General features: G+C 45.8%; 2 protein-coding genes across 3 annotated transcripts; one reads left to right on the forward strand and one right to left on the reverse strand.

Annotated features, from left to right (window-relative positions):
• Positions 1–3,956: 3,956 nt before the first annotated feature.
• Positions 3,957–47,921, reverse strand: LOC118856900 (tyrosine-protein kinase ZAP-70). Of its 2 annotated transcripts, XM_036767460.1 has the most exons (14): positions 47,729–47,921; positions 46,605–46,679; positions 15,842–16,266; positions 15,452–15,612; positions 13,395–13,533; positions 13,070–13,157; positions 12,564–12,604; positions 12,199–12,244; positions 11,000–11,198; positions 10,049–10,255; positions 8,960–9,152; positions 8,348–8,488; positions 7,690–7,802; positions 3,957–4,409 (listed from the first exon to the last, which is right to left on the reverse strand). In XM_036767460.1, exons 3-14 carry the CDS (start codon positions 16,241–16,243, stop codon positions 4,286–4,288), a joined length of 1,854 nt encoding a protein of 617 aa, XP_036623355.1. In that variant the 5' UTR covers positions 16,244–16,266; positions 46,605–46,679; positions 47,729–47,921; the 3' UTR covers positions 3,957–4,285. The 2 variants fall into 2 exon arrangements, with proteins under 2 accessions (XP_036623355.1, XP_036623346.1); XM_036767451.1 differs by having other exon boundaries at positions 13,070–13,533.
• LOC118856376 (NADH dehydrogenase [ubiquinone] 1 alpha subcomplex subunit 7-like) lies at positions 37,171–43,336 on the forward strand. Its single transcript, XM_036766690.1, has 2 exons — positions 37,171–37,186; positions 42,966–43,336. Exons 1-2 carry the CDS (start codon positions 37,171–37,173, stop codon positions 43,322–43,324), a joined length of 375 nt encoding a protein of 124 aa, XP_036622585.1. The 3' UTR covers positions 43,325–43,336.
• Positions 47,922–60,069: the final 12,148 nt, after the last annotated feature.

The following is a 60,069-nucleotide window of genomic DNA, read 5'->3' on the forward strand; positions in this document are numbered from 1 at the left end:
GGAGGTGGGGAACACCCTAGGGGATGAAAAGGAAGGTGTTTTTCAGCAGCATCCTACTCTGACTGGTCATTACCATCATGATGATTGGACCTCAGAACCAGGAAGATCTTTGACTCATACTGACTGTGTGACCCTGGACAGATCACTTAACCTCTTAGCGCTCTAGTCTCTAAGACTAAGTGGCAGAAAAACTGCCAGCTAGAATTAGCAGGAGCATTTTCTCATCTCAGTGAAATCACAGATCCAATCTCTATCCCTATCCAAGGCTCGCTAACCTGGCACTAAGCTCAGATGTATCTGGCTACAGAAGGACTGAAATTAATTTCAGTTCCCCAATCTAAGTTTCCAATACCAGAGCAAAGCCCTGGTCACACTGCCCTGATCAGGCTCTGAGTGCCCCGAGTCCCCAGCAGAGAAGGACTGCTCCATTTTCGGGTCCCAATCTACCCACTGTGGCTTTTGTGGGATCTGTCTGGAACCAGGTTTGCCTGTTGAACCAGCCTAGTTGAAAAGAGGGGAGGTCTCTCCAATCAAGGTATCCAGAGCTAGGCCAGCTTCATCCCTGTAGGTCTTAATGTCTAAATTTGCAATGTTTTTGTCCCTCCCTGCAGGTTAATGGAGGAAAGACTTTCAGAGGCTCCTAGGCAACAGAGTCCTCAGAGATCCTGAAGCCCACCCCCATCATTTTACAGAGCCCCAGAGAGGGAGAGTGATTTAGGACCATAGAATCCAACATCTAGAGCTGGAAGGATCCTTAGGGGCCATTAGATCTACCTCTCCCCCTCATTTTGCAACTGAAGAAACTGAGGTCTATAGGGACCCAGAGGTGGAATTTGAACCCAGTCCCCTCTGACTTTGGAGCCAGTACCCTTGGCCAAGTTCTTCCAGTAAGTAACAGAGCTGGGTCTTAGGACTCCAAAGCAGAGCTCTTTTCCCTAGACTTCATTGTCTTTACTTCCTTAGAACCCAGGACTCCAAGGGCCAGGTAAAGCCAAAGAGCAGTTACTAGAGTATCCAGTTCCCCAAATTCTAAGTCTTAAAAGTTATAAAGGAAACCCCCATTTCTACCTCAGGTGGTGGGGACTATATCCTCACAGATCATTCCTATGAAGATGACAAAATTATAAAATGCTGAAAATGAACCTTAGGAATCACCTGGACCAAGGGTTTTTAACCTGGGCCCATGAACTTGTTTTTTTTAAATATTCTGAGAACTTTATTTCAATATCTTTGGTTTCTTCTCTAATCATGTTATTTTATTTAATGAATTTAAAAACCTTATTCTGAAAAGGGGTCCACAGGCTTCTGGCAAACTGCCAAAGGGGTCTGAGATGCAAAAAAAAAAAATCTAAGAATCCCTGATCTAGTCCAACCTCCCCTTTATACAGAGAAGGAAGCCAAAGCCCAGAGAAAGGAAGGGATTACTCAGAGCCCCATCCAATAAACAACAAAACTAAAGATCAAACTCTGGTCCTCTTACTTCAGATCAAGTGATTTTTCAAAGATACGTCTCCCAACCTTCTTTGCAGAGGTAGGGAACTATAAGTGTGGAACGCTGCATACTTCTCTCTTTTCTCTTTCTTCTCAGGTATGAGAGATGACTCTTGGGAGAAGAGGAGGGGAGGAATATTTTTGGAGATGATGGTGATGTTGAAACAAAAGGGTATCAATACAAATTTTTTAAAAGCTTCCTATGTTCCCTTTGTACCATACAGATCACTGGCATTTCCTTTGCCCAGAAGGGTCCAGAGGCTTTTCCTGGCAGAGTGTGTCATGTCCTGCACAATATGGAGCTATGTGTTCTATTCCTTACATAGGGAGTCTCATATAGAGGAGGTAAGGATAAGCCCTGTTCCCAAAGTCATAGGTAATTGCTTTTCCAGGGATGGGAACCTACGGCCTCAGCCTCGAGGCCACATGTATCCTCAAGTGTGGCACTTTGACTGAATCCAAACTTCACAGAACAAATACCCTTAATAAAAAGATTTGTTCTATAAAACTTGGACTTAGTCAAAAGGCTGCACCCAAGAACCTAGAAGGCCACATGTGGCCTTGAGGCCACAGGTTCTCCACCCCTGAGCCCTAATCTATAGATAGTTGGGATCTATAGACTTCTCTTTTTAAAATATATCAAGTATATTTGAATAGGACTACATTTCCCTTAATGCCTTGGCCCAGAGCATGACCATCCATTGGAAAAATTCCTAGGACGCCATTTTCTACAATGGTGCATCTGAGGGTTATGGTGCCAGGGTTAGTACTCATGTTGAAAGAGAAGGAAGGGGATGTTTGAGATTACAAGGGGTGGCATCCAAGAACCAAAAGTCTTAGAGTATCCCAGGACCCCATGGAATAAGGAAGAAGACATCCAAGCTGGAGGAGTTGCAGGAGAGATGTCAGCTTAATGGGGGTGAAGTTTCCCTCCTTTCCAGTTATAAAAAAAAAAAAACTTTACACTTGCCTTCTCCTCTGGAGTTTTGAAGTGATTTATTTCAGAGTTTGGAGTTTTTATTTGTATAAGTTTGGAGTGATTTATTTTTCAAGGGAGGAGAGGGAGGAGATTGTACTCATTCCAGAATGTGATTTATTTCCCTGTTCTGTGCTTTCATGTTAGCCCAAACTATGGACCCTCTCAGACTTAGGTTAAAATCATGGGGATCGAGCTGTCTGCTTGTCTGGCCCCACTCAATTCAAGACTGGGAACTTCTACAATCAACTCATATTCAGTTGCTCACCATATCAGATCCAAGCAAAGAAAAGCATTGAAATATAAGAGCATTTAATCGGGACTGAAAGGAACAGTAAAGAAATAGGGGAGCGATGATATTCCATGCATTCCAGAATAAGTGAAATCTCATCCTCTTACTGCATTGGGTAATTTGGGAAGAGTCCCTTCAAACTCGCTACCCTAGCAAGGAAAGTAAGTGCAAAGTCTTGTGGCTGATGTGAGAAGTCGAGACCTCACTTGTGCTCACTTGTGCCTTTGACATTGTCTCTCAGCTTCAATGTCTTCTCCCTGTGCTCTGGGGAGCATCAGGAAAATTCCGGGATTCCTGAATTCCTAGATGTCATCTGTAGTCCTGAATGTCCCTTAAGTCTCCCCACTTAGCCACTCAACCCATTGTTCCATCCCCAGCCTCGTGGGAAAGAGGGTCCTGGGAAATCCATAGTCCAGGCCAAGGCATTCTGAGAAATGCTACACAGTTATACTACTTAGTCATACCTATCACACCAACAAAGAACTTGACTGTGTCCTAGTGGTGACCAACTTAAATGTTGGTATCAGTAACTTTCTAAGGGAAAAGGGGGGTAGGAAAAAAGAAGAAGGGTATCCCTAAGATTGTAGCTCATTGAGCCATGCCAAGTCCTCAGAAGGTGGCAATCGTGGCCCCCAAGTGGCTCATTCCCTCATTAAGTAGATCCCTAGTGATCAGATTCCAAATAATCATCATACCCAGCCAACAGCTCCAATGATTGACACTTCCCACACTGATTCACTTAATGACTTGAATGCCTGGCATTCATTATGGTGATGGATTACTCCAGTAACTGATGACTCTAATGACCTACACTCTATAGTGACAAACCGCCATAGGCCATCATCTTCATAGTCATTAATACTAGTGACCAGAGATCCATACCACATATGTCCAATGACTGGTACTTCCATCAATTAATGCCCAATCTCCCCAGTATACTCTCCTCTCTTTGACATTCCAGACCCCTTGCAGTACACACAAAGAATTTTTTACCTTATTCAAATTAAGTCCCCAACCTCAATCAGTCCCAGGGTCCCAGAGAAATTCAAAACAGAGGACAGAGAAATAGCTGAGTTTATTTCACTGACATGAAGCTTCTGCCTGGTTTCCCTTGGACCTTCAGTCTGGGTTTGGCTGGCCCTCCACAGACAACCCCACCCCATCCCCACCAGATCCCACCCAGCCCCAGGAGGGAGGAGCCCAGAGCTGAGGCCCAAGTCCATCAAAGAAGAAGGCAGAGGGATAGGACCAGTTGTATCTTCCAAGCACCCACAAGCCCTGAGTACCCAGGGAAAGGATGCAGAAAGGGGCCTAGCTTTCCTGTAGAACATTCACCCCAAAGTCTGGAGTTTTTAATCCTCTGGTTGGGGTGGAGATGCAAATGGGAAGGAGCTTCAGGCATCTGGGTGAGGAGGAAGGCAGTGGTCTTGCTGGCATGGGAAAAAGTCTTCCTTCTATGGGAAGAAGCAAAAGGTAAAGCCAGGATCTGAGAAGAACTGTGAAGATTCAGAAAGGAGAGATGGTCCTCAGGCACTCGTAGCCCCCTCTGCTTGAGCGGCATCTGAGACCTCTTCTGCCTTAGTGGCCAGGCTATAATAGTAGGTTCTAATGCGCTGTTCCACATCCGAGAAGCTTGGACGATCCTCCCACCTGTAAGCAGGAGGGACACAAACATTAAGCCAGTTCCTGGGATGTCCCTTTTCCTCTCCCACCTCCACCCCACAGGCTTGCATCCTAGGGACAAGAAAGAGTCCTCATGTCCCTCAGACATTCATCTTGGCCCCAGAGAAAAGAATTAGAACCAGCAGACAGGTGTTTCAGAGAGGTCAATTCTGGATCAACATAAGGAAAAACTCCTCAGTGATAAAGCTGTCCCCGAATTAGAATGGGCTGCCTCGGGAGGTCACAGGCTCCCCTTCAGGACCACTTCAAGTGGTCACTCCACGTCCTTCACCTTCATTAAACACAGTTTTGTTTAATATGTTGAGAACTGGCTTCCATTAGAATTGGTTTCCTTTGAAAGCCTGTGTATTTTGTTTTGTGCATTTAACACAGCGACCAAGCAGGGATCCATAGACAGACTTTGGCAGATTGATGGTCCCAGGCCACAAAGTTTAGTTGCACCCATGGCACGACCACTTGTTGGGTGCCCATAATGCAGAGTGGCTTCATGTTGCAAGTGGGGAGTAGATGAGAATATTTTTTAGAGTCACAGGTGGAGAAGTCAAAGGCCCCTCAGACTCTTCCCTCTTCCCCCTCATTTTATGGACAAGGAAATCAGACCAATTAAAGGTGACTTGCCCAAGGTCACGCAGCTAGTGGCAGAGCTGGGGACTCCAAATATAGCCCCCTGTTCCACTGTACAACACTGCTTTCCTTCCAGGATTCCTTCCAATGCTTCCAGTTCCTTCCAATACACAAGGATGTATAATTATTTAAGACCCCTCCACCAACATATCTCTCCATTCCCCTAGTTGCTTCTGGCAAGGTCTTGGGGAAAGGACTGTCTAAAGAATGAGGATGCCATCACCACCATCATCATCAAAACAATAGCCACTCATATTTCTGTAGTGCCCACAAATGCCCTAAGAAGCCAGGCAATGCACATCATCCTACAGATGGAGAAACTGAGGCTCACAGAGTCAAGTGACTTGCCCACAGCTAGTAAGTGGCAGAGTATATCTAAAACCTAGAACCCTATGAACCTAGATCATAGAGTTCAGACTTAGAAAGGAATTCTGGAGCTAAGAAAGGAAAGAGACACACTGAGAGGTTAATAGATTTTCCCCAATGTCACACGGAAAATATGGAGAGAACTGGGATTCTCTGACACTTGAGCTGGGACTCTTCCCATGAGACCACACTGACTCTCAGCTTTGGTCTGCCAGGTTGGTTTCAGAATCAAATGAGAAATGTATGCAACAAGCTTTGCAAACCTTAAAGCATGCTATAAGAGAGAGTTATAGTATTAATAATTATTAAATAAATTATCAATTCCTATGGCATTGGATATGGAGACGCATTGGTGGCGGTGGCAAGTTTTGAGGTTTCAGAGTATTAGGTAGTAGTATGTTCAGCCATTTGGTGTTGAGTTGTTGGGTGTTGGAATGAGCTGTTGTTTCCTTACTCCTATCTCAAGCAAGCTTCCCCCTTCCTAAGCCAGCAGACTCTCCTATTAGGGATAGCATTACCCAGAACTAGAGCCCAGCAAGATTTGATTTCTCCTTCCCCATACCCCAGAACTAACACCCAACCTTCCTACCAAAGCTCTCTTCCCCTTTTCCCCTCCTGGCCAGACACTGAACCCCCATGCCCACTCCTGAGAGAAAACCCCAGAATCTCCTCTCCTCTGTGGCCCATTGGTCCATTTGTCACTTTCCAATGGCAGTTGGCTACTCTCAAGGAGGAGATACCCTGATGCACAGTAAGGCCTCCCAAGCTTTGTCACTACCCCCTGTAGCTGCCCTCTTAGGACCCCTGGGCCTTTGAATCTACATTCCTTCCCTCAAAATTCTGATCTCCTTAAGAGCTTTTTATCCTAGAGGTATCCTCGTGATTTAACTCAGTGCTTGCTTTGACACTTAAATCAATGCTCGCTTTGCCCGACTGCTTGACAAATGCTTTTTCATTCGTTCATTCATTTGTCCATCAAAACTGCTTGGTTCCCTAGACCCTCAACCCCACAGCCCCCCAGCACACAGGCTGCCTCACTCCTCATTGCTCCCCTCCCTATTAGTTACCAAAAAATCCTCAATCTTCTTGACTTGTCTGCAGACTTTGACACCATCAACCACCCTCTTCTCCCAGACATGCTCTCCTCCTCAAGATTCGATGACACTGATCTCTCTGGCTTCTCCCATCTTTCTGACCGCTATTTCTCGGTCTCCAAGCCATAACCACTAAATATCGGTGTCCCCTAAGCCTATATCCTGGGCCTTCTTCTCTCCTTCCTCTATACTATTTTATTCACGAAAGTTAGCTTTAATATAGTGATTTAAAGCTTACAAAACACTTTACAAATATTATCTCCTTTGATCCCCACAACAACCCTGAGGGGAAGGTGTTATCATTATCTCAACTTTGGAGATGAGGGAACTGGGGTAGACCGAGATTAAGTGACTTGTCCAGGATCACACAGCTAAGTGTCTGAGGCAGGATTTGAACTTTGGTCTTCCTGACTCCATGTCCAGCTCCCTATCCACTGGGCCACCTAGCAAAAACACCGTTCCTTATGGGGCTAAATTGGTGATCTAATCAGCTCTCGTGGGCTCAGTTATCACCCTTTGGCGTGTGATTCCCAGAGCTATAATATCCAGCCCTAACCTCTCTTCTGAATTCCAATCTTGTATTACCAATCACCTTTTGTGACTCTCGGACTCAGCATGTCCAAAACAAAACCCATTATCTTTCTCCCTAACCCACCCCTCCCCCCACCTTCCCTATTGCTGTTGAGGGTAGCACTGTCCTTCCAGGCACTCAGGGTCCCAGGCTCAGTGGCATCCTCGATTGTAAGATTGGTTGTCACAACCTGGCATTTCTTCCTTTGGAATATTTCTCTGCTATTTTCCAACCACTACCCTGGTACAATCTCTCATCAGCTCACTCCCTGTCTCAAGTCTCTCCCCACTCCAATGCATCTTTGACTTAAGTGCCCAAATGGTTTCCTTTAATTGAAGGTCTGACCATGTCACCCCTCCTCCTTCCCACACACACTCAATATCTTCCTGTGGCTCCCTATTACCTTCAGGATCAAATATAAAATCCTTTTTTAAAATCCTTGACAACCTAGCCCCTTCCTACCTTTCCAATGCCTTTCTCTGTATCCCCAATACATAGCAAGCAACTGATAAATCCTGGTTGACCGCCTATTGGTCGGAGGAGGGCTGAGGTGGGGCTGGAGGTGGGCAGGGGCGGCTAGATGGGCACTTACTTATATATCCAGCAGTCTGTCATGAGCGTGTACATGTCTGGTGGGCACTCAGGAGGGCAATCCATCCGCTTACCCTCTTCAATGAATTTGATGACCTCGGGGCCTTTCATTTTCTGCTCCAGGGCCAGAGGAAACCAAGAATGAAGTGGGGGAGGAGGGCATGGGGGTGGGGGTGAGGGTGGATGGGGATGAGCTGCCCAGTCTGCTTCCTCCTCTGTCACTCCCCTTAGCTCCTTCACTATTTCTTCTTCTCTCCCTTTCATCCCTAGTTTCTACCCCAACCCACAATTCCCCTGCTGCCCTCTGCCTCCCCAACCATCCCCACCCCAGTGCCGATGCACCATAGGATCACAAATTCAGCATCATCTAAACAAGCCCTTCATTATCAAGAGAAGCAAACTGAGGAACAGAGAGGAGAAGATGGATGGGGTCAGAGGTTTAGAGTGAGAAGGGGCTTCGGGGTCATTTGGTGCAGCCCCCTTCCCTTTATGGATGAGGAACCTGAGTCCCAGGGAGATGAAGCAGTAAGGTCACACAGCCTCTAAGAGGCAGGGCCTACACCAGGACCTAGGTCCTCTAACTGCAAATGCAAGGCTCTTTCAAATGCATCCCATTTCTCCTGGTCTTGCTTGTCCACCGTCTCCTGCCCTGGCCCTACCTTATAGGGCTTCTGGCCAAAGGTAAAAGCTTCCCACATGGTGACTCCATAGCTCCACACATCACTTCGGCTGGAGAATTTCCGGTAGTTGATGCACTCTGGGGCATACCATTTGAGCGGCCACTTCCCTGCAGAGCGGGCCTAGGATACAGGGGATACTATGATGCACTTCTCCCTTTCATCCCCACCCTGGGGTTAGGGGGCTAAGCCTCAGTATCTCCAGCCCCTGAATTTGGCCTGCCACTGGCCAGTGCAGCTCAGGGGCTCTTTGGGATGCTATCAGAGACCTTGATGTGCCACAATATCCTAGCCTACCTGGAGGGCCCACTTCCTTGGATCTCCTATAAGGCACTTCCTTGCCCCCAAAGGCTTTTTTTCCCTCGACCTCCCCCCAGTACCTATTTCCCCCTACCCCCCACAGGCTTTCTGCCCTGACCTTCCCCAGATCCTCCTCCTCCACTCAGGCCTCTTTCCTGGGCCTCCCCCTAGTCTTTGCCCAGTTCCTATCCCCCCAGGCCTCCTGCCCTGGGCCTCTCCTGGCCAGCCTGCTCCCTTCTGGGCTTCCACAGCTCCCCCCTTCACTCCCCACCCTCTGTCCCTGGAAAATCTCACGGTGTAGTAGCTGTCATCGGCCCCCAATGCCTTGGATAAACCAAAGTCACTGATCTTGGCATAGTGCTGGTTGACCAGGAGAACATTTCGGGCAGCCAGGTCACGGTGCACAAAATTTTTTTCTTCTAGATATTTCATGCCCATGGACACCTGGTGCATCAGCTCTACAACATTGCTCACAGGGACCTCCTCCCTAGAGGACAAGAGTTGGGGGATGAGTGGAGACACAGGCAGAATCATAGCTCAGGCCCCGAGTCCTCTCCTCCACCCAGTCCTTTGTTCTTCTGGGTTCAGGCCTCTGAACAGGGGCAGAAAGGGGACAGTATAAGTGCAAATGGAGATGGATATGTGGGGCAAATTATTGGGGTTAAGAGATGGAATGAAAGATGCTGGCCACCTCTAACAAGGTGAGGTCAATAAGAAACTATCCACTGTGAGGGTGGACTCTACACCCATTCCATGAGGCCTAGTATCTGACCTATCACTGAGCTGCCCCCCGAAACTATGTGGCCAATCAGAGAGTTGGCTACATGGGGCAACACTGTGTGGAGGGTGAGAGGAGGCTGTGTACACAGTACAAGTGGGAGGGTGGGGTGCACAAGGTAGCAAGCATGTGTGTGTGCACACGTGTGAGCGTGTAAACATGTATCTGCACATGGGGCATGTGTACACACATATACATGCAGGTGTCTGCATGCCCAAATTTACACATGTGCATGTAAGCAAAGAAATGTAGGTGCACATGAGTGTTGTAGATGTGTATAAGAGCAGGAGAAGTGGTGCTGTGCAGCAGATAGAAGGCCTGGATTCAGGTCTCTTCCAAGATTTGTGTGGTCCTGGGCAAGTCCTTCCCTTCTCAAGGACTCAGTTTTCTCATATGTCAAATGAGAACAATCAGGCTTGGACTAGCTACTCCACGGGACAGGCTGTGAGATAGGGGCTCTGCTATGAAAGATGGGAGTGATTTATTATGAGCGTGGGCCCCAGAATGTGTATCCATGGGAGGGGGTTTGCATGCATGTGCATCCATGTACATGCGTGTACATGCACACATTCTCAGCCCCCCCCCCCCCGCCCCTTCCTGCTTACTTCTTGGCAGCCAGGAACTTGTTCAGAGGCCCCGCCATGGCCATCTCCATGACCAGCATGAGGGCCTCGGCCTTGCACACGCCGATGATGCGCACGATGTAGGGGTTGTCCAGCTGGTGCATGATCTGCGCCTCCTTCATCATCTCGTCCTTCTCAGACTTCTCGTTGGCGCTCTTAAGCACCTTGATGGCCACATCAATCTGCTTCCTGCCCAGGACACACGCCGCCGAGGTCACTGAGGCTGCTTTGATCCCGTCACTTCTCCGACCTCCCATCAGACCCCATCCTCCCTATCCAGCCTCCTCCAACTCTGGGGCCCTCGAATAGAAAGGATTCTGGTCATTGTACAAAGAGGGAAACTGAGACCCAGAAGAGGGGGAGAGATTTTCCCAAGGTCAGATGACTCCAAGTTTCTTGGCTCTTATACACTCATCACAGGCTACATGACCCAGCATGATGTAATGGAGGGAAGGGAAGGAAATAAGCATTTATTAAGCACCTGCTGGGTACCAGGCACTATGCTACATGCTTCACAAATACTATCTCATTACATCCTCACAACAACCCTATCAGGTGCTATTATTATCCCCATTTTAGAGTTAAGGAAACTGAGGCAGAGAGTGGTTGAGTGACTCGTCCAGGGTCTCACAGCTAGTAAGGTCAGATTTGAACTCACGAAGATGAGTCCTCCTGACTCCAGGTCCAGTGCTCTGGGCACTAAGGTGCCCTAGCTGCCACTAAGGAGCGCCAGCTCTGGCATCAGGGGATCCAGGTTCAAACCCCATCTTTGCTGTTTATTGCCAGTGTGACCTTGAATAAGTCACTTGAGCTCCATGGGCTTCAGTGTCCTAAGAAACTGTAGCACGAGGGGAGGCTGGTCTATCAGACGGCCTCTGAGGGCCTATCAGCTCTTAGATCTAGCACCCCCACCCTGGCCCTTCCTCCTCTTACTTCCTCATCTTGTAGACGCCCTTGCGCACACAGCCAAAGTTGCCCGAGCCCAGCTCAACCTCGTCAATCATCAGATTCTCCCTCTTTAGGAAGAGTTTCTTGTCCTTGAGCTCTTCGGGGTCACTGTAGGGGCTCTCGTACACGCTGGTGTCCATGGGCAGGACCCGAGACTTCTCACCTTGACTCTTGCTCAGACTCGCTGCCGACAGAAGAGAGGGAAGGGGGAACACTACTCAGTACCCGAGGCACCCCCACCCCCACCCCCTGGCCCGTTGCTATGACATGCGTGGGCTCGGCATCTATGTTTGACAGGTCAAGAGAGGTATACCTCTGACCCCTCCAGGGGATGTCTTCCCCCTGTCTTGGGTTCCTGCCCCACCCCGCCCCCCATGACTCTTGGAACACTTTAAGAACTCTGCCTGACCAGAGGCTTTCCAATCCAAAGGGGACCTCCAAGGGCTCTAGGTCAGGCATTCATAGCCTGGGCTCTATAAACTTGCTTTATCAATATTTTGGTGAATATATTTCAATAGAATTGGTTTCCTTTTCATTTTATATATTTTATGTATCTAAAAACAATTCTGAGAGATCCATTGGTTTTACCAGACTGATGGCCTCAGAGTCCAGATACAGGGGTGAGGAACCTGTGGCCTTCTAGGTCTTTGGGTGTGGCCTTTTGACTGAGTCCATGTTTTATAGAATAAATCCTTTTATTAAGGGGATTTGTTCTGTGAAGTTTGGATTCAGTCCAAGGGCCACACTTGAGGACCTAGAGGGCCACGTGTGACCTCGAGGCCACAGGTTCCCCAACCCTGGCCCAGAATATAAACAAGTTAAAGAACCCCTGAATTGAACCTGAACTTGAGCAGGAATTCCACATATACCCCCCACCCACCCACAACATCCATCAAAAGAGGCCAACTAGCCTCCACTTGAAGACCTCTAGGGATGAAGAACTCACTATCTTCCATGGAGGCCTATTCCACTGTAGGGACGATTTTTAGGTTACTTTTCCTTCTGTGGAGCCTAAACCTGGCTCTGCAATGTCCTCCCCACTCCATCCCCAACCCATCAGAACAAATCCAGCCTCTCTCCCTCAGGGCAGCCCTTCAACTTTTGGAAGACAGCTCCCCAAAGCTCTGCTCCAGAGAGCACACAGACGGTATGGATCCCTTGCTCTTCTCTGGCCCAAGACTTACCTGGCTCAGGGGTGTATCCATCGGAGTTAAGGGTATCATTCCTTCTCTGGGGACCAGAATACATGGGATCAGTCACCCAGGGAGTGTTGACCAACAAGTGACTTCCTACTGCCTCATGAGGAAGGGGGTGCATACCCCCATTCTTCCTGGGAAGCTTGAACCCAGCATTCTATATCTGTGACTGCCCTTCCCCAGTATACCCATCTACCCATCCCAGCTCCCTCTGCCTCCTCCTAAAGGACCCAGGCCCTGGACAGCTCAGAAGCAGCAGGACCATGGGCGGACAATCCTTTTCTCAGGACACCCCCCCCAATTCCTCCCACAGGCCAAATCCCTGCCTCCCTAATCCCAGGGACCAGACTCACAGGCAAGGAGGGATGGACAGGGAGTGTGGGAGCAGCAGTCACTGGAAAGAGAGTTGAGTTGAGGCAAAGAGAGTCAATAAGATGCCTTGGAGACACCAAAGAGCAGTCCTGCCTCCTCCGATCCAGCCCTGAGCCTTTTATCATGCTAGACACTACCCTGGCCCTCACACCCATGCCCAGCTCTGAGTTCCTATCTCAATCCTAGTTCCAGCCCCAGCCCTGAACCCCATAATGGGTACAGACCCAACCCAGCTTCAGGGTCAGGACCAGCTCTGAGCCCCCATCCCAATCCTAGCTCAAACCCCTAGCCCTGAGCCCCACCATGGGTACAGACCCAACCCAGCTCCAGGGTCAGGACCAGCTCTGACCTCCCATCCCAATCCTAGCTCAAACCCCTAGCCCTGAGCCCCACCATGGGTACAGACCCAACCCAGCTCCAGGGTCAGGACCAGTTCTGAGCCCCCATCCCCAATCCTAGCTTGAACCCCGGCCCCAAGTTTCCTTACCGGCAGCAGTAGAAGCACTGGCATTAGGACAAATCTCCTTCAGACAGTAGATAAGCCCATCTGCCTTCAGCTTCAGATACTCCACCAGCTGGCAGGGAGAGGAGGAAGGTAAAGATATCAGGGATATCACCTCCACCAGAGTCCCATCCAGCCCTGGTAGGGGAGCAGGCCCAGGCCCCCTTCTCAGGGTCTCCTCAAAAGGAGAGAGAGGCAGTGAGTGGGAGCAGGTAACAAATATAAATGGGGGGCTAGGAGTCTGGGTAATTAGGTGGGAAGAGCAGAAAGACAAGGAAGGTGGAATGTGAATGGGGCCTGGGCTGCTTACCTGCCACAAGGTGTCAAACTTTGTGCCCTCAGGAATACAGTACTTGCCAGACTTGTCCTGGTTGATGAGGTAGTGGTAGACAGTCTTGCCATAGATGAGGGACAAAGCATAGGAGCCTTGCTCCTTCCTGGGCCTAAGCCTACAGCAGAAGGTGGGAAAGGAATACGAGAAGTCTCTAGATCCCTGGGCTTATCAGGATGTGCCCAAAGCACTCCACGCCTGCCTGTGCCAGGATCAAAGCTCTAGAGCTAGATGGCATCACAGAGGTCATCTAATTCAACCCTAACACCATTTTACAGTTGAGGGCTCAGCAAGGCTTTTTTCCTGACTCCACACAGGAAGAAAAATGAACAGAGCCAGTGTTTGGTTCTTCTCCCAGGAGGAAGGAGGAAGAGCCATGGCCAGTGAGTGCCCAGCGCCTCAGTAGGGGTGTGAGTGGCCCACCCAACCTACTCTGTGCTGATGGCAGCAGGCAGGGAAAGAGGGCAGGAGCCTACCAGGCTTCACCTCCATTCCCTCAATGGATCATGGGATCACACATAGAAGGTACCTCTAGGGCCACGGCAAGCTCAATTTCCTCATTTTGCTGAGGGGAGAAACTGAGGCCCAAGGAGATAACATGGCTTGCCCAAGGATACACAGGAAGTAAGCATCAGAGACAAGATTTGAACATAGGTCTTCCAACTCTAGTACCACTCCAGAGTGTCTCACAACCACAAAGCCACTCACAGGCAAATCCAGCCATGGGGAACCACACGCTCCCAGACAAACACAAACCCGGGCCAGTATGTTTCCCATACTTTTAGGAGAAGCAACCATTCATATGTGCCCATGAGCCAACTAATGCTCAATACATCCTCTCTAAGAAGGCCGTTCACTGCTGCTCACAAGCAGGCACAAACACACATCACGGGACCAGATGCACTCTCCCAAGCAAACACATACAAACACTCACAAACACACAATCAGTCGCACCTGGATATCTCATGGTCACTAAGAAAGACACATGGGGGTCACATGTAAACAGCACCCTTCACAAGGGTCAGAAGGATTTAAGAATGCCCTGAAGGACTAAGCCAGGTCAATTAATTCTGTGCTTTTTTTAATATATAATGCAAAAAACAGAGATAGTATGAAAATGTTTATTTTAAAGTAAAATCATAATAAAAAATTTTGCCTCACTTCGTACAATTAGGTCCTTCTAGTGTTGAACTGGTCGTATAAAAGGGCCCTGTCCTTTTAACATAGAGCTTAGGATTCTTACTGAAAGCCGTATCAAAGGTTTTGGAGTTCTGGCTAAGGTGTTACTGGGGGGTCAGGAATGGGGGAGCAGGGAGGCAAGAACAGCTGATGCCCTTTACTACCAGCTAGAGGAAAGCCCTGAGATGAGCCTATGGCAAAACATTAATGTAGGGCTATTTTTAAACATTTTAAATAAGCATAGCCATCATCCAATCTCTTTTTTATCGTTAAATGGTAGCTTTTAAATTGTCACTTAAAGAAAAGAGGAAGAGGCAGCAAGGTGGTGGGGTGAATACAGCACTGGCCCTAGAGTCAGGAGGACCACTAGCTGTGTGACCTTGGGCAAGTCACTTAACCCCAATTGCCTTGCCTTCCCCCTCCCCCCCAAAAAAAGGATGAGGCCTCCTGCCAGACAGCCTTAAAGATGGGAGCTGCAGCCTGATGTTTGTGGCTTAAAATGTGCATACAGTGGTCCCCTTAGCACCTAGTACATAGTAGGTGTTTAATGAATGCTTACTGACAGCCATTGATACATCTCAGTTCCAACTCCCAAAGAGTATGCCCAGTAGTGCCCAGGACACCAGGGTTCTTTCCACATTCAAATAAGAAAGCCAACCAGGTTTTTTAATGTGGTTTCATCACATTGACAAAGCTCATGTGTGTGTGCTCAAACAGACCATGTCACATGAAGATACTGCTGTGTGTCACCTACTAGCAACCTGCATTCATAGACATAGAACTACACGCGCGCGCGCGCGCGCGCACACACACACACACACACACACACACACTGCCGCACCCCCTGCCCCACTTACAAGAACTTGCCATCGTGTTGGGAGCCTGAGTAGAGTTTACGTTCAGCTTCCTCTCTGGAGATGGAGCTGTGGTACCAAGGCATGCGCTCGTGGGCTGTGGTGGCAATGAGCTTCTCTACCTGGGGGGCCTGGCTGATGATGGCCTGCTCAAGGGCATCCCCCTGGGGAGGTATAGGTTCAGGGTACCCCCATAAGGAAGAATAACAGCCCCCATTTCTCCAGAGCCTGAAGGTTCACAAAGGAACCGTGTGAGGTAGACGGCGCCATGGAAATGGGGGTAGAAATACCACAGCGTGAGAGGTGATTTCCTCAGGGCCCCCTGTCCTGCTCTCCCTGACCCCTCCCGGTCAGTCTTCCGAGGCCCCCCGAGGATCCCTGTCAGGGCCGCACCTCTAGTTTCCAGGTCTGGCGCACATAATCTCGAACCATGCTCTCCCGAAGGCTGTCAAAGACGCCTGGCTGGGGCTCCATACCGCTGGGCCTGTTGCAAGGCTTCCGCAGGGCGCAGGGGAGGCCATCGGCATCCTTGGAGTAGAACTCGCAGAGCTCGGCTGGGCCGCAGTGAGGCTTGCCCCCAGCAATGGCGTAGGTGCCGTTCAGCTGACGCTCGATGGGGTAATGATGGATGTGCAGGTCATACACCAGGGACAGCACGTAGCCCCCCAGGCTACGGAGGCACTGGCGGAGCAGGAAGAGCCCATCCGACATGCCTGCCAGCTTCAGGTGCTCTTCTGCCTCCGCCCTCGAGATGCTCCCGTAGAAGAAGGGCAGGTGGGCAGCTGCATCTGGCATCGTGGACTCCCTGAGAGCACCACCTGGTGTGGGGGTAGCCCAAGCAAGCTTTCTCAGCCTCTGAACCCATCAGGGCCTCCCAGCCTTGCCCATCCCCCCAGGGGGCCAGCACCCCCTGGCTTTCCCTAGTTACTTCAGTACCCTGCCCCCAGGCTGGCCCAGCCTTCTCCACTCTCAGAACTGCAGAGCTGAAAGAGAAGGACCTCAGAGGCCATAAAGTCCAACCCACACCTGACCAGAATCCCCTCTCCAACATCTCCAAGTGCTCCTTCTGCCCCGGAGAGAAAACTTCCGTGGAAAAAAGCCTGTGCTTGCCTCCCAAGGCAGTCATTATACTTTTAGATTTAGGCCCTCATTCTTGGGAGAATGTTGTATCTGATTCCTGCCACCTTCCATCCATTGCTTCAGATTCTGCCTTAATCTAGGGCCAAACAGAGCCAGTCTTATTGCTCCTCCACAGGCCGTCAAATACCTGGAGGAAGCTATCGCATCTTCTCCCTGCAGCTCCCTCAGGGCTTCTTTTCTGAAGGCTAAACTTCCCCAGCTCCTTCAACTGATCCATTTATGCAAAAAAGTTAAACTGTTCTTAAAATACTGCTCCCAGATCTAAACACAATTTTCCAAGTGTGGCAGGGACATGTGCTATATATACTGAGCTCCCTTTCACAGGTCACACTCATGTACTGCTTTGTAATCACCTTCACATCTTCCAAAGCATTGTGGGGGGATGGCCAGTAGAGAAGGGAGATGTTACCCCATATTACAGAGGAAGAAACTGAGGCCCAAAGTAGAGAGGAACAGCCCAATGCCACACAATAAGTGGGTGGCAAAGAGGGGAATCAGCCCCCAGGGATGTCTCCACTACACCTGGGTTGTTTCCCTGAGGCCCCATGACGGCACACAGCCAGAGCTCAATAAAGGCCTTTTGAAGGATTTGATTGATGATGGCAGGAATGAGGAAAGAGAAGAGGGGAGAAATAGGAGAGAGGAATGACAGGAGGGGCTTAAGGGGAGGAAGCTGGGGGAGGCAGGAAGGAGAAAAGATGTGGTGGGAGGAAGGGGAGGAGGGAGGCCGGAAGAGGAGGGAGGAGTTGGGGAGCCGAGAGCAGGGGAGGGGGCCCACAGCCTCTGCAGGACTGGTGGCCGGATACTGTGGCAGGAAATTGTCAGCAGTGCTTGTCAAGCCCCTTCCCCAGGAGGCACCGGGGGCCTCCAATCCGGCCAAGCTGGAGCGGGGCTGGAACCCAGATGGAGGGAGAAGGAGGAGTGCCCTGAGGCCATGAAAAAAAAGGATGGAGAAGAGGAGGAAGAGGAGGAGGATGGGGAGGGAGAGAGGAATAGGAGAGATCAGAGGAGGAGGTTGTTAGGAGGAGGCAGAGAAAGAGGAAAAGAAAGAGAACAAAGAGGAAGGAAGGGGGAAAAGTGGGGAGAGAAGAGGAACAAAAGAAAAGGAGGAGACAGAAGGGAAGAAAAGAGACAGAAGGAGATGAGTTGGAGGGAAAAGAAGAGTCAGGGAAGAGGGAAGAATGGAGATCAGAGTGGGGAGGGAAGAACTGGAGGGACCAGGAGGGGCAGGGAGTCCTTAGTAAAAGGGACTGAAGTCTCTGCAGCTTGAGCATGGAGTTGGACAGAGGCAATCCCTGAGCCTGACCCTGATTGCCCCTAGTGTCTTCATTTGTCCCTGCGGCCAGGAGAGGACTAACTGAATGACCCCTGGGGTCCTTTCCAACTTGCCAGCTTTGTTCGTAGGATCCCTTGAGGAGAAGGGGGTCACAGAAGGCTGAGGAAAAAATTCCAGCCTGTAGATCAGATGCCAACTCCTCCTACTTCCTCTGTATTCAATACCCCACCTTGGAGACCCTGCCTTACCCTTATCCCTCCTACTCTTCATCCCCACTCCAAACAGCCAGCCAGCTTTTATTAAGCATTTCCTATGTGCCAGGTACTGTCTCCACAATGTTTATTCCAAACTCTGGGCTTTGGCTCTTGTGATTTTCCACACTGGAAATGCCCATCAACCATCTCTAATCCACCTCTCAACTCACCATTCCCAGGCAGCCTTTCTATTATGTTCCCACTCTTATCACCACCTGCAACTAAGAACTCCATGGGCAACCACCTACTGCCTGCACATGCTTAATTATGTACCAAGCCCCAACCTGGCAGATTGGAATCTGCTGGCAAACCTCAAAGCCTTCCCCATCCACTCTCCAAACCAGCTGGCACCACTATGTCTGCCCCCCCTCATTACCGGCCTTGCTTCACTCACGCCCTCCCCCCAATTATCCCCCTACCTCCACTACCATCACCACAGCTTCCGGGGGGGGGGGGGGTTAAAATAATACTAGGCCCAACCAGCCCTACAACTCAACTTTCCTCATAACAACCCTGTAAGATAAGTAATGCAAGTATTATCTCTATTTTGCAGAAAAGGAAACTGATGCCAACAGAAAACAAGGATTTATTAAGTACTTACTGTGTGCCAAGCAACAAAGCTTACTATGTCTATGCATTTTGCCCTGGGTCAGTCCCACAGCTAGCAAGGATTACAATCAAAGTCTCCTGATTCTAAGACCCCATTAGGCCATGCTGCCCAGGTTGGGCACTTATTGGTGCCAAGCTAACGTCTCTATTCTATTCTTCCTAGTGGAAATGAAGAATTAACCAATTCCTGAGTTAGGCTTCTGCTTACATTTCTATTTCCAAGGCTAATTATTTATTTCTATATCACCATCCTCAGCATAAGGGCTCCTTGAGGGCAGGGCTGTGTTATAATAATAATACTATTGTGGAATTTAGCTGCAGTGGATAGGGTATGGGACTTGGAGCCAGGAAGACTTGAATTCAAATCCTGCCTCAGACCATTACTGATCCTGGTCTATTGTGACACTGGGCTAATCGCCTAACCTATGCCTGCCTCAGTTTCCTTATCTGTAAAATGGAGGTGGGGGTGGTAATAACAGTACCTACATCCTAATATTGTTATGAGAATAAAATGATATAGCTGGAAAGTACTTTGCAAACCTCAAACACTATATAAATGCCAGCTGTTATAATTAATTTAAGGTTTGCACATTTTTTCCCCTAGCCCTATGATCTAATGAAAGAATTTTGGTTAATGGAGGTTCAAGACTGTGATTTCTTGGGTGTAGGGAACCCCCAGCATAGAATTCTCTGCACTAACGCTGACCAACAACTTAACGTTCTATCCACCAAAGATTGGCACAGAATAAGTGCTAAGTAAATGAATGTTTTCATTCATTCACACCAGTCTGGACTCTGGATGACCTTGGGCAAATACCTTGTCCTCTCTGGACCTTGGTTTGCGCCTTCATAGGACAAAAGGGTTGGATTGGATCAGATGCCCTTCAGAGAGAGGGTCTGTGAACTTGGATGGGAAAAAACATCACATCTCTATTTGATATCATTGGTTTCCTTTAAAATCCCACAAATTTTATTCATCTAAAAAGATTATTCTGAGGAGCCCCTAGCTTTTGCCAAACTCCCTGGCACACAAAAGGGTGTGGAACCCCCTATGTTAGGGACTTTCTAATCCAACTCTGAATTCTAAAAAGTTTCCTAGAGACCTGAGAGGTTTGGTGGCTTTGCCAAGGCCACGTAGACTGAGACCTAAATCCTTCTGACTCCCAGGTCAGTCTCTTTATACCACATAACATTCCCTTTCTATAATATTCCCACTTTACAGATGAGGAAGCTGAGGCCCAGAGAAGTAAATTGACTTGCCCATCACCATCACCATCATCACCAGCAGCAGCAGCAGCAGCAGCATTCAGCACTTTTTTTTTCTTTTTATTTTTTTTGGAGGGGGAAAGACAGGGGAACTGGGGTTAAGTGACTTGCCCAAGGTCACACAACTAGTAAGTGTGTCAAGTGTCCGAGGCTGGATTTGAACTCAGGTCCTCCTGACTCCAGGGCTGGTGCTCTACACGTGGTGCCACCTAGCCACCCTGATCCAGCACTTTTAATGTTTGGTAAACACTTAACATGTTTTCTCATTTGATCATCCACCTGGTCTAAGAGCTGAAATTTGAACTCGGGCCTCCTGATTCCAAATGCATCCCTCTTTCTACTCTACCTCGATGACTCCCCTTTTTCTTCTAACCTCTGTATCCTCATCTCCTCCACCTTGCCCCACTCCAGCCCCAGAGACACCTCTTTGCAGATGCATGGCAACTCCAAAAAACGTTAACTGATTGAATAACTACTTGGTTGGAAGAGTTCTCAATCTGGGGTCTATGAACTTGGAAAAAATATTTTCGTAACTATATTTCAACATAATTGCTTTCCTTTATAATTCTGTGCATTTAATTTTATTTATTTGTAAAAAGGCTGAGAACAGGAGTGGAGGCTTCACTAGACTGCTGAGGAATCTAGGACACTAAGGTTAAAAACCCGAGGCTTTGGGGCAGCTAGGTGGTTCAGTGAATAGAGCACCGGCCCTGGAGTCAGGAGGACCTGAATTCAAATCCAGCCTCAGACACTTGACACTTACTAGCTGTGTGACCTTGGGCAAGTCACTTAACCCCAATTGCCTTGCCTTCCCCCTCCAGAAAAAACAAACAAACAAACAAAAACAGGCTTAGCAGCTGTGGAGGCTGGAGCTCTGGCCTTCTTGCTTCATTCCACATATTCCCCACCTCTGAGCACCAAAACCTACTGGACGATAGGGACCAGCAACCAGGCAGCAGCAGCTTAGGAGTGACTGCCTTCAACACTTTTCTGAAAGGAAGGGCTCTGGACTGGAGGAATGTGGTAAGCTGGGAACACCACTAGGTTGGGAGTCAGAGCCCCTAGATTCCAATCCCAGCTCTGCACCGTAATAACTGCGTAACCTCGGACAAGTCACTTTGCCTCTCTAGGCCTCAGTCTCTTCTTCTGTAAAAAGAGGGGGTTGACCTCTTGTTATTGCTCATCCTTCATTTAGGAAGAGAACCAATTACAGGGTAACGTCTTGGCTTGCGTGAAATGGATTTAAGTGAGTTACAAAAAGTCATCAGCCTCATTCTCTCTTCCAGAGCCATCGAGGTCCAGTGGCAAGACAAAAATCAAGACAACCAGTGATAGGCCAGGATCCTGTGGATGACCTTGGCATCTTCCATGTCTGACCAAGCCCTAAGCTCCACAACGCCTGCTTCAGCTGCCTTCACAGCCATTGGAACACATTCTCTCATCTGCCCATTCCCCTAGAGGAAGTCTTCATATGCTTGTGGTGGACATCCCCCTAAATCACCAATGGGTTTGAGGCCCGTCAGTTACCCTCAACCTGATTTAGCCCATCTGCCAAGACGGTTTTACCAAGGTGTGGCCGCTGCACACGCTACAGCTTCTTGGAGCCACGGGCTAGATAACCTCAGAGGCCCCTTCAAGATCTACATCTAACACCTCTAACTGGTTGGGTTAGGGAGTTCAAGCCCAGGCACCAGTCCTGAGCATGTAACCCATTGGGCAATACCATCCTTCTCATCCTCACTACCATCCCCCGACCCTGAGAAATTCCTTTGTTCCGGGATTTGGTATCACAGAGGATTAGACAAGAAAGAGCCATTTGGAGTTGGGGGATGGGGAGGCAGGCTCGCTAAGAGAAAGGCAGGAACTAGCCCAGGAGAGGATCATGGGAACGTCATCCATGACTGTGAAATTTAAAAATATTTAAACTGAATTGCCTCAAGAGATAGAAGGAAGATAAGGAATGGTGGACTTGGCTCAGCCAGGAAGAGAAAGGAACAGGAGACCTTGCCTATCCTTAGGGACAAAGGAAAGCTAGGAATACAAATCTTAATCCTGCATTGATCTCCAGACTTGTAGTTGATTTACCTGATCACAGGACCTTGGAAATAATCAGAATCCAATTCTTTCCTTTTACAGATGAGAAAATTGAGACACCAATAAGTGGTTTGCTCAGGGTCATGTAGTTAGGAAGTGTGTAAGATGGAGTTCAAAACCCACTTTGGAGTCAGGAGTCTGGTGCCTTCCCTACTATACCACATTGCCACTCATATATATATATAACCTGGGCTTCTCTGGACATGCCCAATTCTCATGTGCAGATGGCCTTAAGGGGCCTTTGAGCATGCCAGTTTGCCTAACATGGAGCCTGATGCTAACCCTATAAATAGGTTGTCCTCATACATAATACATATTAAAGTGTCTGGGTAAGTAGAGAGGCCCTTGGCCTAAGAAGGAAATTCAAGCCCTCAGTGGATCACAAACCAAGTCTTGCCTGGGACTCATTTCCTCGACCATTTCAGAACCTGATTATCTATGACTAACATAGCCTCTCTCTATTGTCTAGTGCCTTTTCTCCCACGCCCACTAAGTCAAGACCTTAGTCTACTACCAGGCTGGCTGTTGGGGACACCTGCATTAGCCTGACAAGAGTTTCTCCATTGGCCAGGATCAGATTTTGCCTCGAAACCAACAAATATGTTCTCTTTCTCTCAAATCCTCAATGGTACTACAGAAAGAGTGACAACTTATTCCTTGTATGTGGCCCTCCTTGGGCCTCAGTTCCCTCATATGTCAAATGAGGGAGTTGGAATAAATTACCTTGAAGTTCCTTTCCATCTCTAAATCTACAATCTTCCATTACTTAATCAGTTACCCAAAGCTTGCTACTTCAGCCTCCTAACCATACCTTCTATTTGTCCCCCTTTCTCCATTTATATAGCCACAGTGCTTTTATTTTAATTTTAATTAGGTTAGTTTAATTAGTTATTTTAATTAGGATTGGTTTCTCTGCTTCCAGCCTCTCTGCTTGTCACTTTGTCCTCATAACTACTAAATGAATATTACTAAAACACAGATTCGTTCTAGTTACCTCCTGCCTTAAAAATCTTCTGTAGCTCCCCATTGCCTCTAGGGTAAAATTCAAAATCTTCAGTTTACCATTTAAGCTTTCATAAAACTATGCCCCCTCCCCAAGTTCCTTAACTGGCATACACTTTGTCACAGCAATACCATTACTTGGCCTTTACCCCAAGGACGTCAAAATAAGAAGAAAAGGACCCCCATAGGTACAAAAGTATTTATGGCAGCTCTTTTTGTGGAAACAAAGAACTGGAAACCAAGGGAATGCCCATAGACTGGTGAATGGCTGAACAAATTGTAGTTGGTGGGTGCGACGGAGTATCATTACACCATCAGAAATGACAACACGGACAGTTTCCGAAGGAACTGAGAAGACTTCTAGGAACCAAAGCATAGTGAAATGAGTAGAAGTAGGAGGAAGATGTAATGTTCTAAAGAAAAACAACTTTGAAAGACTTTAGAGCTCTAGTCAATGCTGTGATAAAATCGGATTTCTAGAGGAGGGAGGATAAAGTACGTGACCCGCCATAGAGGTGGTAGAATTAAGCAGAGGAAGGCATAGGTTTGGATGTGGCCGGTGGGAAAACCTGTTTTTCTGGATTATGTTTGTTAGGGGGATCTTCATTTTCTTTTATATTTTTCAGGGGTGGGGGAAAGGTGGAATGTAGGAGGGAAGGATGATAAATGCCTATAAAAATGTCTTGAGAAAACAGAAAAAAAATAAGAAGGAAACCCTCCACAATCTGGCTCCCACCTACCTTTCCAGTATCTTTTCATGACTGCCCTTGGTAGACTCTCTGTCCCAAACTGGTCTCCTGGGGGTCCTGCCTCACCTCGATCCATCTCATGCCTTTCTTGGTCCCTTTGCCCAGTGGATTCCTCAGGTCTGGAATGTCCTCCTCCCTCCTCTCCTCTGCCCCTAAAAACCTCCAGCCTTCTTCACAGAAAATGAAGGTGCTGGACTCAACGGCCTCTGGGCTCCGTCCAGCCTTAAAAATCAATGGTTCTATGGACCTATGGACACGCAAGTGCCACCTCCTACATGGAGCCTTTCCTGACTACCACCACCCTTACTTATTGAGATTACTTTGTATTTCCCTGGACCTACTTTGCAGTCACCTAACTTTGTACCTATTACATCCCTTCAGTAGAATGTAAGCTTCCTGAAGCCTTGTCCTAGGTTTTTTGGTTTGTATTTCTGGATTAGCACCCTGTAGTTCTAACTTACCTTTCTAATTTATTGCACATTAATACTTTACCTTCCATCTAACATCTATAATCGTATATATGATATATCTATCATGTATATACATAGTTGTTTATATGTTCTCCCCCCAAGGGGAGGGTAGGCATTATGCTTTTGCCTTTTTTTGTATTCCCAGCTCTTAGCACAGTGCCTGGCACACAGAAAGTGCTTATTAAGCATTTGTTGAACTGAACTGAGTTAGACTGAAAAGTCCAGATCTAGTCCCTTCCCTTGCTCAGGGACCAGTCCTGCCTATGGCCTTGTCCCCACTATGTTGCTCCCCTGGCCCATCCTCCCCCAGTGTTCAGGAACTATGGTGTTCCCATGTGAGCAGATAGTGGATTCAGAGAGGGAAGGGGCCTTTGAAATTAGCTGCTAAAAAGCTCCTGGTTTTAGACAGAATGAGTCACATGTATATAGTGCTTTAAGCAAAGTATTTTCCTCCTCAAAACCCCAGGGAGGTAGGCAATATAAGTACTATATTACTATTATTAATTTACAAGTGCAGAAACAGTCCCAGAGTAATGAAGTAACTTGCACCAAGGTCACTGAGGTATTCTACCCCAGGTCTTTTGACACCCAATCCAAGGCACTTTCCACTACACAGCACTGCCTCTAAAAATGAGAGAGGAATTAGGGAGTCCCAGATGAGAGGACCCATCCTTAACACTCTTCACTGGGGCAGTGTAGAGGCAGTCTGGTTTAGTGCAAAGAACCCCAGGCCTGGTAATCAGGAAGCCTAGGTTTTAGATCAGGCTCTGCCACTGTTTTGCTGTCTGACCTTGAAGAAGTCATTGCTCTTCTCTGGGCCTTGGTTGTCCCACCTGTGAAATGAAGGGGTTGAACAAGGTGTTCTCTAAGACCCCTCCTCACTCTGACATTCAGTGTTCTAACAGCACCCCCCCCAGCTCTGACATTCCATGTTCTAAAGTCCTCTTCCAGGTCTGACATTCCATATTCTAAGGTCCTCACCCAGCTCAGACACTCCATGTTCTATGTTCTAACAGCGCCCCCCCCAAACGGCTCTGGCATTCTGTGTTCTAAAGTCCTCTTCCAGGTCTGACATTCCATATTCTAAGGTCCCCACCTAGCTCAGACACTCCATGTTCTATGTTCTAACAGCGCCCCCCCCAAACGGCTCTGGCATTCTGTGTTCTAAAGTCCTCTTCCAGGTCTGACATTCCATATTCTAAGGTCCCCACCTAGCTCAGACACTCCATGTTCTATGTTCTAACAGCTCTCCCAGCTCCAACATTCTATGTTCTAAAGTTCTCTTCCAGCTCTGACATTCCATGTTCTAAAGTCCTCTTCCAGGTCTGACATTCCATACTCTAAGGTCCCCAAGCAGCTCAGACACTCCATGTTCTACCTTCTAAATTCCTTTCCACTGCTAACATTCTGTATTCCAAGTTCTCCCCCAGCTCTGCCATACTACACACTCTATAGGAGTCTCTGACAAACCACCAGATTGGTTCTTGTCCTGTTTCTGGAAGCTTTGCCAGGGGAGCGGGTGGGAGAGCTCCAGAGGGAGAGGCCAGCTGAGCCGCTGAACTCTGGAGGCAGGAATGCACGAGGGGAATTCCAACAATGCCCTGCTGACTTGCAATAGAGCAGCAGCGCTCTGAGAACCCATGTTTTGGTCTCCCAGTCTGACCCTGAAACAGCCTGACAGTCTGTTGGGCTTTCTCCCAAAAGGCTGAGACCTTTTGTTTTGGGGGAGGAGGAGAGGGCGGGGGTGAGCATGTCCCCAGGATGCAGTAAGTGGAGAACTAAGGGCCTGGGAATGATTTGTCCAAGGCCCTTTGGACATCCTGCCCATGTACATAAGGAGCCATGATGCCAGCTGTCCAGGCAGGATAGGCGGGCGCCGGGTACACGATCCCTGAGACAGGCAGTTAGCCCAGTGCTTGCTTCCTTCACTCTGCCTTTGCCTGCTGGGAAATGGTTCCAGAGTGAGCTGGGCCTACAGGCCTGCAGCGAATGTTTAACTAGAAACAGCTGGTGGGGCTAAGTGGGGGTTGGGGTGGGCTGGAAGCAGGCAAAGTTCTTCACAGACAGTCCCTGACAGCTGTTTAGAGTGTAAAAAACTACTTTGCTACAGTGTTAGGGTACCTCAGAGTCCAAACTGTCTGGTCTATTCTCAGTATAAGTTATAGGTGCACCACTTCATTACAGAGCTCAGTGTAGCCCAGACAATTTGGCCCCTCCTTTCCACCCTGCTTCACCTCCAGGCCAGCTGGGCTCCATCAAAACAGTGGGGCCGGGGTGGAGACTGAGGACAGTGTTTGGGGAGGCAGAACCCTCTCCCTGTTCCTCTTGCTGACAGTGGCAGAAAAGGACTCATATGGTGGCAAAACTGGGTAGAGATTTTCCATTTGGAGGTTGCTTTGGGCTAAGCAGATACACACACAAACACACACACCTCATACCCGCAGGGTTGTTTTTTGCTGATCTGTGGTCAGGAAGGAGGAAGGTGATACTGGCCATAAGTAGGCAGGAAGGATGTTTGTATGTGAGCTATTATTATAAAATATTACTCTTGACCATATTTCTCTCAATTGACTGTTCAAAAACTTTAACTATTAACAGGAAAGCAAAGCATTTTGTAGTGTTTAGGTTTCACTTTTAAATATTTACCATAAACCAGTTCTTCAAGCTGAGGCATGAGACTGCCTCTCTTGGCCTCTTTTCCCATCTATGAAATGAGAAGGTTGAGCTACATGATTCTATAATATCCTGATGATTTAGGTCTAGCAAAGACTTGAGAGATCCAGGCCAACCCATAATTTTACAGATGAGGAAACTGAGGGTAACTCCTTTATTTGTACCCTTGATCCCATCCCTAAATCCAACCCCTAAGTTGCATCCATCTCTAATATTCAGCCATTCCCTGTCTGTTGACTCCTTCTCTGCTGACTACTACAAAAAAATGCCCAGTTCCCACCTGGTCTTAAAAAACCCTCACTTGACTCAACTACTCACCCCTATATTCTTCCTCCTTTTCATCATCAAACTCCTAAAAAAAACTATCTGCACTTGTGGTCTCTGCTTCCTCTACTCTCACTCACTTCAGAACCCCTTGTGGTCTGGTTTCCATCCTCATCATTCAACTGAAACTCTTCTTTCCAAAGTTAGCAATCATCTTTTAAAACTTTATCTTTTACTATCTTTTGTTTTTACGTCATTTTTATTTTCAAATACACTTCCTTTATTTCTGCAACCCAGCAAGTCACATCTTTTGGAATAAAGAATATTTAAAAAGTAAAGAAAAAAATTCAGTAAAACTAACCTACACTTTAAGTCTGAGAGTTTATTCAATGAACCACACCCACAGTCCACCACCTCTTCAATGAAATAAATGTCTTAACCTCTCATCTATTCTTTGGAACGAACTTGGACTAGCAGTGGTGTCATAATTTTTTAAAAAAAGGGACCTTTTTTCAGTTTTCGTTCTTCTTGGCCTCTCTGATGCATCTGAAGTTCTTGACTATTCCTCTCCCACCTGGACATACTCTCTCCTCTCTGGGTTTTGATAAGCTTCTTCAATCTTGGTTCTCCTACATGCCTGGGTATTCCTTCTCAGACTTCACGGGTCATCTATGCCCCCATCCCTAATTTTCTGTGTCCCCCAAGACTCTGTCCTGAATCCTCTTTTCTTTTCTCTCTCTATTCTCTCACTTGGTGACCTCATCAGCTCCCATAAATTCAATTATGAACTCTAGACAGAGGACGCCCAGATCTACATATGCAGCCCTAGCTCTCATCGCCACTCATTCGTTAGACATTTCCAAGTCAACATATCCAAAACAGAACTGGCTATCTTTGCCCAATATTCACCCCTTTTCTGAACCTTTCCTATTGAAAGCACCGTCATCGTTCTGGGCAATCTAGTTCCACATCTCTAAGTCATTCCCAACTCTCCCTTCCCTCACTCCCCACATCCAATCAGTTACCAAGTCTTGATGATTCTATCTCTACAACATTTTATTCTTCCTCCTTTTACACACACACACACACACACACACACACACACACACACACATACGCACACAGCTACCGCCCTAGTTCAGACCCTCATCACCTTTTCTCTACACTATCGCACTGGTCTCCCTATTTCCAGTCTCTTCCCATTCCAATCCACTCTCCATACATCTGCCACAGCTATATTCCTAAAACACAAACCTGATCATGTCACCCCCTCTGCTCAACAAGTTCCCTCTTGCCTCTAGGAACAAAATCCTCTGTTTGGCATTTAAAGCCTTTTCGCCATCCTAGTAAGTACAGAATTTGGATTCAGGTCATTCTAACTTCAAGTCCAGGCATTCTCTCCACTGCACCACCTAGCTGCAAGAAATAACTCATAATTAATGCTTGTTGACCGACTTTTCTTCATGTGTTCTGTGGGTCACCCAGCCTGGCTTGCTTGTTGTCCCTCACCCATGACATTCCACCTCTCATCTCCACGCTTTTGCACTGACTGTCTTCCATGCCTAGAATGCACCCCCTCCTCACCTCCACCTTTTAGGATCCCTAAGTTCCTGCAAACTTGGCTCCCAGCACTTCTTGTCCTGGACTTTCCTGATCCCTTCAGTAGCTAGTACTGGCTATATCCTCCCTACTTACCTGGAAGTTAATCTGCAAATAGGGTGTAATATCTACTTATGTAAGGGACTCCTCCATTGCATCAGCCAATTGATGAACAGGATCAGGTTTTAATGCGTAAACAAGTTTCCCTCAGGACCACAAATATCTGGACCACCTGGCTAATTGCTCCTAATTGCTACTGTTTGTCCTTTGTTCTCAATGGGGACCATGACAGCAGGGAAGTGATGCCATGACATGCAAGTGAATTTGATTTCAGCGAGGGAGTGCTGTGCAAAGTCAGCAGCCTCGCTTTCTCCTCCAAAGCCATCTGGGTCCACTGGCCAGATATTCATCAGGATGACTGGAGATGGCCCAGGATTCAGTGGGCGACCTTGGCCTTTTCAAGCTAAGATCTTTAACAGGTCTCAGTTTAACTTACCCCTCCCTTAGGTAGGTAGAGGTACTATGACTTGCCCAGGTGCATACAGCTAGTAAATAACAGGTGAAGAATTCAAGCCCAGACTCCCGATTCACAGAATCACAGAACTTGAGAGTTAAAAGGGACCCCAGCCACCATCTAGTCCAATCCATACCAGAGGAATCTCTCACATACACAGCAAGTGGTTGTCCTGCTTCTGCTTGAAGACCTGCAAGGCGGGGGAGCCCACCGACTCTCAAAGCAGCTCATTCCACTTTTGGAATCATGGGAAGTTTTTCCCATCATGGAGCCCAAGCTGATCTCATTGCAACTTCCACAAATTGCTCCGAATTCAGTGCTCTTTCCACCTCACCATGAGCAACTACTCCATTCTGCTTGTATGCCTGTTTTAAGAAGGCATTTGTTTCTGCCAGCTGGCTTGGTGGTCTGTAGTAGACAGAGACAACACTCCTTTCCTTTTACCCTCCCACATTTCCCTATTCTGGTTCATGGATTTCCATAGAGACATATAGTGCTCTTCTGATTAAGACAAATAAGTCCAAAGCAAACCTATCTGCTAAGGTGAAAACCCTCCTCTCCTACTATCATCCCCATCCAGTCCTACCTTTCCCTTGTTTAGTCCACAGCCTCCATTGTCCTCTATCATTAACCAACTCCCCTTTGTTCTTACATTTTTATCATGTTCTATCACTCATTGAAACCCATAGAAACTCTCTCCTGAAGACACTCAGTCCCCAACTAGCATTATCCCCATCCTGGCTGATCCTTCTCTCCTGCCCTTCAACAAGCCAAGCCAAGAAGAGGAAAAGGCATGTTCCCTCCTCCTCGATGACTCCCCTAGACCCTCCCTCTGCCATCATCACTCAGCAATCCCCCTTCCAAGGAAGTCACATCCAAATGTTTCTCACTTGACGTTTATAGCAGTCATCCCAAACCCTGGACAGCTCGGTGATGCAGTGGGTGGAGTACTGGATTTAGAATCAAGACCTGAGTTTGAGTCCTTCACTTCCTAGCTGTGTGACCCTGGGCAAGTCACTTAACAGTCTCAGCCTCAGTTTCTTCTCATGAAAATTAAGGACAGTAGTATCACCTCTCTCACAGGGTTGCTGCAAGGATCAAATGGGAAGCCTTAAAGAACTTTATAGGGGCAGCTAGGTGGCATGTGAGTAGAGCACCGGCCCTGGAGTCAGGAGAACCTGAGTTCAAATCCATCCTCAGACACTTGACACACTTACTAGCTGTGTGACCTTGGGCAAGTCACTTAACCCCAATTGCCCTGCCTTCCCTCCTCCAAAAAAAAAGCCAAAAAGAACTATGTAAATGTCAGTAATTATTCATTTCCACTAGCCCTGAGATTATTTGATCTCCTTTCTCAAGGAAGTCAGTATGTGGCCCACGAGCCTTCGCCTTCAACCCTGACCCTGATCCTTGTATTTAGGACATGAATATGCACATCAGTGATCCCTTGAAGGCCCTGACCTCCCACATCATTTTCCATGACCTATATCTTCACTCCATGACAGCCACCCACTGGGACCTTAGAAATTGTTAGGGCCTATAACTGCGCAACCTCCCTGATCCTGAACTCCAAAATTTCCTCCTCTGACCACAGCCTCCTGTGAGTCTATCTCTCCCTCTTACTTACCCCCTTCCATCTATTCTATGACATAATGGAGACCTCCAAGCCCTCAGTTCCTCCGTGGTCCCTTCCTCCCTACTGTGGTTTTACTTGTCTCCCACTTTGCAGACTTGACCCTGGAACTGAATAATTCAGCTATACTTTGGGGCTCAGTGGAGAGAGGACCTCATTTCAAATCTCTCCTCAAACATAAGCTTCATGACCCTGGACAAGTCACTTAACATCTACTTGCCTCAGTTTCCTCAACTAGGGATAATCAATCATAGCATCTAATTCACAGGGTTATTGTGAGGATCCAATGAGGTCATATTGGTGAAGAAAGCTCTTATATAAAATATATATTTTATAGAAATATATAAATTTATATTAAAACATATAAAATCTAGCTCTTCTTATTCTACCCTTGAATCTCTTGCCTCCTTATCCTGGCACCACTCACACTTTGCTTAAAACCCTGATCTCCCTCTGCTATCCTACTATGCTCTTCCTCCACAAGATTATGCATTTAAAGCTGAAAAGAATGTTAGAAGTCCAACCTCCCTGTTTCTCAGATGAAGAAACCAAGGCACAGGGAAACTGAGGCACTTGCCCAGGGAGACATAGCTATCAAGTATCTAAGGCAAGATTTGAACTCAGGGTCTTCCTGACTTCGTGTCCAGCAGGGAATCTCTCCTGCCTCCATCCTGTGCTGTTGAGCCGTGGTGATGGAGTCCGCTAAAAAATCCTGGTCATATTATCTCAATTTAGCCCCCCATTGCTGCACAGAAATAAAAGCTAATCTGGGAAGAACCTCAGAGGCCATGTAGTCCAACCCCCTCATTTTACAGGTGAGGAAACTGAGTTGAGTGACTGTGACTTGCCTAAGGTCACAGAACATCAAAGGTAGGATTGGAACCCAGGGCCTCTGACTCCAGAGACAGCGATCTGTACCACAATCTTTTTATTCTTCCTTGAATGACTTCTCCATACATTCCCCACAGCTGTTGTTCCAGAGCTTCTCTTCTCTCCTCAGATATCAAATGCCATTCCTCTCAGCAAAGGTCTTATCTCTTGCTTTTCTGAGGACACAATGCCCACCTCCAAGCATTTTCATTTTCTCTTTTTTCTTTCTCTGACAATCCACCAATACTCTCGGACTCCCCTCCTGTTCTTTCCTTCCTTGCTACAGTCTCTGAAAAGAGGTGAACATTCTCCAGGCCAAGGCCAACCCTCTTCGTGTTGTTATTCAGTCGTTTCAGTCATGTCTGACTCTTTGTGACCCCATTTAGGGTATCCTTGGCAAAGATTCTGGAGTGGTTTGCCATTTCCTTCTCCAGATAGTTTTACAGTTGAGGAAACTGGGCAAACAAAGTTATGTGACTTACCCAGGGTCACTGGGCCTGCACAGAGTCAGTATCTGAGGCTGGATTTAAACTCACATACAGGAGTCTTCCTGATTCAAAGCTCGGTGCTCTATTCATTTCCCCACCTACCTGCCCTGGATTTGTATCCTAAATCCCATCTCTTCCTTCTAACCCACAATCTTGCCCCTTCAATCATCTCTCCCTTTTTATTGGCTTTTTCCCAATGCCTACAAACACACTCATGTCTCCAAAGCCTTAAAGAAACCTCTTAATTTGACCCAACCATCCCTTGGAGCTCTCATCCTATCCCCCTTTCCCTCTCATTGCCAAGCTTCTAGAACAAGACATCTACAGGTGATGCTTACCGCGCCTGCCCCACCACTCACTTTCTCATTGCCCCCCTCCCTTGCAGTCTTGCTTCCAGATCCCGCTAAACCTCCAAGGTTTCTGACCAACTGCTAAGTCCAGTGGTCCTTTCTCAGTCCTGATTGCTGCATTTTATGAAGCTGTTAACCATCACCTCCTCCTTTAGCTCCCATGGCACTGTTCTCTCTCACTTAGTTCTGTTCCTACCTCTCTGAGTGTTTCTCGTCAGTCTTCTTTATCGCCTCATTATTCACTTTCTTCTGTCCGTTGAGCATGGGTATTCTCCGTGATTCTATCTTTGAAAAATTTTCAGTGGTTCTCTATTGCAAACTCCTATCCTGGCATTCAATGCCTTCTACAATCTGACTTCAACCTGCCTTTCCAGCCTCATTTCAAATTAATCTCCTTCTCACACTTTGTGTTCCAGCCAAATTGGGCTAAATCTAGCACCAGTCTGATGCATAGTAAGCACTTAATAAATGCTTGATTGTTTGGTCGCCCATCTCCCCGTGTCTGGAGTACAGTCCCTGCCTGCTTCTCTGACTCTCAGAATCCTTATTTTCCAGTGTGTTTATTGTATTATTATTCAGTTATTTCAGTAGTGTCTGACTCTTTATGACTCCATTTGGGGTTTTCTTAGCAAAGATACTGGAGTGGTTGCCATTTCCTTCTCCAGCTCATTTTATAGTTGAGGAAAATGAGATAAATGGGGTTAAGTGACTTGCCTAGGGTCACACAGCTAGTAAGTGTCCAAGGCCAAATTTGAACTGAGGAAGATGAGTCTTCCTGACTCCAGACCTGGACTGTGCCATCTATCTACCCACATCTAGTATATAATAGGTGTGTCATAAATACTTATTGATTGGTTTGTTGAGTCATTCAAGGCTCAGCTTGGGTATCACCTTCTACGGGAAACCTCCTCCTTCTCCCACAATTGTTAGCAATCTCTTCCTCCTCAAATTACCTTCTGTTTAGTTGTCTGTGTTCCTAATGTAGCCCCTAGTAGAACATAAACTCCTTGAGGGCAGGGATCATTTCTTTTTCCTCTTTATAGCCCCAGCACCTAGCAGAGGATAATGTATACAGACAGTGCTTAATAAATGTTTGTTGAGTTGAGCTGGGCTATTCCAGGTCACTAAAGATCTTCAAGGAGAAGCTAAAGGAGCATTTGTGGGAGATTTTGGAAGGAAGGTTCCTGCTTCGGGGGACAGATGATCAGACGTACCCTGTCCTGTCCAGCTCTGAGATTCTATGATTCTTTAACTGTTTGGACAGGTCAGGGGCCATAACTCAGTGTGAGGAGAAAAGAAGATCTGCCAGCCAAGGAAGACTGACCAGCAACTCTAGAACAAAAATTTTTAAAAGGACCCAGGTGTTCCAGTTAGTGAAAGAGAGGAGGGAAGAGAACCAGGTAGCCCTGATAACTGGGAACAGGACAGACCTGTTGCTGAGAAAATCAGCATCAGGAGAAGCTTAGTAAAAAAATGGAGGAAGGGAGATGCTGGTAAAAGTTTAACAACCAGCTCTTCAAAAATCAGACACGCTTTGAAATTTAGTCTGCATTTTTAACATTTCCCCATTCACTTTTTAAAGTCCAGACAAGCAACAAGAAAATAAACCAAGTCCTGACTTGTCGTATTTGTGGGTTTTGAAGGTGTAAGTGCTCACACTGAAAAGCTAACAATTGGTCTCTCAAGCTGATAGCAGCTCACTCCAGCATACTCCTGATGCAATCCCTCAGTGTCTCGAAGCCAGGTTAATAAAATGAATGTACATTCCTCGAGGGTGGGGACCGTTTTTGCCTTTGTACCCAGAATCACCCACGAAGCCCTTCCTAGACTCCCCAGCTGCTAATGCTTTTCCTACCTCCCCATACCTAAAAATCCCCCACACCGAAATTGCCTTGTATTATTTTGGACAGAGAGTCAGCAAGACCTAGTGAATAGAAGAGTCCAGCCTTAAAGCCATGAAGACCTGGGTTCAAATCCCATCTGTTACACTTGAGCAAGTCACTTAACATCTTAATGTTCTAGGTCCTTGTCAGTCAGGTAGTGAGCATTTATTAAGTGCCTGCTATGTGCCAAGTACTGTGCTAAGCCCTGGGAACACAAAGAAAGGTAAAAGACAGTTTCTGCTCATGATGGAATGAGGGAAACAACCTGCAAGTACTTATGTACAAACAGGCTATAGACAGGATAAATTGGACCCAATCAACAGAGGGTAGAGCTAGCATTCAGAAGAAGCAGGAAAGGTTTTTGTAAGGAAGGTAAGATTTTAGCTGGGTCTTGAAGGGAGCCAGGAGGCCAGGAAGCAAGGTATGAGGAAAGAGACCATTCCAGGCACGGGGTACAGCCAGAAAATCCTCAGAGTCAGGAGATGGAATATCTTGTCTGAGGACCAGAGGGAGGTCAGTATCACAGGGGAGGTGGGAAGATGGAGGGCAGAGTGTAAGAAGTCTGGAAAGGTGGGAAGGGACCAGATTAAGAAGGGCGATTTTACGTCTGATCCAGGAGGCAATAGGGAACCCCTTAATAAATCGGGGGGTGGCATGGTCAGACCTGCACTGTAGGAAAATCACTTTGGCAACAGTGAAGGATGGATGGGAACGGGGAGAGATTTGAGTCAGGGAAAGCAACCAATGACTGTTGCAATAATCCAGGCATGAAGTAATGATAGCATTTTAATCTTTGCGAAGCACTTTACAAACATTATCTCATTATCTCACAACAACCCCGGGAGGTAGATGCTATTTTTATTTCCATTTTACAGTTGGGGAAACTGAGGCTAAGTGACTTGTCCAAAGTCACACAGCTCGTATGTGTCCGAAGCTGGATTTGAACCCAGCCCTCCATCTACTAAGATACCTAGCTGCCTCTGAGATGATGAGAACCTGGACCACGGTGATGGCAGCGTCGGAGGAGAAAAGAGGGCATATGTGACAGATGTCAGGGAGGCAGAAACAACACGACTTGGCAACAGATTGGATATGGGGGAAGGGTGAGAGAGAGAGCTAGAAGTCAAGAATTCTAAGTTTTAAGCCTGGGTGACTAAGAGGATGACGGTGCCCTTGAGGGAGTTTGGAAGAAAGTGCCGATTAGGGGAAAGATAACGAGTTCTGCCTCGGGCACATTGAGTTTGAGATGTCTATAGGCCATCAGGTTCAAGACGTCCAATGGGGAGTTGGAGATGCAAGACTAAGTATCACGAGAAAAGTTAAGAGCTGAGAAAGTAGATCTGGGAAGCATCAGAATCCGGATGATAATTGAATCCATAGGAGCTGATAAAATCGCCAAACCTTACCTGACACATAATTGGTGCTCAATAAATATTTGTTACCTTGACTCTAGGCCATTCTCTAATGATCATTGTGGAAAAGGTACTGGCCTGCGTTGGTAGAGGCCAGGGACTCCCTGCACCAATGAAATCATAGTACCTATACCCTCTGGATTTTGTATATACTTTTTTGTTGTCCAGTCATTTCAGTTGTTTCCAATTCTTTGTGACTCCGTTTGGGGATTTCTTAACAAAGATGCTGGAGTGGTTTGCCATTTCCTTCTCCAGCTCATTTTACAAATGATGAAACTGAGGCAAATGGGGTTAAGTGACTTATTTGCCCAGGGTCACACTAGCTATTGGATGAGGCCAGATGAAAACTCAGGAAGATGACTCTTCCAGACCCCTGGCCCTGCACTCTATACACTCGTTGTACCATCTAGCTCCCCCGACTTTGAAATTACCTTGTATTATTGTATATCTGCTTATATGTATCCACGCTGTCTCCCCACAATAGAATGTAAATTCCTGGAGGGCAGGGACTATTTTATTTTTTGGTCTTTGTATTCCCAGCAGCCAGAACTGGCACATAGTAAGTGTTTAATTAGCAGTAGGTGCTTAACCAAAGCTTTTTGGTGAAGTTATAGTTACAGCTAGAAGGGACTCTGGAGATCAATCAAGCTAACCTCATTTTACAGATGAGCAAACTAAGACCCAGAGAGGTTCAATGTCACACACAAAATTACAGATCTGGGATTCGAACCCAGGTCCTCTGATTCTAAATCCAGCATCCTTCTATTGTACCATGCTGCCTAGCTCAGTGCCTGGCACATAATAGGCACTTAATAATGCTAGTTGAACAGAATTCGATTGATGCAGTTGTGAGAAGGGGGTATGGAGAGGGAAGCTACATCTCTATCGGTCCCTGAGACTGAAAAAAGTCTGGTCCCCAGGCAGAGAAGGAAGGAGCCACAGTCTAGACCTTAAGCTGTTGATGTCTCATAAAAGGAAAGGATGATGAGAAAAGAAGGGACCATGTCCCCTGGGCTGGAAGAGAGATGAGTCTCAAAGGCTTTGTTTATGGGAGCTGGTATGTTGATGATATATTTGAGTTGTCCCAGACCCAGGCTTGGGAGGAGACCAACTCTGGAGAAGGAGAAAAGAACTTAGCAACCTTTTTTTTCCTAATGTGGCTGAAGGGGAGAGGGCATGGAAGGAGAGACCTGTGAGTCTTCCAGGATGTCAGTCTGGGGGAAGGGCCAGCCTTTCCCTGAAGCTCCAACATCTATCCGACTTTGTTCCATTTGCTGATTCGACTATTTCCTGCAACTAAGACTTGATTGGAGACTAGGAAAAGGAGCAGGGTGGGCAAACTGAGCAGGGGCAGGGAAGGGGTTTTTTTCTGTGCCCAAGGGGATTAGGAGAAAGCTGAGGACAGTTTGTGACTTGGGGATCCCCTGGCCCTACAAAAGGGCCCAGGGCCCTAGAAAAAGAATAGCCTAATGAAGGGGCAGGATCTAGAGCCACGGCCTAGATTGGCTTCTGAGAGTAAATGGGATTTAATAGATAATGTATTATGGGGGTTTGGGGTCATGAGAAGGTTCACAAGAGAGAGAGATCATTGGATCATAGATTTTAAGCTGAAAGGGACCTCAGAGATCGTCTAATCCAGCTCCGTCATTTAAGCCCAGACAGACTTACCCAAAGTCATACAGGTAAGAAGTAGCCAAACCAGGATTCAAACCCAAGCTCCTTGAGGAAATCCATCATACTCTCCACTGTACTACACTCCCTCCATCAGGGGGCTGAGAAACCCTCAAGAAGAGCCATAAAACCAGAGGGGTCCCAAACTGAAGCTGTAGTGTCATGTACTGGGAAGTGTGCTAGACTTAGAGGCAAAAGAAGCCTGAGTTTAAATATTGCCTCTGACAAATAAGTGGCTACGTGGCTCAGTGGTTAGAATGCTGGGCCCAGAGTCAGGAAGAACTGAGTTCAAATCTGGCCTCAGATACTTACCAGCTATAACCCTGGGGAAGTCACTTAACGCTGTTTGTCTTTATCTACTGGAGAAGGAAATGACAAGCAACTCCAATATTTTTAGCCAAGAAAACCCCATGGATGGTATTGGCATGTTGTGGTCCAAGGGGGTCACAAAGAGTCAGACAGCACTAAACAACAACTGACAATTAATAGCTATGTGATAATGGTAAAATCAGTTTACTTTGCTGAGCCTCAGTTTCCTCATCTGTAAAGTGGGAATGGTAATACCGGCAGTACCTATTTCAAAGGGTTGTTGTAAGACTCAAATAAGACATGAAATGAAAAGGCCCAGGGAGGTGAAGCCAAGATGGCAGAGTAAAGGCAGGGACTTGCCTGAGGTCTCCCCCAAACCCCTCCAAATACCTTTAAATAATGAGTCTAAACAAATTCTAAAGCAGCAGAAACCACAAAAAGATGGAATCAAACAGTGTTCCAGCCCAAGGCAACTCAGAAAGTCAGGGTGAAAGGTCTGTTGCACCAGGGTGAGAGAGGAGCACTGTCCAGCACAGGCCACACCAGTGCAGACCAGGCCACAGAAAACCTGCAGGTGGGGGGGGAGACTGACCAGAGGCAGCAGGGGTGGTTTCCAGACCTCTCAACCCATAGACCATAAGAGGAACAGACAACAGGTCAGATTTATAGGGTCCCTTTACTAACACCAGGGGCAGTACTCCGTTGCATTGCCTATGCATGGATCTGGGTCTCAGTCCTGGCTCTTAGTTTCTGTGTGAGGAGGAGCACTAGCACAGCAGAGCTTGCAGCCGCAAGGGGAGCAGGGACCCTGGTCACAATTCCAGGGTTGAAAAGAGTGCTTGTGGCCACTCACAAACCAGTGCACAATGCAGGAGAGTAGTAAACACACCTATCCCTAGATCATACCACCTTGGAAGAGCCAAAAACTTACAGGTCCCCAGAATTACCTCTGAAAACAGCTGCACAAAAAACCTGAAGCTTAGAACAGTGCCCCCTCCCCATGGGAAGCAGTGCCTCATTTTAGCATAGAGTTAAAAGTCAAGAAATAGGCTAGAAAATGAGCGAACAACAGAAAAATATTCTGACCGTAGAAAGTTATTGCGGTGACAAGGAAGATCAAAACACACACTTAGAAGAAGACAACAAAGTCAAATTCCTGCATCTAAAGCCTCAAAGAAAAATATGAATTGGTCTCAAGTCAAGGAATAGCTCAAAAAGGATTTTTTAAATCAAGTAAGAGGTACAGGAAAAATTGGGAAGAGAAATGAGAGTTATGTAAGAAAATATAATGAAAAAGGCAACTTGGTAAAGGAGAGGCAAAAAATACTGAAGAAAATGACACCTTAAAAAACAGAATGGGCTAAATCGTTGGGGTGGGGGAAGGGCACAAAAATCCAATAAAGAAAAGAATGCCTTGAAAAGCAGAATTGGCCAGATAGAAAAAGAGGTACAAAATGTACTAAAGAGAACTCTTTAAAAAGTAGAATTGGCCAAATGAAAAAGGAGGTACAAAAGCTCGCTGAAGAAATTATTCTTTAAATGTTAGCATTGGTTAAGGGGAAACTAATGACTTTATGATGCATCAAGAAACAATCAAACAGAATCAAAAGAATGACAAAATAGAAGAAAATATGAAATAGCTCATTGGAAAAATGACTGAGCTGGAAAATAGATCCAGGCGAGATAATTTAAGAATTATTAGACTACCTGAAAACCATGATTTAAAAAAGAAAGAAACGGGGGCAGAGCCAAGATGGCGGCTGGAAAGCAGGAACTAGCGTGAGCTCCCCGCCGAGTCCCTCCAAAAACCTATAAAAAATGGCTCTGAACCAATTCTAGAACTGCAGCACCCACAAAATAGCAGAGGGAAGCAGGGCTCCAGCCCAGGACAGCCTGGATGGTCTCTGGGTGAGGTCTATACCGCACGGAGCTGGGAGCCGAGCGGAGCAGAGCGCAGCGTGGGCGGCGCGGACCAACCAGACCAGGAGCCGGGCAGAACATGCCATAGCGCCCTGAATCAGTGAGCTGGAGCAGTTACCAGACTTCTCAACCCACAAACACCAAAAACAACAGAGAAGGTTAGTGGGAAATGCTGCTGGGGACACAGTGAAAAAAGGAGTTCGCGGTTTGGCCACCACCCCGGGGACAGCAGAGGTGGGGCAGCTACAGAACTACAGCTGCAGTTGCTTCCGGCCCCAGGCCCACCTGGTGGGAGGAATTAAGTGGCGGATCAGAGCAGGAGTGAAGAGCCTGCTGAAGATCTAAGTCTAGTCCAGGTTGGGGGTTCTTGGGGAAGGAGGAGTGCTGGTGTGGCAGAGCTGGCACATCCCCCCAAGCTTGGAACATAGTTCTCTTAACTCTACAAGCAGTCATACCCTGATGAAAAACTCAAGGGTCAAGTTAGTTGGCTGGGAATATGGCCAGGCAGCAAAAACGCACCCAGATTCAGTCTCAGACTTTGGAGTGTTTCTTTGGTGACAAAGAAGACCAAAACATACAGTCAGAAGAAGTCAACAAAGTCAAAGAGCGTACAACAAAAGCCTCCAAGAAAAACATGAACTGGTCTCAGGCCATGGAAGAGCTCAAAAAGGATTTGGAAAAGCAAGTTAGAGAAGTAGAGGAAAAATTGGGAAGAGAAATGAGAAGGATGCGAGAAAACCATGAAAAATAAGTCAATGACTTGCTAAAGGAGACCCCTCAAAATACTGAAAAATATACTGAAGAAAACAACACCTTAAAAAATAGACTAACTCAAATGGCAAAAGAGCTCCAAAAAGCCAATGAGGAGAAGAATGCCTTGAAAGGCAGAATTAGCCAAATGGAAAAGGAGGTCCAAAAGACCACTGAAGAAAATACTACCTTAAAAATTAGATTGGAGCAAATGGAAGCTAGTGACTTGATGAGAAATCAAGATATTATAAAACAGAACCAAAGGAATGAAAAAATGGAAGACAATGTGAAATATGTCCTTGGAAAAACCACTGACCTGGAAAATAGATCCAGGAGAGATAATTTAAAAATTATTGGACTACCTGTAAGCCATGATCAAAAAAAGAGCCTAGATATCATCTTTCAAGAAATTATCAAGGAGAACTGCCCTAATATTCTAGAGCCACAGGGCAAAATAGAAATTGAAAGAATCCACCAATCGCCTCCTCAAATAGATCCCAAAAAGAAATCTCCTAGGAATATTGTCGCCAAATTCCAGAGCTCCCAGATCAAGGAGAAAATACTGCAAGCAGCCAGAAAGAAACAATTTGAGTATTGTGGAAACATAATCAGAATAACCAAAGATCTAGCAGCTTCTACATTAAGAGATCGAAGGGCTTGGAATACGATATTCCAGGGATCAATGGAGCTAGGATTAAAACCAAGAATCACCTACCCAGCAAAACTGAGTATCATGCTCCAAGGCAAAATATGGATTTTCAATAAAATAGAGGACTTTCAAGCTTTCTCAGTGAAAAGACCAGAGCTGAATAGAAAATTTGACTTTCAAACACAAGAATCAAGAGAAGCATGAAAAGGTAATGAAGAAAAAGAACAAGAAAAAGAAATTGCAAGGGACTTACTAAAGGTGAACTGTTTTGTTGACATTCCTACATGGAAAGATGATGAGTATGATTCATGAGACCTCAGTATTAGGGTAGCTGAAGGGAATATACATACATACATACATACATACATATATGTATGTATATATATGTATATGTGAGTGTATATATGTATGTGTATATACATATAGAGAGAGAGAGAGAGAGAGACAGAGACAGAGAGAGAGACAGAGAGAGAGACAGGGTGAGTTAAAGATGAAGGGAAGATATATAAAAGAAATAAAATCAAATTAAGGGATGAGAGAGGAATATACTGAGAGAGGGAGTTAGGGAGAGATAGAATGGGGTAAATTATCTCGCATAAAAGTGGCAAGAAAAAGCAGTTCTGTAGGAAGAGAAGAGAAGGCAGGTGAGGGGGAATGAGTGAATCTTGCTCTCATCAGATTTGACCTGAGGAGGAAATACCATACATACTCAATTGGGTATCTTACCCCACAGGAAAAAAGGAGGAAGAAGATAAAAAAGGGGGGATGATAGAAGGGAGGGCAGATGGGGGTGAAGGTAATCAAAAACAAACACTTTTGAAAGGGGACAGGGTCAAGGGAGAAAATTCAATAAAAGGGCATAGGTTAGGAAGGAGCAAAATATAGCTAGTCTTTCACAACATGAGTATTGTGGAAGGGTTATACATAATGATACGCATGTGGCCTATGTTGAATTGCTTAACTTCTAAGGGAGGGTGGGCAGGAAGGGAAGAGGGGAGAAAATTTGGAACTCAAAGTTTTAAAAACAGATGTTAAAAAAAAAAAAAGTTTTTGCATGCAACTAGAAAATAAGATACACAGGCAATGGGGCATAGAAATTCATCTTGCCCTACAAGAAAGGAAGGGAAAAGGGGATGGGAGGGGAGTGGGGTGACAGAAGGGAAGGCTGACTGGGGAACAGGGCAACCAGTATATATGCCATCTTGGAGTGGGGGGGGAGGGTAGAAATGGGGAGAAAATTTGTAATTCAAACTCTTGTGAAAATCAATGCTGAAAACTAAATATATTAAATAAAAAAATAATTAAAAAAGAGAGAGAGAGAAAGCTCGAACATCATCTTTCACGAAATTATCAAGGAAAACTGCCCTGATATTCTAGAACCAGAGGCTAAAATAGAAATTGAAAGAATTCATCAATCACCTCCTGAAAGAGATCCCAAAATGAAAACTCCCAGGAATATTATAACTAAATTCCAGACCTCCTAGATCAAAGAGAAAATACTGCAAGCGCCCAAAAAGAAACAATCTAAATATGGTGGAACCAAAGTCATGATAACAAGATTTAGCAGCTTCTACATTAAAGGATCAGAGGGCTTGGAATATGATATTCCAGAGGGCAAAAGAGCTAGGATTACAATCAAGAATCACTTCCCCAGGCAGTTGTTGCCCTTCAGCCCAGACCCAAGATGGCCTGGCCACCGGCTTCATCCAGTGGCTCCGGAATTCGGCCTCCAGGCGTAATCTCCAAGCTAAATTGCAGTTATGTTACCAGGAGATCACTAAGAGAACTCAGCCACCTCTTAAGCTGCCAGTGGGCCCTAGCCATAGGTTTTCAAACAATTACTATTGTACTCGTGATGGACGTTGGCAAGCCTCTCCTCCTTCAATCATAATGACCGCTGTGAAAGTTTTGGAGTCTGGTCTTCCTGGTAAGAGCTCAGTTGAGGCTATGACAACACCTGGGAAAAAGCCAGCAATACCAGGACCCCCCATGAAAAAGTGGGAACTGTCAAAGGATGAACCATATTTGTGAAATGGACATGGGAAGATGGACATACAGATGCTGAGATTGTTTTTAGGGGACTGACTTGAAGGCCCCAGCTCAGCTGCAAAGGCATCATGGAGGACCATGCAGCAAACATTATATCATGATATTTTATCTTGGGGGTAGGGGAGAAACATATATCCTATTACATGATAAATACACTGAGCTCCAGTATTTGCAAAAAAAAAAAAAAAAGAATCACTTCCCCAGCAAAACCAAGTATAATCCTTCAGGGGGAAAAAATAGACATTCAATGAAAGAGAGGACTTTCAAGAATTCCTGATGAAAAGACCAGAGCTGAATAGAAAATTTGACTTTCAAATACATGATGCAAAAGAAGCATAAAAAGGTAAATAGGAAAGAGAAATCATAAGGGATATAATAAGGTTAAACTGTTTATATTCCTACATGGGAAAATGATATTTATAATTCCTAAAAACTTACTCATCATTAGGGCAGATAGAAGGAATATACGTAGACAGAAAGCAGAGGTGTGAGTTGAATGTGATATGATAATCTAAAAAAATAAAATTAAGGGATAAGAAAGAAAAATAAAGTGGGATAAGGGGAAAGGGAGAGGTAGAATGGGATAAATTATCTGATATGGAAGAGGTATGAAAGAGATTTTGCAGTGGAGGGGAAAATGAGGGGAACACATGAATCTTACTCTCATCAGAATTGACTCAAAGAGGGAATATACACATTTGGGTGTAGAAATATATCTTACCATGCAGGAAAGTAGGAAGGGAAGGAGATAAGAGAAGGAGGAGGGGGAAAGCTGATAGAAGGGAGTGCAGTTTGGAGGAGGTAAAAGTCAGAAGCAAAACACTTTTGAGAATGGATACGATAAAAGGAGAGAGAAAGAGTAGGATAAACAGGGGGGGAATAGGATGGAGGAAAATACATAGTGGCTAATCATTACCATGAATAAAATTTTACAATGAGTTTCTCTGATAAAGACTTCATTTCTCAAACATAGAAAACTGAGTCAAATTTATAGAAATAAGAGTCGTTCCTCAATCGATAATGGTCAAAGGATAGGAACAGGCAGCTTTCAGACAAAGTAATCAAAGCTAACCATAGTCATATGAAAAAAATGCTCCAAATCACTATTGATGAGAGAAACGCACATTAAAACAACTCTGAGCTACTACCTCACACCTGTCATATTGGCTAATATTACAGAAAAGGAAAATGACAACTGTTGGAGGGTATGTGGGAAAATTAAAATGCTAATGTACTATTGGTGAAGCTGTATACCTATTCAACCATTCTGGAGAACAATTTGTAACTATGCCCAAAGGACTACAAAACCATGTGTATCCTTTGACCAAGCAATATCACTACTAGGTCTGTATCCCAAAGAGATTTTAAAAAAGGAAAAGGACCTGTGTATACAAAAATATTTCCAGCAGCTCTTTTAGTGGTGGCAAAGAATTGGAAATTGAGGTGGGGGGTGTCCATCAATTGGAGAATGGCTGAACAAGTTGTTGTATATGGTTGCAATGGAATACTGTTGTGCTTTAAGAAATGATGAGTAGGATGCTCTTGGAAAAACATGGAAAAACTTACATGAACTGATGCAAAGTGAAACAAGCAGAACCAGGAGAATATTGTACACGGTAACAGCAATATTGTACGATGATCTACCATGAATAACTTAGCTATTCTCAGCAATACAATGATCCAAGACATTTCTGTAGGATTTACAATGAAAAGTGCTGCTCATCTCCAAAGAAAGAACTGGTAGAGCCTGAATGCAGATCAAAAATACTTTTTCTTTACTTTACTTTTCTGGAGGATTTTTTGTTTGTGTTTTCTTTCATGGAATGACTTATATGGAAATGTGTTTTGCATGACTACGCATGTATAACCTGTGTCAAATTGCTTGCCTTCTCAATGTGGAGGGGAGAGAGGGAAGGAGAAAATTTGGAACTCAAAATTTAAAAAAAAGATTGTTAAAAGTGTTTTTAAAGTAATTGGTAAAAAATGAGATATTAAATAAGATTTAAAAAAAAGAACCCCTCTGAAAAAAGTCCCATATAAATGTTAGCTCTTATTATATTTGTTATTAACTTGTTCTCATCTCTTTCAATAATCTCACCATCACCCACAAATGTTCCACTTCCTTGATCAAGAATTCTGAAATAGTGCTATTTCAGCAGCACATTGGAATATACAGAGGAGGTTAGCACAGCTCCTCCTCAAAGACAACACGCAAAACTGTGAAGCATTCCATATTTAAAGAATTCTGAAGTTATTTTACCAGAAGCCTAAGTTCCTGTCATTCCATCTCTCCTCTCCCTGGACCCTACTCCTCTTAAACCTATTCTTCATCCTCACAGTGACCTTTAATTCCTCCACCCCTTACTGACCCCTCTTTCAGAATTCCCAATTATTGTAGAGGGCACTAGAATTCTTTCAGTCTCCTGGTTTCAAAATCTCCAAGTTATCCTCATCTCCTGACTCTTATTCACTCATATAGGCCTATTTACATTCTTTACATACTATCCTCCATTTCCTGTCTCTGCAGTTTTGCACTGGCTCATGCCTGGAATGCTCTACCTCCTCATCTCTACCTCTCGTAATCCTACTTTCCTTCAAGAGTCAACACAAGTACATCCTTCTACAGGAGATTTTCCTGTCCCATATACATATATATATATATATATACACACACACATGCACACACATATATACACATGCACATGTAACATACATATGTATACATACACATATAATTGGTGAGATACCAGACACATTCTTATATATATATATATATATATAACATATGTATATGTATGTGTGGAGAGAGAGAGAGAGAGAGTGAGAGAGAGAGAGAGAGAGAGAGGGAGAGAGAGGGAGAGGTATCTGGTGTCTCACCAGTTAGAACTTAAGTTTCTTGATGACAAGGGGGCATTTTTATATTTTGCATGCACAATTTTTATCTTTTTATCCTGAGATATCTATCCCAGGATATCTATCTAATTAGATATCTACCTAATACAGACTTCAGAAAGTTTGGGTTCAGTCAAAGGGCCACACTTGAGGACCTAGAGGGCCACATATGGCCTCGAGGTCACAGGTTCCCCACCATCATTCTCACCCCTGTGTGCTAATGTGAGATGTAATAAATATCATTATCACCACTGGACATTGCTCCCCACCCCAGTGATCTGTACTGGTCATCTTTATCACCACTAACTGGCCCAGCCTGTACCCTTAACACCCCTAAAGGGGGTCAGCCTGGCACAGGGAAATTACTTACTTGATGGTATCTAGGCTGACACAGAACTGACAAAGGATGGGGGGCTTTCCGGTTCCTTCCCACAGAGAAATGGTCCTAAAAGCAGAATTGGAAAGTGAGTAACTAATTCATACAGGCCCCTATCTTGATCCAAATGTCCCAACACCTCTCCCAGTCCTACTCTCCTGTCAAACCCCAGCTTGATCATACCCTCCCCCTTCTATCTTATCATCCCCCTGAGCCACCCAGTCTGACCACCCCTCAATCCCCTAGTCTGAGCATTCAGATTATCTGTCTCCTCACTCCCCAGTCTGACCATATCCTAAACTCCCAGGTCTAGTTTACTTTTGAAACCCCAATGTGACTGTTTCTTGAACCCCTAGTCTAAAAATACTCTGACTTCTCCATCTGACTACCCTAGACTCTTTAGTCTGACCTTATCCTGACCCCCCCACAGTCTAATTGTTCCCAGTCTTCCCAAGATGACCAGAACAAATCACCCCAGCTTGGCCATGCCCTAAACTGTCTAGTCTGAATGTGCCCCAATCTCCAATCTAGTTATCCCTTTGACTCCATGGTCTGATCACCATCTTATTCCCAATCCCTCTCCCAATGCCCCAGTCCGACCATTCCAAGAACTTCCAGGCTGACCGTCTCCTAGACCTCAACCCCCTAGCCGGGCCATCTCTGAATTACCCAATCTAACAATCCTGTGACCGGGTGGTTTGACTGTCCCTTCAACGCATCTAGCCTAGCAATGCCCTCATCCCCTAGTCTGACTATCACTAAAGGTATCCCTTAAACTCACCAATCCCTAATCCCCCAGTTTGACTGCTCCCTGACCATTTCCTGACAACCCTGCTTTCAGGACACAAAGAGCTAGAGGAACTCTGACACCCTAGGCTAGGGAATTCTTGGTCCTTCCCCAAAATGCCAGTTAGCACTCAATGTTTCTTTCTTGCCTGGATACCATAAGGCTGAGTGGCTCAAGGCTGAAGCATGATCCCTGAGTTGCAGGAAGAGGGAGTCACAAATGACTTGTGGTGAGTATAGGCCTCCTCTCTCCTAAATCCCAGAGTATCCCTACCCTTATCAGTCTAGGATAGCGGCCAGAACCAGAGGTCAGAAATAAGGAGAAGGCTCACCTGTGGAGGTTCCAGAGATGCTAGGCCCTGCTTCTGTCAGTCTTCTTCAGTTCCTCGGAGGACCAAGTTCCATGGAGGGAAAGGCCACCCTGGGTGCCAGGGCCTCAGGGTGGGGAAGACAGTTAGGGGACAGGGTCTAGGCCCAGCCACCACTGCCCCTAGATACCACCCTCTGTCAACGAATCTGCTTGTCGACTGGTTTCTCTGAAATGTGACCTATTTCCTTGATACGGAAGACAGGAAAGAAAAGACGACAGAAAGAGAAAACCACCCACCCAGATGAGGAGGGAACAGCTAGGCCTTTGAAGGTTACGTCAAAGTCACAAACTGCTGTGTATGGAGGAAAATCTTCAAGCTGGGGGCAGGCAGGAGTACCTGGGCCCCAGAGGTTGCCTGACTACCCCTCAGAGAAGGTCACTCATCACATGGTCCCTAGGATCCTACATCTAAAGCTAAAAGGGACCCCAGAGGCTGTCTCTTACAACCGAAAAGGGGGATGTGACTGGCCCAAGGTCATGCACGGAGCATTAGCTCTTCCGACTTTAGAACAAGCCTTGGTAACATTTTTCACATCCTGGTTTTCTTCAGCAGTCAGTCTGAGGAAGCCCAGGGACCCCTTCTCAGGATCACACTCTTAAACGCATAGAATAAAATACGTAAGTCAATAAAGGAAGCCAATTATATCGAAGCACAGTTCTAAAAATATTTTTACAAAGCTGAGTCCACAGAGCCCAGGTTAAGAACCCTTGCTTAGAACCAGAGTTATTTACACTCTGTCATATCATGTTGCCACTTTTAGGAAGGGCGAAAACTCAGCCTCCCTAGGTCCCAAGTCCTCACCCCACCCCACCATGATTATACCAGTGACCATAGAAAGGGGGCACCTAGAGCTCCATAGGAAGCCACTGAAGACTCCAGCCTCCCCACAAGGAAGGTACTTCTGTACCTCTCGAAGGCCACGTCCTTCAGCCAGTTGGCTCCTAGTTGGAGAAAAACCTTTTGCAAAACTTGACCAGGCTTAAATGCACAGCTGATCCACAGTCACCAGCCCCTGGCTGAGCCCCTCTTTAGAGCAGAATATTACTGACGGAATTTTCCAGCACTACCTAGAGACCTACTTGAGACCAGATTCTGAAGGCCCTTAACGCTGGGACCCAACTCATCCTGAAATCACAGAATGTTGAAGCTGGAAGGGACACTGGTGATCCTCCCATCTAATCCCTGACCTTTCCTTTTTGTAGAAGAGGAAACTGAAGGTCAGAAGGTGGGAGGGAGCTCTTGTCCAAGGCTACAGACCAAGGCCCAGAGAGCCTGGCTCAGGTCTGGGGCTCTCTCCACTATGGTTGCTGCCCAAGGGTCTTCTTAAATCCCTCTGAAAGAAGTGTTCCTAACCTGGGGTCCTAGATAGATTTCAGGGGGTCTGTAAATTCGGGGTTTTTAATGATATATTTTATTTTAACTGCCCTCTAACTGAAATTTGGCATTTCCTTAAATTATTTGAAAACCTTATTCTGAGAATATGCTTCACCAGACTGACTGCTGAGGGGTACAGGGAACAAAAACATTTAAGAATCTATTTTCTAACAGGATCAAAGATGTTGACCTAAAAGTGACCTTGGAAATCATGTACTCCAACCATCGCATTTTTTAGGGAAAGAAACTGAGGCTCCCAGAGGTTGTTGACTATAAACAGAAGACAGATTTGAACTCACATACCAGGATTCCAAATCCACTATCTCTTTAGTGCAGCCACATACCCCTAAGGCAACATGGGGCACCCCTCCTTACCTTGTCCCAGCTATAAGCCCACACCATCCCTTGGGCTGCTCCAGATTCCTCAGGCTCTGATGTCCCAGTATGAACAAGTTTCAACTTCCCTTGATTTCCCTAATACTGTTGTCATTCAGACACTTTTCAGTTGTGTCTGAATCTGCATGACCCCATCTGGGATTTTCTTGGCAAAGATACTGGAGTGGTTTGCCATTTCCTTCTCCAGCTCATTTTACAGATGAGGAAACTGAGGCAAACAGGGTAAAATGACTTGTCCAGGGTCACACAGCTAGTAAGTGTCTGAGGCAGGAACTCAGGAATTGAACTCAAGAATTCACCCCTAATGTCTCCATTCAATTCAGTTGCTTCACTGGGTTTGTCCTATTCCCAAATGGCTCAAAGTATAAACGCCCAGTTCCATGGGAGGTGTCCTAGATCTGCAGATCAGGGGGCTCCCCGATCACCCTTGTTTGTTACGGGATAAATAAGGTATCTTCATTGATGTCCCTCATTGATGCCACCACTCCAATTCAATTCATTAATTCTTTATTAAGCAGCCCAGTTTATTCAATAATTGCATGTACTGAGCCATAGTTTATAAGGGGTGCTGGGAATACACAGAGAAAACGATCTGTGCTCTCTAGGAGCTTATGGTCTGAGATAGGATTAAGGGAGGGAGATGTGATGTGTGCTAATATGATAAAAAGTCTATTCAATTTCAATTCAATAGACATGTATTAAGTCCTTACTATGTACAAGATAAGAGGCCTAGAGGAGAGGCAGGATGACCTGGGTTTGAACCCTGTCTCTGATGCATACTAACTGTGTGACAGGACAAGTCATTTAACCTCTGTGCCTCAGTTTCTTAGTCTGTAAAATGACGAGATTGGACTCAAAGATCTCTTCTAGCTCTAAATCTATGGTCTCCTATGACATTGATCACATGGGTGACCCTGGGCCAGTCACATAACTTCTCAATGCTCTACCAACCCTGAGGTTCCACCTCACACCCGGCAAACTGGCAAGCTCTTTGATGACCAAAGATGGGAAGAGTCAAGACCAGAAAGGTTGTGGAAAGATAGGCACACTTGTGCATTCTTGGTAGGGATATGAATTATATAACCAGTTTAGAAAGAAATTGGGAATTAAACAAATTAATGACTAAAATATTCGTACCCTTTGACTTAGATATTCCAATACAAAGCATATACCCCAAAAAGGTCATTGATAAAAAGTGAACCCCTGTATACACTAAAATATTTCTAGCAGCACTTTTTGTGGGAGCAAAGAATTAGAAACAAAGTAAATGACTATCATTTGGGAAATGGCTAAACCAATTGTGGTGCATAGATATGATGACACTCTATGGGTGTCATTAGACACTAGCTGTCTGACCCTGGGCAGGTCATTAACTTCTGTCTGCCTTAGTATCCTCACCTGAAAAATTGGGTTAACAATAGCTCCTACCCACTACTGATTAGAGGAATGCAAATCAAAACAACTCTTAGGTACCACATCTCTCTTGTCAGATTGGCTAAAATGACAAAACAGGAAAATGATAAATGCTGGAGAGGATGTGGGAAAATTAGAACATTGTTACATTGCTGGTGGAGTTGTGAACTAATCCAGCCATTCTGGAGAGCGATTCAGAACTATGTCCAAAGGGCTATAAAAATGTTCATACCTTTTGACCCAGCAATACCAGTTCTCGGGTTGTATCCCAAATAGATCACACAAGTGGGAAAAGGACCCAGATGTGCAAAAATATTTATAGTGGCTCTTTTTGTGGTACCAAAGAATTGGAAATCAAGGGGACGCCCATCAACTGGGGAATGGCTGAACAAGTTGTGGTATATGAAGGTAATGGAATACTACTGTGCTATAAGAAATGGGGATGATACGGACTTCATAATAACCTGGAAAAACCTACACGACATAATGCTGAGTGAGAGGAGCAGAGCCAGGAGAACACTGTACACAACCACAGATATACGGATTCTGTGATGACTAACCTTGATAGACAACTCCAAAGGACTCTTGATGGAGAATGCTATTTACATCCAGAGAAAGAACTATGGGGTATGAATGCAGATTGGGGCACATTGTATGCTCTCCTCTTTTTTCCTTTTGTTTTTCTTTTCTCTCTTTTGTTTTTGTTTCTGGGGCTTTGTTTGGTTTTGTTCCTTCTTTCTCATGATTCATTCCATTGGTCATAATTCTTCTTTACAACTTGACTATTGTATAAATAAGCTCAACGCAAAGTTATATGTAGATCTATCGGATTCCATGCCGTCTTGGGGAGGAGGTGGGGGGAAGAAAATCTGGAACTCAAAATTATGTGGAACTGAGTGTTGTAAACTAAAAATAAAAAATCTTAATTATAAAAAAAATGTAATTGAGAAATATTTAACAAAATTAATAAAAAAGAATATAATTTAAAAAAATAGCTCATACCTCCCAGGGTTGTTGTGAGGATCAAACAAAATAACATTTGTAAAGCACTTACCACAGTGCCTGGCACATAGTAGGTACTATATAAATGTGAGCTGTTGTTATCATGATGATGATGATGATGATGGTGATGATGATGGTGGTGGTGGTGATGATGATGATGATGATGACGATGATGATGATGATGATGATGATGGTGATGATGATGGTGATGGTGATGATGATGATGATGACTATGCAGTAAGAAGAGACAAATATGATGAATATAGAAAAGCCTGGACAGACCTACATGAACTGATGCAAAGGGAAGAAAGCAGAGTCCCAAAAGAAAGACATGAGAGGACACCTTCCTCCATTCCTTTGCGGAGGCAAGCGATCCATGGCTGTGGAACATCACATATGTTTTCCAGATTTTTTTTTGAGTGGATTGACTGATTGGTTGATTATGCTGAATTTTTTTCTATTCTATTTCATTAAAAAAATTCTTTGTTGTATGAGATGGCTCTTTGAGAAGAAGAGAGAGATAAAAGGGGAATTTTTGTTGTTATTCAGTCACGTCCAACTCTTCATGACCCCATTTGGGGTTTTCTTGGCAAAGATACTGGAATGGTTTGCATTTCCTTCTCCAGCTCATTTTACAGATGAGGAAACTGAGGCAAACAGGATTAAGTGACTTGCCTAGGGTCTCATAGCTAGTAAATGTCTGAGGCCAGATTTGAACTCAGGAAGATGATGAGCTTTCCTGACTCCAAAGCAGGCACTCTATCCACTGTGCCACCCAACTGCCCAAGGGGAGGAATTCCCAGGGGGAATTTTAGGTGATGTGAAACCAAAAAGTAAGAAAAATTTATTTTTTTTAAAAGTGAGTTGCAAATCATCACTGATAGAAGAAGTTTTGAGTTTCTACACTGGGAATTCCCCACTGATGAAGTCATTGGTATGGGGGAGAACATATTGGCCAAGAGACTCTATTGGGCAGTAGGACCTCTTCGAGAATGAAGGATGAACAACAACAACAGAAGCAGCAACCACACAGAACACAAAAGACATAAGCGAAAGTCCCTGTCTTCAAAGAGCTTACATTCCAGTGGAGGTGGAGTGGAGGTGTATAACTCGTACAGAGATAGCCTGCGTCAAGTCATAGAGACGGAACGTTGGGTAGTCCAGGTTGGCTGTAATGTAGAGTAGGCACAGGAAAGAAATGGGAAGTAAGAATGGGAAGGTAGGTTAGAGTAAGATTATAGGTGGTTTTAAATGCCAGGTTAAGAAATTTGAATTTTGGAGCCACTGAAGATGTTTGAGCAGAAAGATGGTCCAGCAGTAAGAGGAAGTGATCAAGGATGCAAGAGAGTTTTTGATGAAGGATGTAGGGGAAGGATGTTAAACAGAATCAAGACAATGATATAAATGAAAAGATTAATAAAAGTGATAAAAATCCTGTGAAGGTCCTGCTGAAGAGATAATGAAACAGATCTCCTCCCTCATGGCAGAAAGATAGGGGGACTACTAGGTTCTTGTATATGTTATCAGAAAAGGATATTTCTACATAGGATATTTCATCTTGATGGTTTTTCTTTGCCACAATAAAGAGCTCTATCTGGGGGAATGGGGTGGTAAATGACCTGCACAAAAACAAAATACATCAATAAATGATTTTTCTAAAAAGACACAGTAGAACAAGGTCCCAGAGGGCATAATGGGCAAGGGTGGGGAGGAGAGTAAAAGACAGGGAATGGATGGAGTGAATGGTGGGGCCAAACTGAGTGACACTGGGAGAGGAGGCAGGGTTAGGGAGTTTTCCAATGATAATGGCAGCCTGGAAAGTCCTGAGAAGAAAGATCATTGGATTTAGTAGTTAAGAGATATTGAGTAATCTTAGAGAAAGTGGTTCCAAGGAATGGGTAGGATTGGAATCCAGGTTACAAGGGGTTAAAAATGAGTGGGAGGTATAGAAATAGAGGCAACAAGTATGAGCAGCTTCCCAGGTGTTTGTCAGTGAAAAAGGAAAGATTTAGGACCTTAGCTTGAGGACAGGGCAAGTGCAGTGGGGAGAACTGATTGTATTTGCCGGCACAGAGAAGAAGGCAATTGATGGTGAGAGGTGGTGTTTGAAGTGATGAGCTCCCAACTGAGGCATGGGATTGAGGGTATAAAGACATGGGTTCATCTTGACCACCCCTTCCTCAGAGACTAAGACAAAGGAGGAGAAAATAAGGGATAACATTGAATGGTTTTGAGGTATGGAGAAGGGAAAGGGGGCAGCATTTGATGGATATTTGACTTTCTCAGTAAAGTAAGAGACATGCCATTCTACTGAGAGGAAGAGCTATGAGGCTTAGAGAGAGAAGTGAAATTTTGGAATAGACACTGGAGGGTTGGAGAAGGGTGTCAAATAATAAATAAATAATAAGCAATCAAACAGGACTTTGCTTTTGCAATAGTGAGCACGCAGTTGAAATCTGGCAACATGGGTTTTGTGGTGGATCCATTTAGCACAGCTACATGACTTCCTCCATCTTTTAGTAGTATGGGCAGAGGATAGAAGAGGGAATATGGCGGTGGTCACCCATGTCAAAGTATGGCAAGGCATGAGCAGTGAGAAGACAAAGGTTTGGGTTGTAGATGCCATATTTTAAGGACATTGACCATCTAAACAAAATCCAGAAGGAGGACAGGAGAATAAAATGTCTTTGGGTGTTGATTGAAGTACTCCTCCTTAATACTCTCTTCTGTCTAGGTTTTTGGAACATGAATCATTCCCGGCTTTCCTCAAACCTATCTGACCACGCATTCTCTGTCTCCTTTGCTAAATTCTCCTCCAGATTGTGCCCTCTAACTATTGGTGGCCTTCAGAGTTCTTTTCTTTCCTCCCTCTATACTGTTTCCATTGGTAAGCTCATCAGCTCCCATGGATTTAATGACCATCTCTATGCTCATGATTCTCAAATCTACTTGTCCTGCCCAACCTCTCTGTTGACCTCCAGTCTCACATCTCCAAATGCCTCTCAAACATCTCAAACTAGATGTTCAATAGACATCTTAAACTCAATAATAGAATAAATAGAAAAATAGAATAAATAAATAGAATAAAATAGAACTCATCTTTCCCCCTACACCCTTCCCCATTCCTACTTTCCCTATGGCTGTAGAGGGCAACATCATCCTCCCAGTCCCTCAGACTCACAACCTAGGAGTCATACTGGATTCCACACTATCCCTCACCACCCCCTTTTTCAATCTATTGCCAAGGCCAGCTGATTTTACCTTTGCAATATCTCTCAAACATGCCCCTTCTCTCCTTTGCCACAACCACCATTCCAAAGCAGGCCCTCATCATCTCATGCCTGGATTATCATAATAGCCTGCTAGTGGGTCCATCCACCTCAAGTCTTTCTCAACTCCAGTCCATCCTTTAGCCACTAAAGTGATTTTCCTAAAATGCAGGTCTGATCATGGCCCACATACACCCCAACTCAATAAATTCCAGTGGTTTCCTGTTGCCTCCAGGAGCAAATAAAAAATGCTCTATTTGGCATTCAGGGCCTTTCATAACTTAGCATCCTCCTACCCTTCCAGTATTTTTATATCTTGCTCCTTGCCACATACCCTTTAATCCAATGACACGGCCTTCCTGGCTGTTCCACAAATAAGACCCTCCATCTCTCAGCTCCAGGCATTCTCTCTGGTCCCCCATGCCTGGAACTCTCTTCCCTCCTCTGCTCCATCTACTCTTCTCCCTGGCTTAAGTCCCAGTTAAAATCTCCCCTTCTACAGGAAGCCTTCCCCAATCCCTCTTAATTCCAGTACCTTCCGTCTGGTTAATTATTTCCTATTTATTCTGAATATATCTTGCTTTGTGTACATTTGTTTGCATGTTGTCTTCCCCACTAGACTGCAAGCTCCTTGAGGGCAGGGACTGTCTTTTGCCTCTTTTTCTGTTCCCAGTGCTTAGCACAGATGCTTAATAAATGTTTAGTGATCGAAAGAATAGAAAATGTTTAGCCTGAAAAGAGAAGACTTAGGTCAACATGATAGCTGTTTTCAAGTAGTTGAAAGCCTCTCTCATGGAAAACAGTTTTCACTTATTCTGCTGGGCCTCAGAGGGCAGAACAAGGAACATTGAGTGAAAGTTATAGAGACACAGATTTAGGCTGGAGGTAAGGAAAAACTCCCCAATAATCAGAGCTGTTCAAAAGTAGAATGGATTGCCTTGAGGAGGCCTTCGATCCAAGGCTGGGTGACCGCATGTTTAGGACATTGCAGAAGGATCCTTGTTCACCCTGGACTAGATGGTCTCTCCAAGGTCTCTTCCAACCCTGAGATTCAAACAACTAGCCAAGATTATGGGACCTGGTGCAATAGCTTCCCTTTGAAAGACTGAAGAGGATGAGAAGGTAGTAGTAGTCCCCTGACCCTTGGCAGATGATTGGACAGCACCAGAAGCAGTAGATGATGGAAAAGCATTGATGCCCTGGCATCATTGAACCTGGCAGTGAGGCCTAGCCTACAGGCAGCAACTCTGTTAATTCTCAGGGAGATAATGGAGAGGACAATGGTACCCTAGCTTTTGAGTCTTAACCAGCTTGGTGGCAGCAGTGAGAGCCTCTGCTAGCTGCATGCAGACTACAGAATCAGCCATGGAGATCACTGACCAAGTGATATTGGGGTTGAAGATTGGACCATCCTTATGAGTGGCTGAGGTATGAAGTGAAGGGCCAGCTTAGGAGCTGAGGAAGGTGCTGAACTGGGAGGCCAGCTTATTGCAAGACACACCATCATGTATTTTGAGGTATGACAGAAGAGGTTGGAACAGAGAAGGCTGTGATACAGATGCTGAACTCCTTGAGAAAAGACGGAGAATATTCTTCCTGCTTCTTGGAACTCCCTAGAAGTTTTCAAGGGTTAGCTGAATTGCCACCTCCTTCAAGATACGTGTCCTGATTCACCATCCTTATTCATCCCTTTCCCTTATCCCAATTGAATCAGCCCCCTTCCCAGCAGCTATGTTCCTCTGTCAAACAGGCAGTTAACATGCATTTGTTAAGCACCTACTATGTGACCACATGTGAGCGGGGTGTATTATTTCCATCTCTTTTTCATGTGTGTGTTTTTCTATCTACAATGTTCGACCCATAGTGGGTGCTTAATACATGGTTGCTGATAGAGCGATCTGGTTGCTGAGAGATGACTACCACAAGGATCTGGACTGGGGGACTGGACAAGGGAATGGATGGAGGATGAAGCTCAGAAGCGGATGGGTTGCTTAGTGATGGCAGCAGAATGTTTGAGAAGTGGCAGGAAGGAGCAGCCAGTCTGTCAGCTGCTCCTCCTGTCCCATGGTAAAGGGGGCATGAGAGAAGAAGAATCACTTACTTGATGCTGGAGAGGAAGGTCAAGGGTCTTCTGGAGTGAGTCAGGTTTCTATGAGCAAACAAATATGGAAAGATCATAGGATTCTAGCTCTAGAGTTGGAAGGAGCCTCAGAGGCCATCTAGACCATCTAGCAACCTTCCTATTTTAGAGTCAAGGAAACTGAGGCCCAAGGAAGCTAATCAACTGGCTCAAGGTAACGCAGGTTGTAAGTGGGACAAAGGCAGAAGAGGTAAAAGGGAGTTGGTTCACTAGGGTGGGTTCCAGAAGACACAACAGAAGGAAAGGGCAGAGATCCTTGAAGGCTTGGATTGTTTCATATTTGTCATTGTATCCTTGGTGCTTAACACAGTTCACTGCCTGGGCCAGTAGCAAGTACTTATTGATAAGGATGGAATTGTGGTAATTAGGAGAGAGGGAGTTGAGAGTCAGTTAGATATCAAATGAGTACCTGGAGCACTTTCCTTTCTGCGGTCTTGGGGGGTGAAGGGGTGGCATCTCGGCCTGGAGCAGGAGCATCTGCCTAGACTATGTCCAAATATGGGGTGGGGGTCAAGTGGAGGCAGTAAGGAAATAAGGTGAGCCTCTAGGCCAGGGGTGGGGAACCTGTGGCCTCAAGGCCACATGAAGCCCTCTAGGTCCTCAAGGCCGCAGGTTCCCCACCCCTGCTCTAGTCAGACCTTCTGTAGGAAAGCCTAGTGATGAAGGAAAGCTGCCAGCTCCCTCAAGTGCTCACAGTTCCTGATTCCTCCGATTCAATTCAACAAACATCTTAAGGACCTACTAGTGCCAAGCACTGTACTAGGAGCTGGGGAATAGAACAACAAAAACAGTACCTGTCCTCAAGGAGTTTACATTTCACTGGGGCCATTCAAGAATGTTCTTGAGTCCTTTCATTCCAGTCTGACTCTTCATGACCCCATTTAGGGTTTTCTTGGCAGAAATACTGCAGTGGTTTGCCATTTCCTTCTCCGGCTCATTTTACAGATGGGGAAACTGAGGCAAAAAAGGTTAAGTGACTTGCCCAAGGTCACACAGCTGGGGAGGGTCTGCAGCAGGATTTGAATCCAGGTCTGCCTGAATCCAGGCCCTGCTTTCTACCCGCTACACCACCTAGCTACCCTATTTGAGTAGATACAAAAATAAATCTAAGTACATACAAAGTTAGAGAGCAGACCACAAGACAACAGCAAGGACCCAGTGTCAGTGGAATGGCAGAATGTCAGGGTGTAAGGTGGAAGAAGCCTGGAAAGGTGGACAGGTGGGCCAGGTTTCAAAGGGGCTTTGAAACCAAATGCAGGGTTTTGTATTTGATCCTGGAGGTGATAGGGAGCCAATGCAGTTTATTGATCGTGACATGGTCAGATAGCGGACCCTGAGATTTCATGAATATGATGCAAATTTTAGAAATGCAGGTTGGCACCTTCCCTGCCATTTAGAGAGTAGTGTCAAACTCAAGGCCCTCAGAGCACCACAAGCCAGATTAAAATGTAATTGGGAAATACTTAAAATAAAAATACAATATAACATCGATAACGTTGATATTTGTTGCCGTTATTATTCAGCCCAGTCCGACTCTTCATGACCCCAGGACCATAGCGTCCATGGGGTTTTCTTGGCAAGGATACTGTAGTGGTTTGACATTTTCTTCTGCAGTGGATTAAGGTAAACACAGGTTAAGTGACTTGCCCAGGGTCACACAGCTAGTGAGTGTTTGACAGCAGATTTGAAATCAGGTCTTCCCAACTCCAGGTGAGGTGCTCTAGCCAATGAACCACCTAGCTGTTGATCTATGGCTTTCTAATTCACTAGGCAACCAGCAGTACTGTTTAGCACCCATTAGAATTGGACACCACCGCTTTCCCTCACACAGTCAGTAGGTTTGAGAAGCAGGATTTGAACCCAGATCTTCTGACTTTGAGATCAGCTCTCTTGCTGCTCTATAATGCAGCCTCCCCTATACAAAGAAATTTCAGGAGGAGGAAAGAGAACTCTGATAAGTGGAGTGGTGGGATCAACCCTCAGAGAGGACAGGTGGGGCTTGAAGGAAGTTTAGGGATTTTAGGAAGCAAAAGTGAGGAGGGAGAGTAGTCCAGGCATGGGGCATAGACTGCACCAAGGTGAGAAGGCAGAAGGTGGAATGTTTTAGGGATCCTGTGTCTAGATCAAAAGCATGAAGCCTTCTGTTGGAGCTGGAAGCTAGGTTTGGGATGAGGGTTAGCATTGGGGTGGAGCCTGGGATTAGGACTGGAGGCTGGGTCTGAGGTTAGGGTTAGGCCCGAGGCTGTTCATGAGACCTTTTGGGGTCTCTCTCCACTCCCGTAGTCAGTTAGCACTTCTCCAGTCGCCAAATCCCTTTTGTCTGTTTTTCTTATGTGTGCAGCTCCACTCCCCAGAACAGTAAACTTGAGGGCAAGGCGGAGTCGGGAGGGGGGTATGGGGGTGGTATCTCCAGTAGGAGGCCTGACACTCATTAGGAAGCCCTCGATAAAAACTTTGAGGAATTGAAATCCCAGGATTAGACCTGGGCCCCAACCTGATTTGGGGCCCTTTCTGCCCTCACTTTGGGGCAGCAGCCTGAACATCTGGCCAGACTGAGAAGCTTTGGCAGCTGGAGCTGGGGCCCAGACTCCCCAGCTCCCCCCTGGACAAAGGCAAACAGACCATTTCAATGGTTAGATGGAAGAGGGGAGAGTTGAGGGGAGAGGAGAGGGAAAAATGGAGGGAAGGAAGGCTGCACCACGGGGAGG

This window comes from Trichosurus vulpecula, chromosome 1 (genome assembly GCF_011100635.1).
Source record: "Trichosurus vulpecula isolate mTriVul1 chromosome 1, mTriVul1.pri, whole genome shotgun sequence".
Lineage (NCBI taxonomy): Eukaryota > Metazoa > Chordata > Mammalia > Diprotodontia > Phalangeridae > Trichosurus > Trichosurus vulpecula.

Excerpts from the sequence above, each read along its gene's own strand:
- LOC118856900 (XM_036767451.1), bottom strand. The coding sequence starts at position 16,243 with ATGCCAGATGCAGCTGCCCACCTGCCCTTCTTCTACGGGAGCATCTCG. Across the intron at positions 13,534-15,451 it reads CAACACGATGGCAAGTTCTT|GCTTAGGCCCAGGAAGGAGC; the intron begins GTAAGTGGGGCA and ends CTTCTGCTGTAG. Across the intron at positions 9,153-10,048 it reads AAGTTCCTGGCTGCCAAGAA|GGAGGAGGTCCCTGTGAGCA; the intron begins GTAAGCAGGAAG and ends CTTGTCCTCTAG.